This window comes from Macaca fascicularis, chromosome 19, assembly GCF_037993035.2.
Source record: "Macaca fascicularis isolate 582-1 chromosome 19, T2T-MFA8v1.1".
Classification (NCBI taxonomy): domain Eukaryota; kingdom Metazoa; phylum Chordata; class Mammalia; order Primates; family Cercopithecidae; genus Macaca; species Macaca fascicularis.
This window is the reverse complement of record NC_088393.1, coordinates 46,128,412-46,191,102: the sequence shown is the minus strand read 5'-3', so window position 1 is coordinate 46,191,102 and position 62,691 is coordinate 46,128,412. Positions and strand designations below refer to the sequence as shown.

The 62,691-nt window shown below is 48.8% G+C and overlaps 1 protein-coding gene and 1 long non-coding RNA gene across 7 annotated transcripts; one reads left to right on the top strand and one right to left on the bottom strand.

Annotated features, from left to right (window-relative positions):
- Positions 1-8,744: 8,744 nt before the first annotated feature.
- ACP7 (acid phosphatase 7, tartrate resistant (putative)) lies at positions 8,745-35,700 on the bottom strand. 6 transcript variants are annotated; one of them, XM_074023478.1, is made up of 14 exons: positions 35,633-35,700; positions 34,205-34,503; positions 33,712-33,799; positions 20,524-20,724; positions 20,042-20,224; positions 18,844-18,967; positions 18,555-18,617; positions 18,344-18,458; positions 18,140-18,247; positions 17,989-18,046; positions 17,841-17,908; positions 17,659-17,730; positions 12,911-13,048; positions 8,745-10,212 (listed from the first exon to the last, which is right to left on the bottom strand). In XM_074023478.1, exons 3-14 carry the CDS (start codon positions 33,713-33,715, stop codon positions 10,147-10,149), a joined length of 1,200 nt encoding a protein of 399 aa, XP_073879579.1. In that variant the 5' UTR covers positions 33,716-33,799; positions 34,205-34,503; positions 35,633-35,700; the 3' UTR covers positions 8,745-10,146. The 6 variants fall into 6 exon arrangements, with proteins under 6 accessions (XP_073879579.1, XP_065392666.1, XP_065392667.1 ...); XM_065536594.2 differs by lacking the exon at positions 35,633-35,700 and adding an exon at positions 35,187-35,307 and having other exon boundaries at positions 34,001-34,503; XM_065536595.2 differs by lacking the exon at positions 35,633-35,700 and adding an exon at positions 35,187-35,307.
- LOC135968693 (uncharacterized) lies at positions 35,275-47,778 on the top strand. The gene is made up of 2 exons (XR_010583635.2): positions 35,275-35,785; positions 46,682-47,778. It is a non-coding gene; the product is annotated as an uncharacterized lncRNA (long non-coding RNA).
- The last annotated feature ends 14,913 nt before the right edge of the window (positions 47,779-62,691 follow it).

Sequence of the window (62,691 nt, the reverse complement as noted above, 5' to 3'; positions counted from 1 at the left end):
ACAAACAAAAAAAAAAAAAAAAAACAAGACCAGGAGCTGAGATGACAACATCTTGTTTTGGTCATAGTGACAGGAGGAGGGGCAGGTGAAGCCTTTACCTCTTTAACGCCCTGCACAAACTTCAGAGCTTTAGGTTCTAGAACTCATTTTTGGGGAAGTCCCCTTGTAACTTAGTTGGGGATTGCAGTCAGTAGTCAGACTCCTGGAACAATCCCAGGGACAGATCCACCCCAAGGGCTTACTCAGGGTGAGCAATCAGGCCCTGCTACTCCAGGACCCTGGAAGAGGAAAATCAGACTCCAAAAAGCCCCCCTACAGAAGGCTTCCCAGTGGGGGTGTTGAGGAGGTGACCTTGAGGAATGGAAAAAGGCGAGGAGGGTGAAGAGGATTTGGCTTCATAAAAATGATACATTTCAGTACATCAAGGAAAAAGATACATTGCAACGTATGGATGGCAAGCAAAGTTTTCTGTCCTTCATATGTAAAGAGCATCTGCAGATCAATAACAGAAAAAGGTGAACATACAACAGAAAAAAATAGGCAAAGGACCTAAAATAAATAAATAAATAACACAGACAGTGAATACAAAAAATTGAATTGGTGAACAAATAATGAAATAAGTATTAAACTGAGATTTGCTTTTGGTCTCTCAGAAAAATGTTTTTAAATATATATTATATAATTAGTGTTGATGAGAGTATATGCTATCAGCACTCTAATACCCCACTGTGGACTGGATCTGGGCAGCTTTTTGGTGATATCTTTCAAGAGACTGGGTGACAGAGTGATACCCTGTCTCAAAAAAAAAATTATTTTTCAATAGAATTATGTTAAAAATGTTTTTAAAATGCAGTAGAATAAAATTTGGATTTTAGTTAATAATATATCAATATTGGTTTATCAATTTTAACAAACAACCATACTAATATAAGTTTTTGGTTTTTTTTTTTTTTTGAGACAGAGTCTCGCTCTGTCCAACCAGGCTGCAGTGCAGTGGCGCAATCTCGGCTCACTGCAACCTCTGCCTCCCAGATTCAAGCAATTCTTCTGCTTTAGCCTGCAGAGTAGCGGGGATTAAAGGCGCACACCACCATGCCTGGTTAATTTCTTTTTGTATTTTTAGTAGAGATGGGGTTTTACCATGTTGGCCAGGCTGCTCCCGAACTTGTAACTTCAGGTGATCTGCCCTCCTCAGCCTCCCAAAGTGCTGGGATTACAGGAGTGAGCCACCGCGCCTGGCCTACATTCTATTTTATTTTATTATTATTATTTTTTTATTTAGCTAGCTAGCTAGCAAGGACGGGGAGAGTGTCTCACTTTGTTGTCCAAGCTGGTCTTGAACTCCTGGCCTCAAGCGATCCTCCTGCCTTGGCCTCCCAAAGTGCTGAGATTTCAGCCCTCTTTTTAAAAATTAACAGATAAGCCAGGCACGGTGGCTCAAGCCTGTAATCCCAGCACTTTGGGAGGCCGAGACGGGCGGATCACGAGGTCAGGAGATCGAGACCATCCTGGCTAACCCGGTGAAACCCCGTCTCTACTAAAAAATACAAAAAAAAAAAACTAGCCGGGCGAGGCAGCGGGCGCCTGTAGTCCCAGCTACTCGGGAGGCTGAGGCAGGAGAACGGCGTGAACCCGGGAGGCGGGGCTTGCAGTGAGCTGAGATCCGGCCACTGCACTCCAGCCTGGGCGACAGAGTGAGACTCCGTCTCAAAAAAAAAAAAAAAAAAAAAATTAACAGATAAAAGTGTATGTATTTAACGTGTACAACACGATGTTTGAAGTATATATACATTTTGGGATGACTAACTCTAGCTAATTAACATATGCATTACCTCACGTAACTATCATTTTTGTGTCTGCTTTATCCTTTTTTGCATGGTTTGAGTTTATATATTTTTAGCAATGAGTGTGTTGCTTTCTCACCTGAAATAAAATAAAACTATTACCATTTTTAAAATTTGCTGAAAAGCAGCACCGAAGATCCGGAGGGAGGAAGGGGCTAGGAGGAAAGACTCCTGTCCTAGGAGGGAACCCATGTAACAGAAACCCCTGCAAAAAACCTCCAAGAGCATCCTGTCTCTTTGGCTGTGTGTGTGGGATCCGGGAGAAACTGAGTTTCCTCCTCGACTTTTTGCCCGCTCCACAGGCTCTGTCCTCATCTCCCTCCATGTCCCCCTTGCTCAATCTTAGGGTGGCCAAATTTAGCCAATAAAAATATAAAATGCAGGCCGGGCATGGTGGCTCACGCCTGGAATCCCAGCACTTTGGGAGGCAGTAGGATCACCTGAGCCCAGGAGTTCAAGACCAGCCTGGGAAACATAGCGAGACCCCCCCCCACCCTTGCCCCCCAACCGCTGTCTCTACAAGAAAAAGAAAAAAGAAAAAAGAAAATTAGCCGGGCATGGTGGCACTCACCTGTGGTCCCAGTTACTTGGGAGGCTGAGGGAGGATGATTGCTTGAGCCCTGGACGTTGAGGCTGCCGTGAGCTGTAATTGCACTACTGCACTCCAGCCTGGGCAACAGAGCAAGATCCTGTCTCAAAAAATAAAATAAAAATAGGCCAGGTGCAGTGGGTCACGCCTGAAATTCCAGCATTTTGGAAGACTGAGGCGGGTGTATTACCTGAGGTCAGGAGTTCAAGACCAGCCTGGCCAACATGGTGAATCCCCGTCTCTACTAAAAATACAAAAATTAGCCAGGTGTGGTGGTGGGCGTCTGTAATCCCAGCTACTCAGGAGCCTGAGGCAGGAGAATCGCTGGAACCCGGGAGGTAGAGGTTGCAGTCAGCCAAAATTTTGCCACTGCACTCCAGCCTGGACAACAAGAGCCAAACACTCCATCTCAAAAAATAAGAATAAATGAAGAACTCATTCAGGTGCTGGGAGGGTGGTGCGCCCCAACTCCATGGGGACAGAAGCTGCTATGCTCACCCTATGTATCTCTTCATTTAAATATCCTTAGTCGTAAGCCTTAAATGTAACTGTTTCCCTGAGTTCTGTGAGCTGCTCTAGCAAATAAATTGAACCCCAAGAGGGGGTTGTGGAGACCCTAACTTGAAGCTGGCCAGTCAGAAGTTCCCCGGAGACCCAGACATGTGACTCGGGGGAAGGAGGGAGCAGTCTGTGGGCCTGAGCCCTCAGCCTGTGGGATCTGAGGCCATCTTTGGGTAGATGGTGTCAGAATTGAGTTGGAGGACACCCAGCCGGTGTCTGCTGCTTGGTCTGTGGAGGTACCCGCCCCCTGCATTTGATCACGTTCTTTGTTGATGACTGTTGTTGTGGTGTTTTGTTTTGTTGTTTGAGACAGAGTCTTTGCTTTGTTGCCCAGGCTGGAGTACAGTGGCATGATCTCGGCTCACTGCAACCTCCGCTTCCCGGGTTCAAGTGATTCTCCTGCCTCAGCCTCCCGAGTACGTGGGATTACAGGTGCCCGCCACCACGTCTGGCTAATTTTTGTATTTTTAGTAGAGAGGGGTTTCACCACGTTGGCCAGGCTGGTCTCCAACTCCTGGCCTCAAGTGATCTGCCTGCCTCGGCCTCCCAAAGTTCTGGGATTACAGGCATGAGCCACCGCGCGACTGGCCGTTGTGGTGTGAGAGCAGAGAAAAAACAGTTTCAAAGGTTTTCCCTTCATAGGGGGTGCATGTTTCTTTCATGGTTCTCAGTTGCCGTCAACAGAAACCACTTCTGGCTGATTTGAGCAACAAAGGAGTGTAATAAATAAATACTTATTGATGAATGAATCCAGAGCCCCACGGATCCCCCAGTTTTCCCATGGGCTCTCCCCGTGGCCCTGCTTCCCTTTTTGGGACCACCCGCTACCTCCCAACCCCAGCCTGCAGTGCAGGCATCTGTGCAGCCTTTGAAAGCCTTGTGACTGGGGACGTGGTGGCTTACACCTGTAATCCCAGCACTTTGGGAGGTCAAGGCTGGCTGATTGCTTGAGCCCAGGAGTTGGAAGCCAGCCTGGGCACCATAACAAGACCCAATCTCTACAAAAAATACAAAAATTAGCTCGGTATGGTGGCACGTCTAGTAGTTCCAGATACTCAGGAGGCTGAGGTGGGAGGATCGTTTGAGCCTGGGGAGGTCAAGGCTGCAGTGAGTCATGATTGTGCCACTGCACTCCAACCTGGACGACACAGTGAGACCCTGTCTCAGAAAAAAAATAAATAAATAAAGACGCCGGGTGCGGTGGCTCAAGCCTGTAATCCCAGCACTTTGGGAGGCCGAGACGGGCGGATCACGAGGTCAGGAGATCCAGACCATCCTGGCTAACCCGGTGAAACCCCGTCTCTAATAAAAAATACAAAAAACTAGCCAGGTGAGGTGGCGGGCGCCTGTAGTCCCAGCTACTCGGGAGGCTGAGGCAGGAGAATGGCGTGAACCCAGGAGGCGGAGCTTGCAGTGAGCTGAGATCCGGCCACTGCACTCCAGCCTGGGCGACAGAGCGAGACTCCGTCTCAAAAAAATAATAATAATAAAAATTAAAAAATAAAAAAAATAAAAAGACCTTGCTCAGCTTCATCTCTCAGAAGCTTCAGGGTCTCCGGCCCTGCAACCTGCAATTTCCTGTGCACATCACACAGGGCAAGTGTTGCAATCAGTCCTGCATGCCTGTCTGCTGCACACCCAGCCCCGGGAAGCTCCTAAGGGCTGAGCCTTTATCTGAGTCACCTAAGTCACTGTCATTCCTACTGATAAGCATCCCTCAGTGCCAGGCCCTGTGCTAAGCATTTTACCTTTATTTCTCATGCCTTCCTTCTTCCGTGCAAACCACATTTATTGAGCACCTACTGTATACCAGGGACCAAGGTAACAGTGGGGGACAGAACTGGCAGAAAACAAACAAACAAAAAAAAAAAAACCTGTGGTCTAGGGAACTCACATTCTGTTGGGGGAGAAAAGGAACAAATAATTAAACATGTCTATATAGTGGGGTCACAAGATGTAAATTCCTTTTTTTTTTTTTTTTTTTGAGATGGAGTCTTGCTCTGTCACCCAGGTTGGAGTGCAGTGGTGCTGTCTTGGCTCACTGCAACCTCTGCCTCCCAGGTTCAAACGATTCTCCTGTCTCCTGAGTAGCTGGGATTACAGGTGTGCATGACCACACCTGGCTAATTTTGTATTTTTACTAGAGACGGGGTTTCACCATGTTGGCCAGCCCGATGACCTCTGGTTGGTCTTGAACTCCTGACCTCAGGTGACCTGCCCACCTTGGCCTCCCAAAGTGCTGGGATTATAGGCGTGGAACCATCGCACCCAGCCCTCAGAGTCTTGAAGGAATATAAAGCAGGGAAGGGAGATGGGAGGTATGTGGAGGGTAAAGCTGTTTTATTTTATTATTAATTATTAATTTTTTAAGAATTAATTTTTATTTATTTATTTATTTATTTATTTATTTGAGACAGTATCTCACTTTGTCATCCAGGCTGGTGTGCAATGGCGCGATCTTGGCTCATTGCAGCCTCAACTTCCTGGATTCCAGCGATTTTCCCACGTCAGCCTCCTGAGTGGCTGGACCACAAGTGCACGCCACCACACCCAGCTAATTGTAGTTTTGCTAGAGATGGGATTTCGCCATGTTGGCCAGGCTGGTCTCAAACTCCTGAGTTCAAATGATCCTCCCACCTCGGCCTCCCAAAGTGCTGGGGTTACGGGTATAAGCCACAGTGCCCAGTCTTAGGTTTTAATTTTTGTTCGGTCCATAGTAAGTGTGTGTATTTATGGGGTATGTGAGATATTTTGACACAGGCATGCAACGTGAAGTAATCACATCATGGAGAATGGGGTTTCCATTCCCTCAAGCATTTATCCTTTGTGTTACAACCCAATCACACTCTTTGAATTATTTAAAACTGTGCAATTATTATTGAGAATAGTCACCTTGTTGGGTGATCAAATAGTGGGTCTTATTCATTCTATTTTTTTTTTTTAAACCCATTAACAAAACCAAGGCTGGGCACGGTGGCTCACGCCTGTATTCCCAGCACTTTGGAATGCCGAGGCAGGTGGATCACTTGAGGTCAGGAGTTCGAGATCAGCCTGGCCAACATGGTGAAACCCTGTCTCTGCTAAAAATATAAAAATTAGTCAGGTGTGGTGGTGGGTGCCTATAATCCCAGATACTCAGAAGGCTGAGGCAGGAGAATTGCTTGAACCCAGGAGGCAGAGGTTGCAGTGAGCCGGTATCTCGCCACTGCATTCCAGCCTGGGCGAAACAGCAAGACTCCATCTCAAAAACCAAAAAGAGAGACAAAAAAAGCCCATCCCCTGCAGCCCCCCAGCACCCTTCCCAGCCTCTGGCCACCATCCTTCTACTCGCTGTGTCTGTGAGATCAATTGTTTCGACTTTTAGCTCCCACAAGCGAGTGAGAACATGCGAGGTTTGTCTTTCTGTGCCTGGCTTATTTCACTGAACTCGATGACCTTGGGTTAGGTGGAGCTATTTTAAACAAGAGGGTCAGAGAGGGTGGCACTGAGTAAGGACCTGAGGGAGGGGAGAAAGAGAGTCATACAGATCCCTGGGGGAACCGTGTCCCCGGCAGAGGGACCTGCCAGTGCAAAAGTGGGCAGTGAGTCCAATGCAGAGGCCAGTGTGGCTGCAGCAGAGTGGGCGAGGGGGGTGATTGAAGGGGATGAGGACAGAGGGGTGACAGGGTAAAATCGTCTGGTGCCTTGTGGACCTGAGACGGAACCATGGGAGATCTGTGAGCCGGGGCGGATGTGATCTGATGCAGGTGTTCACAGGTGCCTTTGGTTGTGTGTGGGGAACAGACTCCAGGGACAAGGAGGGAGCAGGGAATCCAAGGAGTCTGTAGGAAATGAGTGTAGACAGGACCAGGGTGGGAGCTTTGGGGTGGCAAAAGTGTAGAGAGTCTAGATTGACCCAGGCATGGTGGTTCACGCCTGTAATTCTAGCACTTTGAGAGACCAGGGCAGGCGGATCACCTGAGGTCAGGAGTCCGAGATCAGCCTGACCAACACAGTAAAACCCCGTCTTTACTAAAAATACAAAAATTAGCCAGGAGTTGAGGCAGAAGAATGGCATGAACCCAGGAGGCGGAGCTTGCAGTGAGCCAAGATTGCACCACTGCACTCCAGCCTGGGTGACAGAGCGAGACTCCGTCTCAAAAAAAAAAAAAAAAATTAGCCAGGAGTGATGGCACGCTCCTGTAATCCCAGCTACTTGGGAGGCTGAGTCAGGAGAAGTGCTTGAACCTGGAAGGCAGAGGTTGCAGTGAGCTCACACCACTGCACTCCAGCCTGAGCAACAAGAGTGAAACTCCTTGTCAAAAAAAAAAAGGAGTTTAGATCCATTTCGAAGGCAAGGCAAACAGGATTTTCTAGACACTTGGATGTGGAGCATGAGAAAAAGAGGAATCAAGATAGATCCCAAGGCTTTCAATCTCATTTAACCCCAAGGCAGCCTCACAGAATATTATCATTCTTGGGTTACAGATGAAGAAACAGATTCAGAGAGGGTTGCCGACTTGCCCATGGTCACACAGGAATTGGCAGAGCTGGGATTTGAACCAGTTTCTGTTTGACACCAGTGTCCAACCTCTGCCCTCTGTGGAGGTTGCCACCTCCCGGCATGTCCATAGCCTCACCCAGCCCGGGACAGGGCATGCCAGGCCCACACAGGGCACCAGTTCAGTCAGTGGCCACAGCACTCCATGACTGTCCAGCTTGTGACCTCACGGTCTTGGCCCGGCCCGCCACGGGATTCTCTCACTGCTCATCACCTGTGTTGAGTAAACTGTGTTTCCCTGGCTGCCTGCGAGCTCCCAGAGGGCATGACTGTAGCCGATTCATCACTGTCCCTGGCATTGCCTGGCTGGAGCCTGGCATGTAGTGGCCTTCATTAAGGCAATCAATATTTATTAAGCATCTATCTTGTGCTGGGCAATGCTGGGATGCAGCTCTGGGCCCCATCCTTCTGAGGTTGAAGTCTAGTGGGGGAGTCAGAGAGACCTATCTCCAGAGAGTGATGGCCTAGAATGGGCAGGACTGGAACTGCAGGGGAGCCCAGAGTCCCCAGCCCAGCCTGAGTAGGGGCCTGGGAGGATTTGGCAGAGGTGTCGAACTCAGGGTCACCGCCCTCACAGACTTAGCCTTGTGGGTGTAGACAGCCAATGAACAAGTTAACCAATCAAGGAGAGAATTACAGATGGAAGTAAAATGGGGAAGGGGCAGGCAGCAACAGAGGATATTTTTGCTGGGGTCGGCAGAGAAGGCCTCTGAGGAGGGGACACCGAGGTTGAGACCTGAGGTTGAGAAGGTGCCAGCCTGGGATGAGCTGGGGAGAGGGCACACAGGGGGCAGAAAGCCAGCGCCCAGGCCCCGCAGTGAGAAAGAGCTGGCTGTGTTCCAGGAACGGCTAGGAGTCCTGCATGCCTTGGGCCAAGTGAGGGGTGGGTGGGAGGGAATAAAATCTGCGGAGGCAGAAACCACGCCCGTGATGGGGGAATAGATAGATCTCAGGTCATCCGGCAGGGCTGGGAGCCCGCAGGTCCCAGTGCAGCCGTCAGCCCTGGGGCCTTTACCTGTGATTCGTGGAGTCCGACCACTTCCTTCACCTGCTCAGAGCCTCCTCTGGCTCCACCCAAAGTCCTCACCGTGGCCTGTAAGGCCCCGTAAAAGCCGTCCCCACCATTGCCCTATCCTCAAGCTCGGTCTCCCTCTCACTTCTCCCTGCTCCAGCCACAGTGGCCTCCTCGTGGACACTCCAACAGGGCACGCACGTTTCCTTGTTTTATTTTTCTCTTTTTAAAACTTTTTTATTTACATATATTTTTTGAGACAGGGTCTTGCTCTGTTGCCCAGGCTGGGGTGCAGTGGCGCAATCGTGGCTCACTGCAGCCTCAACCTCCTGGGCTCAAGCCATCCTCCCACCTCAGCCTTCTGGGCAGCTGGGACTCCAGGCACACACCACCACGCCCAGCTAATTTTCGTATTTTTGGTAGAGACAGGGTTTCGCCGTGTCAGCCAGGCTGGTCTCAAACTCCTGGGCTCGAGTGATCCGCCCGCCTCAGCCTCCCAAAGTGCTGGGACTACAGATGTGAGTTACTGTACCCGGCCAGCCAGGCACATTTCTGTCTCAGGGCCTTTGCACTGGCTATTCCTCTGCCTGGAACGCTCTTTCCCCAGATGTCTGCCCACTTGGCTCCCTCCCCACCTCCTTCGGATCAAATGTTGCCCTCTCAGTGAGATCCCCCTGAAAACTGCAACCACTCCTTCACTGTCCCTGCATTTTCTATGCACAAATCGCCATTTAACCAACTCATTTATCGCGGTTTTTGTCCAACTCTCTGGTTAGGGTGTCAGCTCTGTGAGGGCTGTCTTGTAAATGGCTGTCTTGTAAATGGCTGTCTCTCCAGCTCTGAGAACAGAGCCTGGCACATGGTAGATGCTGGATAAATTATGATTCAATAAATAAAAGACAGGAAAGAAAGGAAGGAAAGGGGGCACGAACTGGCAAGTCTGTGGGCTCTCGCGGTTCATCATCTGTCCTAGCTGGGAGGCAAGAGTGTTAACACGTCTCCTCTTCCCGGATAAGACGGTGCCAGGCTGGGAAACTGAGGCACGAAGGGACTCTCCGTAGCAGTCCTGGAGCAGTGAAGCGGGAGCCAGGCTTCAGACCAACTCTCAATGCCGCGCTCAGAAGAAAAAGTCCCCGACACCACCTGCTGGTGAGTAGTATCATGACAGTTGTGGCCACCTTGCTGACGGAAGGCTGGTGATGCCCTTGCCCAGTGGGCAGGACAGGAGGCAGCCCAGGGGTATCCCCGGAAGATGCGCAGAGTCCATGGAGCCACGGCTTAAGCCCCTTGATGCCTGAAGCCCTGTGGGCACCTCGCCCGATCAGAGCTATGCAGGAGGGTGGTGCCCTGCCAGCAGAGACCTGCTCTGTGTCACTCTGTGCCCGCACACCTGCCCTCCCTCCACAGCCAGCCAGGACTCCCACCTCTCCAGGAGGGAACAGCTGCCCCAGCTCCATAGGGCTGCATGCACCCTACATGGGGCCTCTGGAGGGCAGGGGAGTCAGGGCCCACCCAAATCCCCACCCAGGCCTGGGCAGTCTCTGGTCACAGCAGCCAAGGCAGCAAAACGTAGGCTTCTGGAGGAGAGCTGCCCCCATCCCTAGAGATACATCCTCCGGCCAAACAGGGGCCTCACCACCCAGACATCATCTACGATCTTCCCATCCTGTGAGGGACAAAAACAGGGACAGTAGTTAGAGCTGAAAGCTTGAACTCTGGGGCCAGATGGCCTGGGTTCCAATCCCCTCTTTGCCCTCTGATGGGCTGTACAACCCCGAGCAAGTGGCTAGACCTCTCTGGGCCTCAGTTTTCCTCATCTGAAAAGTGGTGGGGAGAGTAACAGTACCCACATCATAGATGTTGTGGGAGTTAAATGAGATAGTATGTGTAAACAGAGCCCAGCATATGGAAAGGGCTATGTAAGTGGAGGCTATTCTTAGAGCACAAACTCTGGAGTGAGACAGACCTTACTTTATATTCCAGCACATCCACTCTTTCCCTCTCTCTCTCTCTTTTTTTTTTTTTTTTTTTGAGACAGAGTCTTGCGGTGTCACCCAGGCTGGAGTGCAGTGGCACGATCTTGATTCACTGCCAAACCTCTGCTTCCCAGGTTCAAGCCATTCTCCTGCCCCAGCCTCCCGACCAGCTGGGATTACAGGCACGCACCACTACGCCTGGCTAATTTTTGTATTTTTTACTAGAGACAAGGTTTCACCATGTTGGCCAGGCTGGTCTTGAACTCCTGACCTCAAGTGATCCACCTGCCTCAGCCTCCTAAAGTGCTGGGATTACAGGCATCAGCCACTGCGCCTGGCCAGCACATCCATCCTCTACGTGGCCTTAAGCATGTGGCTGGAATCTCTGAGCATATGCGATGCACAAAGTAATAGATGCCCAGAGTCATGGCAAGAACCGAGTGAGATCATGCACACAAAGTCTGCGCCCGGTGCATGCGCCACTTGATAAATGGTAGCTATGGGATCCCAGCTCGGCTGTCCTCCAGCTGTGTGACCCTGGGAAAATTACTTTCCCTCTCTGAGCCTCAGTTCCCTCACCTATAAAATGAGAGGAAATCCACTCCTATGAGATTGTTTTGGTGTATAAAGTGCTACTGGAGCCGGATGCGGTGGCTCACACCTGTAATCCCAGCACTTTGGAAGGCCGAGGCGGGCGGATCACCTAAGGTCAGGAGTTCAAGACCAGCCTGGCTAACATGGCGAAACCCTGTCTCTACTAAAAATACAAAAAATTAGCCAGGTGTGGTGGCATGTGCCTGTAATCCCAGCTACTCGGGAGGCTGAGGCAGGAGAACTGCTTGAACCTGGGAGGTGGAAGTTGCAGCGAGCTTAGATTGCACCACTGCACTCTAGCCTGGGCAACAGAGTGAGACTCTGTCTCAAAAATAAATTAATTAATTAATTAAATTAAATGCTACTAAATACAGAGCATCTAGGCAGTGCCTGGTATGCAGTAGGTGCTCAATAAATCATAAATATTATCATTTTTTAAAAACTACAATGGCAAAAATAAAGAAAGGTGAGCCATTATTATTTGGGTCCACCTAACCTTCAGCCAGCCCTACCACATACCCATCTTATTATTTCCCCCCACCTGTGTGCCACCCTGCCATCTTTATCTTCCCCTGCCTCACAATGGGAAACACCTACAAAATTTACCAAGTTCTGCACTATTCTAAGCATTTTATATATAATAAGTCCTTCAACCCCCACGTAGTCCTGTGAGGTGGAAACTATGATCATCCCCTCTCACAGACGGGAAAACTGAGGCTCAAAGAAGTTAGATAAGTGGGCCCAGCATGGTGGCTCATGCCTGTAATCCCAGGACTTTGGGAGGCCGAGGTGGGCAGATCACTTGATGTTAGGAGTTCGAGACCATTCTGGCCAACATGGTGAAACCCCGTCTCTACTAAAAATATGAAAAATTAGCCAGGTGTGGTGTTGGGCACCTGTGATCCCAGCTATCTGGGAGGCTGAGGTAGGAGAATTTCCTGAACCTGGGAGGTGGAGGTTGCAGGGAGCAGAGATCGCGCCACTACACTCCAGCCTGGGCGACAGAGCGAGACTCCGTCTCAAAAAAAAAAAAGTTAGATGAGTGGCTCAAGGTCATTCAGCTGGTAAGTAGCAGGAGAAGGTTTCTAGTTCTACAGTCCACATTTGTTTGTTTTTTTGTTTTGAGTTAGGGTCTCACTGTGTTGCCCAGGCTGGAGTACAGAGGCGAGATCATAGCTCACTGCAAACTCTAACTCCTAGGCTCAAGTGATCCTCTGCCTCAGCCTCCCAAGTAGTTGGGACTACAGACTTCTGCCACCACACTTGGCTAATTTTCGTTTTTGTTTTTTTTTCCCAAGATAGAGTCTCATTCTGTCTCCCAAGCTGGAGTGCAGTGGCGCCATCTCGGCTCACCGCAACCTCCGCCTCCCAGATTTAAGTGATTCTCCTGCCTCAGCCTCCCATGTAGCTAGGATTACAGGCACCTGCCACCACGGGGAGCTAATTTTTGTATTTTTAGTAGAGACAGGGTTTCACCATGTTGGTCAGGCTGGTCTCTAACTCCTGACCTCAAGTGATCTGTCTGCCTCGGCCTCCCAAAGTGCTGGGATTTCAGGTGTGAACCAGCACACCTGGCCTAATTTTTGTATTTTTTGTAGAGACTAGGTCTCACCATGTTACCCAGGCTGGTCTTGAACTCCTGGACTCAAGCAATCCTCGTGCCTTAGCCCCACCATCTTGCAGGTATTGCAGGCATGAGCCACTGTGCCCGGCCAAGTCCATGTTTTTAACAACTCATTTGCCTGGCAGGGCCTGGCTGTGCAGTCAGATGAGTCGGGCCTGCCCCTCACTGACCTGGTCGTCCGACACCTGCTGGATGTGGATGTGGGTCCCGTTGAGGATGTGCAGCCGGGTGTACCCGTACTCCTTCACACGCACGGCACTCCAGGGCCTCGGGAAGACAGCAAAGGGCGTCAGCCGCTCCTCACAACCCTGGGAAGGGAGAACTGGTCAGACCCAGGGCAGGTGTAGGACCCGCAGGGAAGCAGAAATGACCTGCCAGCCCAGGACCCTGCTGCCCTCAAGGAAGACAGTTCAGACTTGGCCATAGAGACCAGGCCCGGTGGCTCACGCCTATAATCCCAGCACTTTGGGAGGCCAAGAACGACAGATCAATTGAGGTTGGGAGTCAGAGACCTGCCTGGCCAACATGGTGAAACCCTGTCTCTACTAAAAATACAAAAATTAGCCCGGTGTAGTGGCAGACGACTATAGTCCCATCTAGTTGGGAAGCTGAGGCAGGACAATTGCTTGAACCCGGGAGGCGGAGGTTGCAGTGAGCCAAGATCATGCCACTGCACTCCAGCCTGGGCAACAGAGTGAGACTGTCTCAAACAAAAACAAAAACAAAAAGACTTGGCCACAATAATGCTTTGCAATTGAACATTTTGTCCCGGGCAGGCTTCCCTACTCCAGGTCTCTGACTTCTAGAAAACTACACAGCTGTGTAAGACTCTGCCCACTATAGCATTACAGTGAAAGCTCTGAACCGGAAGCCATCCCAACACCCATCAGGGAGTCAGTTAAATACATTATAGCATAGCCATCGCAAAGCAGGGAAGCGGGGTGAGACAGAAAGATGGCCAAGATGTGTGTGAAGGGGAAAAAGCAATTCGAAGAACAGAGAAATCACTGGATCTGAAGCCTGGCTGCACAGTAGACCCTCCAAGAAAGCTTTTTAAAACACCAACACCTGGGGAAACAGAATGCTCATGCTTGCCGCAGAAAAGCCAGGCTTGAGGAGCAGAGAGGATGCCAGAGCGAGGAAAATCACTATTTTGCACCCAGCATTGTAATACCAGATTGAAGCAAGGATCATGAATGGATGATAAAACTAAGCAGGGAAAGTTTGAGGCATAACAGGACATTTGCATAGTCTCAAAGTATCTCTCCAGGAGATGCTTGTTAATTACATAGGAAAAAAGAGAGTCACTTTATGGTGGAGAGGGCTGGCAGACACCTCCCTAACCAAGTGATCAAAGTGAGTATCATCAGTAATGAGACCCATCCATACCACACTTTCAGCTGAGAAATCAGAGGCTCAAAGAGGTTAAAAAGGCCGGGCGCGGTGGCTCAAGCCTGTAATCCCAGCACTTTGGGAGGCCGAGACGGGCGGATCACGAGGTCAGGAGATCGAGACCATCCTGGCTAACACGGTGAAACCCCGTCTCTACTAAAAAATACAAAAAACTAGCCGGGCGCGGTGGCGGGCGCCTGTAGTCCCAACTACTCGGGAGGCTGAGGCAGGAGAATGGCGTGAACCCGGGAGTCGGAGCTTGCAGTGAGCTGAGATCCGGCCACTGCACTCCAGCCTGGGCGGCACAGCGAGACTCCGTCTCAAAAAAAAAAAAAAAAAAAAGAGGTTAAAAAGACATCGTGCAACCAGGTGCGATGGCTCATGCCTGTAATCCCAGCACTTTGGGAGGCCGAGGCGGGCAGATCATGAGGTCAGGAGTTCAAGACCAGCCTGGCCAACATGGTGAAACCGTATCTCTACTAAAAATACAATAATTAGCCGGGTGTGGTGGCACAGGCCTGTAGTCCCAGCTACTCAGGAGGCTGAGGCGGGAGAATCACTTGAACCCAGGAGGCGGAGGTTGCAGTGAGCAGAGATCACGTCAATTGCACTCCAGCCTGGGCAACAAGAGTGAAACTCCATCTTAAAAAAAAAAAAAAAAAAGTGGTTAAATGTTCATATTTAGGAAATCTTGGTGAAGTGGATATGGAAAGTCTTTGTATTGTTAGTGCAACTTTACTGTTGGTCTGAAATAATTTCAATTTTTTTTTTAATTTTTTATTTTTGAGACAGAGTTGCACTCTTGTCACCCAGGCTGGAGTACAATGGCGTGATCTTGGCTCACTGCAACCTCTGCCTTCTGGGTTCAAGCGATTCTCCTGCTTCAGCCTCCTGAGTAGCTGGGATTACAGGTGCCCGCCACCACGCCCAGCTAATTTTTTGGTTTTAGTAGAGACGGGGTTTCGCCATGTTGGGCAGGCTGGTCTCAAACTCCTGACCTCAGGTGATCCGCCCACCTCAGCTTCCCAAAGTGTTGGGATTACAGGCGTGAGCCACCGCGCCCGGCCTCAAATTTTTTAATTAAAGAAAAAAACCAATTTGTGCTGATAAAATCAGAATAGCAGTCACCCATGGGCAGAGCCTGACTGCCAAGGGCCGTGAGAAGCCATCTGGTGCTGACAGCATTCTATTTCGTGCTCCACGTGGCAGCTACTCTGGGAGATCAATGCCAGGGATTCTGGTATTTTGACCAGGGTCAGGACCAAGCATTGCAGTTTTAAAAGCTCCCTAGGTAATTCTGATGTGCACCAAGTTTGAGAACCACTGGGGCATGACCCACAATCTAAGTGGTTTTTGTTTTTGTTTTTTAAAGTAAGCAATACAGTAACATGTCTCTATCTAAACAATTACTCATTTGTATATGCAGAGAACATTATAAAATGCCTCAAGAGAGTCAACAGCTGAGAGTGGGGCAATGTGCGGTGTGAGTGGCTGCTGTTCACCTCCTGCTCTCTGTAACTGTTTGAATTTTTATTACAAGTGATTGTTACTTTTATATATATACATATATATATAAAAAATAATAATAATTGGTTTTGTCATGTTGCCCAGGCTGGTCTCAAACTCCTAGACTCAAGCGATCCACCCATCTCAGCCTCCCAAAGTGCTGGGATTACAGGCGTGAGCCACCGCACCCTGCCTCACTTTGCTCTTAATCATTTATAAGCAGCAGCTTTGGAAGGCCAAGCGGGGGAATTGCTTAAGCCCAGGAATTTGAGATCAGCCTGGGCAACGTAGTGAGACTGTCTCTATTAAAAACATTTTTGTTTTTGAGATGGGGTCTCGCTCTGTCCCCAGGCTAGAGTGCAGTAGCACAATCTCAGCTCACTGCAGCTTCAACTTCTCGGGCTCAAACAATCCTCCCACTTTGGCCTCCAAAGTAGCTGGGACTACAGGTGTGCACCGCCAAGCATGGCTAAATTTTGTATTTTTTTTTTAATAGAGACGGGGTTTCACCATGTTGCCCAGACTGGTCTCGAACTCCTGACCTCAAGCAACCTGCCCGCCTCGGCCTCGCAAAGTGTTGGGATTACAGGCATGAGCCACTGTGTGTGGCCAAACTTTTTTAAATTAAATTAAAAAATTAAAAACTAAGCCTCGCTCCATGGAGAAGGGGTAGATTCCAAGCCTGAGCAGAAAAAACAAGGATGATCCTTGTTTTTTCTATTCCAAGGATGATCCTATTCCAAGGATGATCTTGGAATATTTTGAAGTGCCAGAGAATAAGGAGTGGACGAGTGGAAAGGAGACAGGAGCCCGCTGATGGCCGCAGTCGGCACAACCTAAACATCCAGATAAATAACAGTCGTGTTGGATAATAACCCGCAGAGTAAAATAAATTACCCATGAGTTCACACAGACATAAATAAACAATTAACCAACTAAACAAATGTGGCAGAAGACACAAGTCAGCCTTGCAGGAGGATCTCAATTAATAAATCTTGGAAGAGTGAGGGCGACAGAAAATCCCCATTAGAACGGCACAGTAAGACTGGGCGCAGTGGCTCTCGCCTGTAATCCCAGCACTTTGGGAAGCCAAGGTGGGCCGATCACCTGAGGTCAGGAGTTCGAGACCAGCCTCGCCAACGTGGTGAAACCACATCTCTACTAAAAATACAAAACTTAACCGGGCATGGGGGTGGGCATTTATAATCCCAAGTACTCGAGAGGCTGAGGCAGGACAATGGCTTGATCCCGGGACGTGGAGGTTGCAGTGAGCCGAGATCGCGCCACTGCGCTCCAACCTGGGCAACAAGAGTGAAACTCCGTCTCAAAAAAGGAAGGAAAGAAGGAAGGAAGGAAGGGAGGGAGGGAGGGAGGGAGGGAGAGAGGGAGGAAGGGTTCTCATTAGAACAGTTTAGTAATAACTGTTGCAGGCAGGGGCCGCTAATGGGTTCTAAAATAAGAGGGTGAAAGTTTGAGGAGAAACGGGACATTTGGGCCAAGCACACCTGTAATCCTAGCACTTCGGGAGGCCGAGGCAGGCAGATCACTTGAGGTCAGGAGTTTGAGACCAGCCTGGCCAACATGGTGAAATCCCATTTCTACCAAAAGTACAAAAATTAGCCAGAAATCTCTTGAACCAGGAGGCGGAGGTTGCAGTGAGCTGAGATCATGCCACTGCACTCCGGCCTGGACAACAGAGCGAGACTCCGTCTCAAAAAAAAAAAAAAAAAAAAAGATAGTTGTTTTGTTTTGTTTTGTTTTGTTTGTTTAGAGACGGGATCTGGCTTTGTCACCTAGGCTACAGTACAGTACAGTGATCATAACTCACTGTAGTATCTTCCTGTCTGTGCTCTGTTCCTGGATCTATCCAATGGGCATGCTGCTAGGAGTTTCTGACCTTAGGGCTGAGGGTTAAGTGATATCCACTGTATAAAGCACCCAGCACTCAGGCTGGAACGAAGTCAGCCCTCCATGGATAGGAAGAGAGAGAGAAGGCAAAGGCACCCGTCCCCCTGCTCACGGCAGATCCTGTGATGATGTGGACAGGTCCTCGCGGGTTCGTGTAGGGCATCTCTCCGCTGCCGTTAAATACCTGGGGAAGGGAACAACGTTGGGTGGCGGGCAGTCACACGAGGCCATTCTGGGGACATCTGACTGTCCTGACCCCAGCTGCGTGGGCGCCCAGCCCTCCACGTGCCTCACCTGGTAGTTGTAAATTGGCCACAGTCGTTCATACGAGTGCTCATGAGCCCACAGCTGCAGATCCACTCCTGAGACAGAGCAAGCGGGGATCATACCTCTGAATCGGGCAGAGGTGGGGTGTGGGGCATGGGTCCCAAGGGTTGCTCACCGTATTTGTAGAAAAGATCCTCCAAACCATACAGCTTGCCTTGGAGGCCTTTGCGGACCTGGGCAGGGTGAATGAGTGGGTGAGGGTGACGCAGACCGACGCGCACCTGGCTCTCGGCACCTCCCCACTGTCTCCCAGGGAGGGGCCTCACCTTGCTTTCATGTCGTGTGCAGTCGTCCAGATCTGCGTTGGAGCAGTACATGGGCCGGTGCCCCATGGTGATGATCCACGGCCGGGCTGCCCGGTTCTTATTGGCTTTCTAGGGAGAAGGGCCCAGGGTGAGGGGCTAGGAGTGGGGGGTGGAAGGGGAGGTGGGGCCGGCCAGGGGACTACAGGGGGCCTCCACCCAGGTTACCTGGAGGTCGCTCTCCAGCCAGCGAAACTGCCTCTGTACCAGGTGGCGGCCGTAATGGAGAAAGAAATAGACCTCGGTGGAGAAGGAGATGATGTGGGCGGGACCCAGATCCCAGCTGGAGGAGTCAAAGGGCAGGGGTCAGGGACCGGGGCTCCTCTGCATCTCCCATCTTTCAGGGGAGAGGGCCAGTCCCCCGGCACCTGCACATTACCTGTACCACAGGCCCTCATTATCCCCCGGCATGCTGAAGCGAGCCTTGTAGTTAGAGAAGTTGCTAGAATAAAGGAAGTACAAGGGATAGAGGTGAGGGACTGAATATCATAGCCCTACTCCTATACCCTGCCACTGTCGGGCCCTGAGTCTGGCTTCCAGCCCACCCCCATCTCCTCTTGCTACAATTGAAATGTTGCAGCATGAGAGACTCAAGGGAGACACTAAGAAGAACGAGACCGTTTCCATTGATCCAGCCCTTGCCCACCGCCACAGCCCTCGGTCCTCACTAGCGTTCTTCATGGTTCCCGGGGCATGTCATGTACGGCAGGCTGGCAGCCACGGGTTCAATGAGCCGCATAAACCTATCCCCGACGCGGGCATTGTCCTGATCCATGTTGTAGGCAAAGTCTCCTGGGGGAGGGGGTGGAAGGAGGGTGAGGACCCAGGCCCAGCTCTGCTTTCATTAGAATTGAGAGAGCCAGGTTAGTCCCAGCACTTTAGGGGGCCAAGGCAGGAGTATCACTTGAGCCTAGGAATTCAAAACCAGCCTCCCAAAGTGCTGGAATCACAGGTGTGAGCCACTGTGCCTGGCCAAGATGGTTTCTGTTTGTTTGTTTTTGTTTTCTTTGTTTGTTTTTTTTTTTTTTTTTGTGAGACGGAGTCTCCCTCTGCTGCCCAGACTGGTGTGCAGTGGTGCCATCTTGGCTCACTGCAACCTCTGCCTCCCAGGTTCAAGTGATTCTCCTGCCTCAGCCTCCCAAGTAACTGAGATTACAGACACGTGCTACCACACCTGGCTAATTTTTGTAGTTTTAGTAGAGATGGAGTTTCACCATGTTGGCCAGGCTGGTCTCGAACTCCTGACCTCAAGTGATCCACCTACCTTGGCCTCTCAAAGTGCTGGAATTACAGGCATGAGCCACCGCGCCCGGCCCAACATTAGTATTATTATTATTCCTATTTCAGATGGGGAAACTGAGGACCCAGGTCACACAGCTGGCTAGTGAAGATATAGAAATAAAACCTAGGGAGCCTGATTCCAGCGCCTGCACTTTGAAACATGCAATCCCCAATCCCCATTACCCATCTCATTCTCTTCCCCCTCTTAAATAACAGCAGCAATAATAATAAAAACAGCACAAGGACACCAAAGTGCACCTGCACCCTGCCAGGCAACGCGAACTCACGTAGTCATCATAACAGTCCTGCGAACTCGGAACCAGCTTTCTCTCTAATCAAAATACACGGGGGAAAAACCCCTGCTCCTGGCAAGAGTGCCAGAGTTGGGATATTAACCAAAGCAGGCTGGTTGGCCACAGACACCATCTCCGTAGCCAGTCTCATCCCCTGTCCCTTCAGAGACACACTGGCCCCAGCCCTGTCCCCTCCACGGTCCTGGCACCGCCCCCCACCCGCGCTCCCCACACAATCCCTCCGCGTGCGCGCTGACCACCATCCTTCCGCTCGCCCCTGCGGATGCCTCACCCACATGGAGAACGGCGTCGTACATGCCCTGCTGGGTGTCCCTGCGCAGCCGCGGTAAGGCCTTCGGGTTGTCAGCCCCCAGGTCCCCAAACACAGCCAGGCGGGGACTCCAGTGGGCCCCATTCTTGAGGGCCCTGAAGCGGAACCGACGGCTCCAGCCTTGCGCACTGCCACAGCGATAAACTGAAGGGAGAGGAAAATGTCGCAGTCAGCTGGGCCGCCCCAGGACGCTCCCTCCAACCCCATCCTTCCCCAACTGGTGGAGGGGAGGAGATGGGGGGACTGGTTGGGGCTGGCCCATGCCCCTTCGATCTGCCTTCCCCACACCTTCCGTTTTCATCCTGGGGTCTCATACAATAGGCTTGCGGATAGGCAGAGGAGTTACCAGCCTGGCCTGAGCCACCGGCCAGTGGTAGCTTCTAGTCTGTATCCCACTCCTCTTCCCTTTCCCCCTCAAGGGCCCAACCTGGGGGCCCTCTCACCATACTGAACCCCTGGCAGCAGCTTGCGAAGCGTGACTCGGTGTATGTAGAGCTTCCGCCGGAGAATGCCCCCGTCCACAAAGGGGACGAAGGTGCCTTGGGCACGGAGGGGCAGAGGCCCCGACGGCTGCAACCCGAATTGCACTTCAGAGCGGGTTGGGACCCATGTGGTCCAGGTTACAGTCATGGAGCCTGGCTCACCTGGGGAGAAAGGGACAGAGGATAGACCAGGAGTGAGGCCTGGGCAGGGTGGTAGGGATGTGCAGACAAAGTGAGGGGCTTGACCACTGATGACAGTTAGTAGTTAAGGAGACAGGTTCTGGAACTGCCCAAGTTCAATCCCAGCTCTGCCATTTATTCTTCTTCTTCTTTTTTTTTTTTTTTTTTGAGTCGGGGTCTCACTCTGCTGCCCAGGCTGGAGTACAGTGGTGCCATCTCAGCTTACTGCAACCTGTGCCGCCTCCCAGGTTCAAGCGATTCTCCTGCCTCAGCCTCCCGAGTAGCTAGGATTACAAGCATGTGCCACCATGCCTGGCTAATTTTTGCATTTTTAGTAGAGATGTAGTTTTGCCATGTTGGCCAGACTGGTCTTGAACTCCTGACCTCAGGTGATCCACCCACCTTCGCCTCCCAAAGTTCTGGGATTACAGGCATGATCCAGCTCTGCCATTTCTAAGCTGAGCTTCCCTGGGTCACATCACTTCACCTCTCTGAGCCTCAGTTTTCCTGTCTGTAAAATGGAAAAATAATAGTTTCTGCGCTATATGGTTGTTATGAGGCTTAGATGAATAAATATAAGTAAAGCAAATGAAATAGTGCCTAGTACACTTAGGGTTATATGGGGGAACGAGTATTATTATTAATATCATTATTTACTGTGTGCAGGTCTTGTACCAACTATTGTACACACATGATGTCATTTAAAGGTTGCCAGCTTGGGTGTCTGGAGGCCACAGGTGATCTAAAGGGAGACAAGGGCCACCTGTAAGTGAGCAAGGAGTTACAGAGCATGTAGCCAACTGTAGACCCTGCCCTATCTCAAAGGGGCAGCCATCACTCAGATCTGGCGATAGCCACCAAGCAAGCAGGAAACGGGCCCAGTACTAGCAAAGCTATTGACTTTTCTTTTTTCTCGGAGATAGGGTCTCACTATGTTGCCCAGGCTGGAGGTGCAGTGGTGCCATCTTCGCTTACTGCAGCCTTGGCCTCCTGGGCTCAAGCTATCCTCCTGCCTCAGCCTCCCAAGAAGCTGGGACCACAGGCACATGCCACCATGCCCAGTTAATTTTTTTTTTTTTTTGAGGAGGAGTCTTGCTCTGTTGCCCAGGCTGGAGTGTGATGGCGCAATCTCGGCTCACTGCAACCTCCGTGAGATGGTTTGGCTTTGTGTCCCCGCCCAAATCTCATCTTGAATTGTACTCCCATAATTCCTATGTGTTGTGGGAGGGACCAGTGGGAGATTGTTTGAGTCAAGGGGGCAGTTTTCCCCATACTGCTCTCATGGTAGTGAATAAGTCTCACGAGATCTGATGAGTTTATCAGGGGTTTCCACTTTTACTTCTTCCTCATTTTCTCTTGCCACAGCCATGTAAGAAATGCTTTTCACCAGCTGGGTGTATTGGCTCATGCCTGTAAACCCAGCACTTTGGGAGGCCGAGGCGGGCGGATCATGAGGTCAGGAGATCGAGACCATTCTGGCCAACATGGTGAAACCCCATCTCTATTGAAAATACAAAAATTAGCTGGGCATGGTGGCGTGCACCTGTAGTCCCAGCTATTTGGGAGACTGAGGCAGGAGAATTGCTTGAACCAGGGAGACAGAGGTTGCTGTGAGCCAAGATCACGCCACTGCATTCCAGCTTAGCAACAAAGCAAGATTCTGTCTCAAAAAAAAAAAAGAAAAAAGAAATGCCTTTCACCTCTGCCATGATTCTGAGGCCTCCCCAGCCATGTGGAACTGTAAGTCCAATTAAACCTCTTTTTCTTCCCAGTCTCAGGTATGTCTTTATCAACAGCATGAAAACTACTCCTGAAATCTAGGCGGAGGTTCCCAAACCCCAATTCTTGACTTCTGCGCACCTGCAGGCTCAAAACCACGTGGAAGCTGCCAAGGCTTGGGGCTTGCACCCTCTGAAGCCACGGCCCGAGCTCTATGTTGGCCCCTGACAGCCACAGCTGGAGTGGCTAGGATGCAGGACACCAAGTCCCTAGACTGCACACAGCACAGGGACCCTGGGCCCTGCCCATGAAACCATTTTTTCCTCCTAGACCTCTGGGTCTGTGATGACAGGGGCTGCCACAAAGGTCTCTGACATGCCCTGGAGATATTTTCCCCACTGTCTTGGGGATTAACATTGAGCTCCTCATTACTTATGCAAATATCTGCAGCCAGTTTGAATTTCTCCTCAGAAAATGGGATTTTATTTTCTATCCCATCATCAGGCTGCAAATTTTCTGAACTTTCATGCTCTCCTTCCCTTTTAGAATTGAATGCCTTTAATAGCACATGTTGAATGCTTTGCTGCTTAGAAACTTCTTCCACCAGATACCCTAAATCATCTCTCTCAAGTTCAAAGTTCCAATAATCTCTAGGGCAGGGGCAAAATGCCACCAGTTTCTTTGCTAAAAGCTAACAAGAGTCACCTTTGCTCCAGTTCCCAACATGTTCCTCATCTCCACCTGAGAGCACCTCTGCCTGGATTTCATTGTCCATATCATCATCAGTATTTTTGTCAAAGTCATTCAACCGAGTCTCTAGGAAGTTCCAAATTTTCCCACATTTTCCTGTCTCCTTCTGAGCCCTCTAAACTGTTCCGACCTCTGTCTGTTACCCAGTTCCAAAGTTGCTTTCACATTTTCAGGTATCTTTTCAGCAACACCCCACTCTACTGGTACCAACTTACTATATTAGTCCATTTTCATGCTGCTGATAAAGACATACCCTTACATGGTGGTGGCAAGAGAAAATGAGGAAGAAGCAGAAGCGGAAACCCCTGATAAAACCATCAGTCTCAGGCCGGGCGCGGTGGCTCAAGCCTGTAACCTTAGCAGTTTGGGAGGCTGAGACGGGCGGATCACGAGGTCAGGAGATCGAGACCAACCTGGCTAACATGGTGAAACCCCATCTCTACTAAAAAAATACAAAAAACTAGCTGGCCATGGTGGCGGGCGCCTGTAGTCCCAGCTACTCAGGAGGCTGAGGAGGAGAATGGCGTAAACCCGGGAGGCGGAGCTTGCAGTGAGCTGAGATCCAGCCACTGCACTCCAGCCTGGGCGACAGAGGGAGACTCCGTCTCAAAAAAAAAAAAAAAAGCCATCAGTCTCATGAGACTTATTCACTACCACGAGAACAGTAAGGGGGAAACTGCCCCCATGATTCAACTGATCTCCCTTCAGGTCCCTCTCACAACATGTGGGAATTATGGGTGTACAATTCAAGATGAGATTTTGGTGGGACACAGAGCCAAACCGTATCATTCTGTCCCTGGCCCCTCCAAATTTCATACCCTCATATTTCAAAATCAATCATGCCTTCCCAACAGTCCCCCAAAAGCATTAACCCAAAAGTCCACAGTCCAAAGTCTCATGTGAGACAAGTCAAGACCCTTTCAACTATGAGCCTGTAAAATGAAAAGCAAGCTAGTTACTTCCTAGATACAATGGGGATACAGGTATTGGGTAAACACAGCCATTCCTAATGGGAGAAATTGGCCAAAACAAAGAGGTTAAAGGGCCCATGCGAGTCCAAAATCCAGCAGGGCAGTCAAATTTTAAAGCTCCAAAACGATTTCATTTGACTCCAGGCCTCACATGCAGGTCATGCTGGTGCAAGAGGTGGGTTCCCATTGCCTTGTGCAGCTCTGCCCCTGGGGCTTTGCAGGGTACAGCCTCCCTCCTGGCTGCTTTCACAGGCTGGCATTGAGTGTCTGCAGCTTTTCTAGGAGCACAGTGTAAGCTGTCGGTGGATCTACCATTCTGGGGTCTGGAGGACGGTGGCCCTCTTTTCACAGCTCCACTAGGTGGTGCCCCAGTAGGGACTCTGTGTGGGGGTTCCAGCCCCACATTTGAAGTGATTCTCCTGCCTCAGCCTCCTGAGTAACTGGGATTACAGGTGCATGCCACCACGCCTGGCTAATTTTTGTATTTTTAGTAGAGACAGGGTTTCACCATGTTGGCCAGGCTGGTCTTGAACTCCTGACCTCATGATCCGCCCACCTCAGCCTCCCAAAGTGCTGGGATTACAGGCATGAGCCACCACGCCCAGCCTAGAACACATCTCTACACGGTGGTTTTTATATCCCAGGAGCATATATAGATAGATATGAAAATCCAGATTTTGAAGTGATAGCTTCAAATTCTTAAATGTTAGCACCCAAGTCAAGGTTTTAAAAATACCGTGTGGTGTAGTGTAATGTTAAGAGTTCTTCCTCCAGTCATACAAAAATGCATGTGCTCAGGGTTATTTATGGCAGTACTCTTTGTAATTGCAAAATACGGGAAACAACCTAAATGCCCATATTTAGGAGAGTGACTGAATAACATCCACACAATGGTGTAAAAAAGAATGAGGACAAGCTCCAAGAATTGCTATGAAATGTTTCCAGGACATATTGTTATACCAAAATAAGCAAAGTGCATAAGAGTATAGTTAGCTGCCCTTAATGTAAGGGGGTATAAGAAAATATGGAGGTGTCTCTGCTCATTTGTACAAAAGAAATACACCAGGTACTAAAGGATACACCAGGTACTAAAGAGATGAATTACTTACAGGGGATGGGTGGAAAATGAGGTAGAAAAAAAGAGGAGGCCAGACGTGTATTCCCAGCACGTTGGAAGGCCGAGGTGGCTAGATCACTTTGAGGCCAGGAGTTTGAGACCAGCCTGGCCAACACGGTGAAACTCCGTCTCTACTAAAAATGCAAAAATTAGCTGGGCGTGGTGGCTCACACTTGCAATCCCAGCACTTTGGGAGGTTCAGGCAGGTAAATCACTTAAGGTCAGGAGTTCGAGACCAGCCTGGCAACCTGGTCTCTACTAAAAATATAAAAATTAGCCGGGCATGGTGGTGCATGCCTGTAATCCCAGCTACTCAGGAGGCTGAGGCAGAAGAATCACTTGAACCCAGGAGGCAGAGGTTGCAGTGAGCCGAGATTGTGCCACTCAGTGCACTCCTGGGTGACAGAGCAAGACCCGTCTCAAAAAAAAAAAAAAAAAAGAGAAAGAATGGGGGCTGGGGAAGGAGGGGAAGGAAGGAAGGAAGGAAGGAAGGAAGGAAGGAAGGAAGGAAGGAAGGAAGGAAAAGAGAAAGAAAGGAAGGGAGAGAGAGAAAGGAAGGAAGGAAAAAGAAGAGAGAAAGAAAAGAAAGAAAGAAGAAAGAAAGAGAAAAGAAGGAAAGAAAGAAAGAAAGAAAGAAAAAGAAAGAAAGAAAGAAAAGAAAGAAAGAAAGACAGAAAAGAAAGAAAAAAAGCGGGGGGGCAGGCTCAGTGGCTCACACCTGTAATCCCAGCACTTTGGGAGGCCAAGGCAGGTGGATCACTTGAGGTCAGAAGTTCGAGACCAGCCTGGCCAATATGGCGAAACCCCATCTCTACTAAAAATACAAAAATTAGCCGGGTTTGGTGGCACACGCCTGTAGTCCCAGCTACTCAGGAGGCTGAGACAGGAGAATTGCTTGAACCCGGGAGGCGGAGGCTGCAGCGAGCTGAGATCATACCACTGCACTCCAGCCTGGCAAGACAGAGCAAGGCTCTGTCTCAAATAAATAAATAAATAAATAAATAAATGAAAGGGGGAATGGGAACAGAGGAACAGAGTAGTAGGGATGAAGAAACAGAGACACTTATCTGAGTCAGGCTTTTCGTATAAGTTTGACTCCTGAAACTGTAGTCGTGTTTCACGTTTCCCTCACACACCCACAAAATAAACAAAACTATCAGGATATGGGGGGAACCCAATGTGGAATAGAGACACTAATAAGTGGACCTAACCAGATAAAAAAATGAATAACATAACCATGTGGAAAGGGGTAAGGAAGAAAAACAACTGCAAGAAACAGTGTCCTAAGTGGGTATTATTATAAGGCAAAAGACGAAAAGGACTGTGCATAAAGGCTGTCAACTTGGCATTGAGTGCTTCTCACAGGCATACCCGTAAATGATTCTGAAACTGATATATATATATATTTATACCAAGTTTCACACTTGTTGCCAAGGCTGGAGTGCAATAGCACGATTTTGGCTCACTGCAACCTCTGCCTCCTGAGTTGAAGTGATTCTCCTGCCTCAGCCCCCCAAGTATCTGGGATTACAGGCACGCACCACCATGCCCAGCTAATTTTTGTATTTTTAGTAGAGATGGGGTTTTACAGCGTTGGCCAGGCTGGTCTTGACTCCTGACCTCAGGTGATCCATCCACCTCGGCCTCTCAAAGTGCTGAGATTACAGGCGTGAGTCACCACACCCAGCTGTAACTGCTTTATGTATACACTAGGATTGAACAAATAAATATATTGTAGACAGTAAGAGTCAAGTTTCTGAGTGTTAGAGAAAGAAGTTACAAATAAGGAAAGATGAGGCTAAAATAAACCCATGATCCTGGGCTGAAATCAGGGATATCAGTAAGATCTCATGGTAATTTTTTTTTTTTGAGTTGGAGTCTCGCTCTGTTGCCCAGGCTGGAGGGCAGTGGTGCGATCTTGGTTCACTTGAACCCACCTCCCGGGTTCAAGTGATTCTCCTGCCCCAGCCTCCTGAGTGGCTGGGATTACAGATACATGCCACCATGCCTAGCTAATTTTTTGTATTTTTGGTAGAGATGGGGTTTCACTATGTTGGCCAGGCTGGTCTCAAACGCCTGACCTCAAGTGATCCACCTGCCTCGGCCTCCCAAAGTGCTGAATCACCGTGGCCGGCCAGGTAATTAATTTTATACAGATTTGGTCGGGCGCAGTGGCTCACGCTTGTAATCCCAGCACTTTGGGAGGCCGAGAGGGGCGGATCACGAGGTCAAGAGATCGAGACCATCCTGGCAAACATGGTGAAACCCCGTCTCTACTAAAAATACAAAAAAAATTAGCCGGGCGTGGTGGCAGACGCCTGTAGTCCCAGCTTCTGGGGAGGCTGAGGCAGGAGAATGGCGTGAACCCAGGAGGCAGAGCTTGCAGTGAGCCGAGATTGCGCCACTGCACTTCAGCCTGGGCAACAGAGCAAGACTCCGTCTCAAAAAAAAAAAAAAAAATTTATACAGATTCAAACATAGATGTGTGAACATGAAGCTTTATGTACATGCATGTATTGCCTCGCTGTGTTTGTTGAGAGGAACTAGAAGCTATGACATCTCAGTGGCAATGAGCACACCTAGTGCCCAGATATTAGTTTCTAAATACCCATTCTCCAATAAAAAGGAACTGGAGGGCTGGGTGCAGTGGTTCACGCCTGTAATCCCAGTACTTTGGGAGGCTGAGCAGGTCGATCACAAGGTCAGGAGTTCGAGACCAGCCAGACTGACATGGTGAAACTCCATCTCTACTAAAAATACAAAAATCAGCTGGGCTTGGTGGTGCACGCCTGTAGTCCCAGCTACTCGGGAGGCTGAGGCAGGAGAATCCCTTGAACCCGGGAGGCAGAGGTTGCTGTGAGCCGAGATCACGCCACTGTACTCCAGCCTGGGTGACAAGAGTGAAATTCCATCTCAAAAAAAAAAAAAGAAACTGGAACTCGTTGTGGGAAATAGGTGCTTCCAAGGATGGAACAGGAAATATACAAGAGGAGCCTGGAATTATTTGTGATGTCATCAAGTGAGGAAGTACTCAGAAATGATGGAGGCTTGTTGTAACAACACAGAACCCAATCTGAAGGAATTCTGAGAGACCAAATCTGGGACAATCATAACATCAGATTTTTCACCCATGGAATAAAATGGATATCCATGAGTCCATGATATAAATAAATCATTGAATAAATTAATGAAGGGATCAGGAAGGGATAGCTTTTTCTTAAAATAAAATTTCAATTAGATGGAAGGAGCTACTATATTGAATAGGAACAATAGACCAAAAAAAAAAAAAATAGAAGTGTGGAGGCTGGGTACAGTAGCTCACATCTATAATCCCTACACTTTGGGAGGCTGAGGCAGGTGGATTGCTTGAGCCCAGGAGTTCCAGACCAGCCTGGGCAACATGGTGAAACCCTGTCTCTACAAAAATGCAAAAATTGCCAGGCATGGTGGTGCATCCCTGTAGTCCCAGCTACTCAGGAGGCAGAGGTGAGAAGGTCACTTGAGCCCGGGAGGTAAGGGTTGCAATGAGCTGAGATTGTGCCACTGCACTCCAGCCTGGGTGACAGAGCAAGACTCTGTCTCAAAATAAATAAATAAATAAATAAATAAATAAATAAATAAATAAATTAGAAGTTATTAGCCGGGCGCAGTGGCTCACGCCTGTAATTCTAACACTTTGGGAGGATGAGGTAGGCAGATTGCCTGAGCTCAGGAGTTCGAGACCAGCCTGGGCAACACAGTGAAACCCCGTCTCTTCTAAAATGCAAAAACTTGTCCAGGCGTGGTGGCGTGCACCTGTAATCCCCACTACATGAGAGGTTGAGGCAAGAGAATTGCTTGAACCTGGGAGGTGGAGGTTACAGTGAGCCGAGATCGCGCCACTGCACTCTAGCCTGGGCAACAGAGCAAGACTCCGTCTCAAAAACAAAACAAAACAAAAGTTATAAAATTTAAAAGGAAAAAAAAAAAAGGAGGGAATTAGAAAATTAGAAAATCACCATTAGGCAAACACCACATTGATAATTGTTGCCAATAAGATCCACTGATGGATGCTAAAATTAGTGAGCAAACATTGAGGAGAAATGGGATTTGCATTGTCTTGAGCCATCTCCCTCAAGATATTTATTAACTACAAAGAGAAGAATAATTACTTTATAGAGGAGAAACCCAGCAGGCACCTCCTTAATGAAACAATCTGGGTCAACATCAGTAAGTCACAACAATAAGTCATAGCCACATCTTGATCCTTCATATCATGCACCAAGAAGGGCACAACATCACGTCTATGATAGTCTTGCCAAAAATACATAACTTAATTCCAGTCATGAGAAAGTATCAGACAAACCCCAAACGAGAGATACTGTATGAAATAGCTGATCAGTACTCAGTAATACCAAGATCATGAAAGACAAGGGAAGACTGAGAAACTAATGGATGGGAGGAGACTAGGGAGGCACAACCGCTAAATGCAGTGTGAGACCCCGGATCAGATTCTGGAAGGGGAAATGGACATTAGAAGAAAAACGGGTGAAATTCAAATGAGATCTGTAGTTTAGTTAACAGTATTGTACCAATCTTGATTTCTTGGTTTTAATCATTGTACCATGGTTACATAAAATGTTAACATCAGGGGAAACCGAGTGAGGGGAGACAGGAACTCTGTAATATTTTTGGAACGTTTCTGCTAAATCTAAAAGTGGTACAAAATTAAAGAGTTTTAAAATAGGCCGGGCACAGTGGCTCATGCCTGTAATCCCAGCACTTTGGGAGGCTGAGGTGGGTGAATCATTTGAGGCCAGGAGTTCAAGATCAGCCTGCCCAACGTAGCGAAACCCCGTCTCTACTGAAAAATACAAAAATTAGGGGCCGGGTGCAGTGGTTTATGCCTGTAATCCCACCGCTTTGGGAGGCTAAGGTGGACGGATCACTTGAGGTCAGGAGTTCAAGACCAGCCTGGGCAACACGGTGAAACCCCTGTCTCTATTAAAATACAAAAATTAGCCGGGCTTAGTGGCATGCACTTGTAGTCCCATCTATTTGAGAGGCTGAGGCAGGAGAATCGCTTGAACCTGGGAGGTGGAGGTTGTAGTGAGCCAAGATCGCACCACTGCACTCTAGCCTGGGCAGCAGAGTGAGACTCCAACTCAAAAACCAAAAAAATACAAAATACAAAAGTACAAAAATCAGCCAGGCATGGTGACACGCGCTGGTAGTCCCAGCTACTTGGGAGGCTGAGGCAGGAGAATCCCTTGAACGTGAGAGGCAGAGGTTGCAGTGAGCCAAGACTGCACCACTGCACTCCAGCCTGGGCGACAGAGTGAGACTCTGTCTCAAAACAAACAAACCCACAAAGATCGTGGGCTCCTGAACCAGCCTGCCAGCATTCAGATTCCCAGGCTATGTGAACTGGGGTCAGACTCTTCCCCTGCTATGGGTCTCAGTTTTACTCTCTTGTCAAACGGGAGTAGCAATGGTACCTACAGCTTAAGGTGGATACCAGGTTAAACGAGTTATCCATCTAGAGCACTTATAAGCATGTACTTGCCATTGTTATTGTGTAGGATGAAAAAGGACAGCCATGATCTCACTGGATTGCCACGGCAGCACTATGAAATGGGTTTTTACTGCCTTTCCCATTTTTACAGAGGCCTCCAGGCAAAGTGCTTTGTCCAAGGTCACTAGACCGGCAAATGCCAAGCCAGTTCATTCATGTGGTTTCTGATTCCACATTGCAACTAACCTTTAAGAAACTCTTTCTCTCCTGGGCATGGTAGCTCACCCCTGTCTTCCCAGCACTTTGGGATGCTGAGGTGGGAGAATCACTTGAGCCCAGGAGTTTGAGACTAGCCTGGACAACACGGTGAGACCTTATCTCTATAAAAAATAAAAAGAATTAGCCAGGCATGGTAGTGCACGTCTGCACTACTCCAGCTACTCAGGAGGCTGAGTCAGGAGGAGCACATGTGTCCAGAAGTTAGAGGTTGCAGTAAGCTATGATTGCGCCATTGCATTCCAGTGTGGGTGACAGAGTGAGATCCTATCTAAAAAAAAAAAGAAGAAACTATCTTCTTTGAAGACGTAAAAGACATGAAAAACAAGGAAAGATAAGGAATAACTGAGGAACTGTCACAGATAGAAAAGAGTAGGACTAGAGCCTGGCACGGTGGCTCACGCCTGTAATCCCAGCACTTTGGGAGGCTGAGGTGGGTGGATCACCTGAGGTCGGGAGTTCAAGGCCAACCAGGCCAACATGGTGAAACCCCATCTCTACTAAAAATATAAAAATTAGCCGGGCGTGGTGGTGTGTGTGCCTGTAATCCCAGATACTTGGGAGGCTGAGGCAGGAGAATCACTTGAACCCAGGAGGCAGAGCTTGCAGTGAGCCAAGATCATGCCATTGCACTCCAGCCTGGCCAATACAGTGAGGCTCCATCTCAAAAAAAAAAAAAAAAAAAAAATTAGCTGGGCATGGTGTCATGCCCCTGTGGTCCCAGCTATTTGAGAGACTGAGGTGGGAGGATCGCTTGAGTCTGAAAGTCGAGGCTGCAGTGAGCCATGTTTGTGCTACTGCACTCCAGTGCCAAACCCTGACAAAGCCAAACCCTGTGTCAAAAAACAAACAAACAACTGTTCTCCCTGTTTCAACCACGTGTCTGTGCAAGAACAGATTTTCTTCACAGGCAAAATCCAAAACAACAAATCACAACAGACTAAAATGAAAACAGATCTGAGGAGAATCCAGGTGTCAGTTACCAAACCAGATACTAAAGAGATTTTAGGCCAGGCGCAGTGGCTCGTGCCTATAATCCCAGCACTTTGGGAGGCTGAGACCAGAGGATTGCTTGAGCTTAGGGGTTCAAGACCAGCCTGGGCAACATGGTGAAATTCCATCTCTATAAAAAATACAAAAGCTAGCCAGGTATGGTGGTGGGTGCCTGTAATCTCAGCTACTCGGGAGGCTGAGGTGGGAGAATCGCTTGAACCCTGCAGGGCGGAGGCTGCAGTGAGTGAAGATTGTGCCACTACACTCCAACCTGGGTGACAGAGTGGGACCCTGTCTCAAAAGAGTAAAAAATAAAAGATTTTTAAAAGATGCAAGCAATGTCACTCTCCTCACTCAATTTCTTCTCTTGCAAAATACAGTTTTTTCATTAAAAATATCATTTACATTAATACAGAAGATATTTGTTATTGTTAATTTTAAATGACAATAAAAAATTTTAAATGCCTCAGTTTTAATACCTCATTTAGAAAATATTGTTCCATCCTGGCTAACCCGGTGAAACCCCGTCTCTACTAAAAAATACAAAAAATTAGCCGGGCGAGGTGGCGGGCGCCTGTAGTCCCAGCTACTCGGGAGGCTGAGGCAGGAGAATGGCGTGAACCTGGGAGGCGGAGCTTGCAGTGAGCTGAGATCCGGCCACTGCACTCCAGCCTGGGCGACAGAGCGAGACTCCGTCTAAAAAAAAAAAAATAGAAAATATTGCTAGCTATAGTGCACATAAGCTAAAGTTCTTTGAAGTTCTCCGTAAGTTTTAGCAGTGTAAAACAGTTCTGAGATTAACAGTGTAAAACAAATAGTCCTGAGATTTAAAGTGTATGGAAATTGCTGCTACATACCAAGCTCGGTTCTGTCCCACCAACCCTTTTTTTTTTGAGACAGGGTCTTACTCTGTCACCCAGGTTGGAGTGTAGTGGCATGATCTTGGCTCACTGCAACCTTTGCCTCCTGGGCTCAAGTGACCCTCTTGCCTCAGCTCCCCAAGTAGCTGAGACTACAGGCGTGAGCCACCATGCACAGCTAATTTTTTTATTTTTTAAATTTTTTTGTAGAGATGGGGTTTCACCATGTTACCTAGGCTGGTCTTGAACCCCTGAGGTCAAGTGATCCACCCACCTCAGCATCCCAAAGTGCTGGGATTACAGGCATGCACCATCATGCCCAGCCTCCACCACATTTTTTTTTTTTAAAGACAGGATTCTCTCTGTTGCCCAGGCTGGAGTGTAGTGGCCAATCATGGCTCACTGCAGCCTTGAACTCCTGGGCTCAAGCGATCCTCCCACCTCAGTCTCCCAAGTAGCTGGGACTACAGGTGCTTGCCACCACACATGACTAAGATTTTTTTCTTTTTTCCTAAGAGGCAGAGGTCTCACTATGTTTCCTAGGCTGGTCCCAAACTCGTGACCTCAAGTGATTCTCCTGCCTCAGCCTCCCAAACTGCTAAGGCTACAGGTGTGAGCCCCCACACCCAGCCTCAGTTCTGCCTCTTTACAGGTAGCAACTCATTTACACCTCACCATGAGGTTGCACTAATATCACCCCATTATCCAGATGAGGAGGCTGAGGCCAGAGAGGTTAAGCCACTTGCCCAAGATCAGGCAGCAGGTACATAGCAAAGATGGGATTCTAACCCATTTGGGCTGGGTGCCGAGGGTCCAGAGTCCAAGCTCTTGCCCTGACAGTGGAAGGATCCTAATCAAAGATTGGGAGGCAGCCATCCTGGTGGGGAAGAGGAGAGGAGGGATGGAGAAGGGGCTGGGTAATCCAGCTCTGTTATCACTCATCCACTGGTTCCTTCCAAAACTGGCTCTGAGGCCTACTGTGCACAAACGAACAAATGTGCCAGGTCCCAGAAGCGCAACAGAGATGCAATGAACAAAGACAGCAGCAGCCCCCTTAGGAGAGCAGGAGAGCACTCACTGCGGGCTGGGCACCGTGATCATTCCGCACACTTCCAGGTGTACCACGGCCTGTACTTCCCATTCCACAGAGGCAGATGACAGAGGCTCGGGAGAAATGAGCCACCTGCTTAGGGGCTCACGGTGGGGATTCCTGAACCCTCAAACAATGAAGCACCGCTGGGCCTCGCTGGGAGAGGCGTAGAAAGGGGTCAGGGACACTTACCTGGGTAAGACAGATGGACTTGCTCTGGGGCAGCGCTGGGGGCCCCTGGGGACCCCTGGACTCCCAAGGAGAATAGCAGGAGTAGAGAGCAACAGGACCAGTAGCCAGGAAGGGGGTGCATGGTGGTGGGGTGGTGACCGCAGACAGGGGAAAAGTGGAGGGACTGAGGAGGTCACCTCCCCACAGGTACAGCAGGAAGGGCTGGGAGGTTGGGGAATGGAGGATGATCTGGCAGTCCTCTGGGGGACAGAGGCAGGAGGGCAGGGAGGTCTCCTTCAAGACGGGTGGTTATCCAGACGCTGGAGAGAAACCAAAAATAAGAATGGCTAAGGAGCAGCAGCAGAGCTCTCTGAGCCTCACTCACAGTGTGCCAACCGCTTGACATAGATGAACTCACAGAAGCCTCATGACATTGCTATGAGGTGGTGTCTGTGAGCATCGTCATCCCCATATCACAGATGAGGAAACTGGGCAGCTGAGTGATTCAACTGCACAGCTAGGATGCGATAGAGCCAGGATTTGAACCCAGGAGGGCCTGATTCCGGAGCCTTGCTCCTAACCAGAGCTCACTCTCAGTGCTGGGGGCCTGGGAGTGGGGTGGAGGCTGTGTAGGAGGTTGCATTCGGCAGCCCCATCCCCAGCTCTCCATCCTGCTGTTAGAAACCCCAGTTCTCCTACCTACTCCCGAGATTCCAAGTATTCCTGCCTGCTCCCGGGATCTCGCCTCTCTACTCCATCCTTAGCCTTCCATTTTGCTCCTAGTGACCCCAATCCTCCCACCCCCAGATCCTTTAAGTCCATCCTGGCCAGAGCGGCCGCATCCTTTCTCCCCATCCCCAGCGTCCCTGCCCTTCCACCATCTGTTCCCACCCGCCTTCTCCCCAGCGCTTCCCCGCCTGCTCCAGCTCTGTCTCCAGCTGCCAGGCTGGAGCCGGGTCGGGACCATCCGGGAGCGGGGGTGCCCTCCCGGACCCCGGCTCACCCTCGGGGGCGCCAGCTTGCCCGCACGCGCCTCTCCAGCCACCAGCGCCGCCCCGGTATTTATGAGTTCGTGGGTGCCGAGGCCTCTCGCCGCCTACAGCCGTCCCAGCCCCGGAAGAGCCGGTCGCCTCGGGGTGACAGCCTCCCTAGACAGCCAGGGCCCCGGGTCCCACAGGTCCTGCCGGTCCTGGGCGCCCCACACCCACCCACCCGCCCACCGCCCCCCCCAGGGCGTGGCGCGGGAAGGGGGACCCAGGAAGGCTGGGTGCGTTTCGGCCGCCACCTCCGCGCCGGCCACCAGGTGAGCGCCCGGCAGGTAAGCCTGCGCTCATCCTTCAGGCGCCCACTTTTCAGCTGGGGGGCCCCCAGGGCACGGACACCGGCCCCTACCCTGGCCCTGCCCCATCCCCAGGTACCCAGATGTGCAGGTACCGGGGGATCCCCAACCTTTCCAGCCTTGCTGCATCTTCCTCGCAATTCCTTCCGGCTTCCTTCCTCTCCATGCTGAGCCCACTGACTCCTCCTCAGAAGCCCGGGACAACCCGAAAACAAAACTAGAATCCCGGAATTGCAGTGGGTTTTCTGAGCTGTTCGACCTAGGTGAGTTACTCAACGTCGCTGGACCTCGGGTTTTTTCACCTGTGAAAAGGAGGTGATGATCGTATACACCCTGTGGGCTGTTGTGAGGAGTAAACGAGTTGCTGCATGAAATTTCATGCTGATAACAGGGCCCGGCCCAGAGTAAGGGTTTGATAAGAATCAGCTGTTCTTTTTATCGTATTAATGCATGAACTCCAGAAACTGACGTCTAGGGAACAAGTTAGGGTTCTCCCCTGTAAACTTTTGCAAACTGTTTGAATGTGAGGAGTGGCTGCCACAAAAGGACAAGCAGGAAAGATCTGGGGGGCCCGAATTTCCAGTCGTTTCCCCTCCCTGAACGCAGATACAATGACCCGCCACTACTGGGCTTTGTAAATTCAGAGCATATAGGCTTCTACTGATGGTGGACACCAATTTCAGAAATTGGCACTAGGAGTGTGGGAAAATCAAAATGAGCCCTTTGACTGTTTGAGTTTTTTTTTTTCCTTCCCACTCCCAGAGTCTCCATTACAGCCTAAAATATAACGAAAGTAGCTCTCATAGCCAAACTTGAATACCTGCCACTCCTGTGGCCCCCAATTATAACCTCCCCTTATTCTTAGTTCTTCCAGAATGGGAGGTTCCTAAGCTTTTTTGTCCTAAAGATGCCTATGGCAAGCTGGTCAAGCCCTTCGCAGAATCATATTGTTACATGTATAAAATAAATACACAGAAATACAAAGGAAACCAGTGTTATTGTGATATAAGGTGTAGGGGTGTGTGTGTGTGTGTGTGTGTGTGTGTGTGTGTGTGTGTGTGGTTTTTGTTTTGAGACAGAGTCTCGCTCAGTTGCCCAGGCTGGAGTGCAGTGACACAATCTCGGCTCACTATAACCTCTGCCTCCTGGGTTCAAGCGATTTTCCAGCCTCGGCCTTCCAAGTAGCTGGGACTACAGGCATGAAACACCGTGCCTGGCTGAAAACGACAAGTTTTAAAAACACACGAATATACATGCATATATTTCTATTAGCCATCAGAGTGATGACATTATCACAGGTCAGGTAGTCACTGGAGAATGAAAAGGACAAACATCTTAGTATGATTATGAAAATACTTTTGACCTCACTAACCCCCTGAGAAAGGTCTTGGGGACCCACAGGTGTCCCCAGACCCATTTTGAGAACTGCTAGATTAAAGCGTAGTAAAAGGAGAGGTAAAAAAAAATTCCCCTATCCTTCACATAGCTCCTGAATTCCCAACCACCAGCCCAGGTGAAAAAAACCCACTGGAATTGCCTCTGGTTGGACCCTGACTGGCAGATGAGGGCTTATAGCTCAGGTATAAGCTTGTGGTGGGGAACGGAGCATTGACTCTGGGGCTAGATGGCCTGCTTATAAATGGATCTTCAGCATTGACTAACTTAGACAAGTGATTTAACCGCAAGGTGCCTCAGTTTCCCCATCTGTGAAATGGGAACAATAGTAGCGCCTTATAGGGTTGTTGCAAGGATTAAATAATAAACCCCTTAGAACAGTGCCTAGCACAGAGCAAGTGCCCCCATACAATCTTCTAATTATCATTATCATAATTATCATTATAATAATTAGAAGATTATTATCAATAATTATTATCAATAATCTTCTAATTATTACCAAGACATCTAGTCTGCCCAGTTAGTAAGACAGAGTTGTTTTTTTTTTTTTTTTTTTTGAGACGGAGTCTCGCTCTGTCGCCCAGGCTGGAGTGCAGTGGCCGGATCTCAGCTCACTGCAAGCTCCGCCTCCCGGGTTTACGCCATTCTCCTGCCTCAGCCTCCCGAGTAGCTGGGACTACAGGCGCCCACCACCTCGCCCGGCTAGTTTTTTGTATTTTTAGTAGAGACGGGGTTTCACCATATTAGCCAGGATGGTCTCGATCTCCTGACCTCGTGATCCGCCCGTCTCGGCCTCCCAAAGTGCTGGGATTACAGGCTTGAGCCACCGCGCCCGGCCAAAGACAGAGTTTTAATAAGCCTAGTTTTCTAAGTCACTTTACTCTGTCCCCCAGGCTGTAGTGCAGTGGCGCGATCTCGGCTCACAACAACCTCTGCCTCCCAAGCTCAAGTGATTCTTATGCCTCAGCCTCCTGCGTAGCTGGGATTATAGGTGTGTGCCATCACACCCGGCTAATTTTTGTTTTTTCTTTTTTTTAATTTTTAATTTTTATTTTTTATTTTTTTTTGGAGACAGAGTCTCACTCTGTCGCCCAGGCTGGAGTGCAGTGGCGCAATCTCAGCTCGCTGCAAGCTCCTCCTCCCAGGTTGTTGCCATTCTCCTGCCTCAGCCTCCTGTGTAGCTGGGACTACAGGCGCCCGCCACCACGCCTGGCTAATTTTTTGTATTTTTAGTAGAGACAGGGTTTCACCGTGTTAGGCAGGATGGTCTCGATCTCCTGACCTCGTGATCTGCCCAGAGATGGGTGTTCATCGTGTTAGGCAGGGTGGTCTCGATCTCCTGACCTCATGATCTGCCCGCCTCGGCCTCCCAAAGTGCTGGGATTACAGGCGTGAGCCACTGCACCCGGCCTTGTATTTTTAGTAGAGATGGAGTTTCGCTGTGTTGGCCAGGCTGGTCTTGAACTCCTGGACTCAAGTGATCTCCACATCTCGGCCTCCCAAAGTGCTGGGATTACAAGTGTTAGCCGCCGTGCCCCGTCAGTTTAAACCTTTTAAATTGTGAAATGTGATATACATGCAGAAAAGTACATGAGATATAAATGTCCCACTGAATCAATAGGACAAAGTGAACACACCTATGTAACCACCAATCAGGTGGAAGAAAAATAATCTTACCGGCTTCCCCCAAGCCCCCTCCTGCTTCCTCTCCAGCATAGCCTTCTTCCTTCCCGGGAAGGAATCCACTTAACTTTTACCTGACTTTAGTTTCCCCACCTGAGTATGCCTCCCTATACACAGTGGTTTCATTTTGCCTATTTTTGCACATGGCGTGACTAGAAATATACAGGATTAACTCTTTCACTCAACTTTATGATAGGGAAATTTATCTGAGTTGGGCGTATAATTGCAACCCATTTTCATTCTCATTGCCAAGTAGCCTCCATTGTGTGAATGCACCCCAATTTATGTATCAATGGTGGGGTTTTGTTTTTGTTTTTGTTTTTTGAGACGGCGTTTCATTCTTGTTGCCCAGGCTGGAGCGCAATGGGGTGATCTCGGCTTACTGCAACCTCTGCCTCCCAGGTTAAAGCGATTCTCCTGCCTCAGCCTCCTGAGTAGCTGAGATTACAGGCATGCGCCACCACACCCAGCTAATTTTGTATTTTTAGTAGAGACAGGGTTTCACCATGTTGACCAGGCTGGTTTCGAACTCTCGATCTCAGGTGATCCGCCTGCCTTGGCCTCCCAAAGTGCTGGGATTACAGGTGTGAGCCACCGCGCCCAGCCTTCAGTGATTTATTTATCAATTTGTTTATCAGTTGGTTTATCTATCAAAACCAATTGTCAATGGAAATTTGAGTTATTTCCTTTTTTTTTTTTTTTTTGGCTTTTGCAAATAGTGCTGCGATCAACATTCTAGTACATATTTTGTTAAACATATATATACATTTCTCTTGGATGTAAACCAGGAGTATAAGATGGCTGGATCATAAGGTGTCTATATATTTATGTTTGGTAGATACAGCCAAAGAGGTTTCCAAAGTGATCATAATAATTTCTTCTCCTCTCACCAGCCACGTTAGAACATTTCCATTGTTCCACATCGCTGCCAACACCTAAAACCAATAAAGCATTGTCAAGTGCTTTATTTTTAGTCATTCTTGTGGGTGTGTAGTGGTAACTCATTGTAGTTTTAATTTGCATTTCCCTGCTGAGTAATGAAATTGAACATCTCTTCATTTGCATATCGGTCTTTTGGATATCCTTTTTGTGATGTGCTTGTTCAAGTGTCTTGTCCGGTTTTCTATTGGGTTGTCCATTTTTATTGGTTTATTTACTTTTATTTTATTTTTTTAGAGATAGGGTCTTGCTCTGTCACCTAGGCTATAGTGCAGTGGCATCATCATAGCTCACTGCAGCCTCTACCTCCCTGGCTCAAGCAGTCCTCTCACCTCAGCCTCCCAGTAGCTGGGACCACAGGCATGCACCACCACCATGCCTGGCTAATTTTGTTTATTTCTATTTCTATTTTTATTTATTTATTTATTTGAGACAGAGTCTCACTCTGTTGCCCAGGCTGGAGTGCGATGGCATAATCTCGGCTCACTGCAACCTCTGCCTCCCGGGTTCAGGCGATTCTCCTGCCTCAGCCTCCCGAGTAGCTGGGATTACAGGCACCCGCCACCACACCTGGCTAATTTTTGTATTTTTAGTAGCGACGGAGTTTCACCATGTTGGCCAGGCTGGTCTCGAACCCCTGACCTCAGGTGATCCACCTGCCTCGACCTCCCAAAGTGCTGGGATTACAGGTGCGTGCACCACGCCCAGCTAATTTTGTTAATTTTTTTGTAGGGACCAGGTCTTGCCATATTCCCCAGGCTGATCTTGAACTCCTGGACTCAAGCGGTACTCCTGCTTTGACCTCCCAAACTGTTGGCATTACAGGTGTGAGCCACCGCACCTGGCCTCTTCTGTTACTTTCCAACAGCTTTCTCATTGGAGTTACCCTAGGTTGTCAATCTATCTGGAACTGATTTTTGTGTACGGTGTAAGTTAGGGTTTTAAATTTTATCAAAGTAATGCACATAGCTAATAAAATAAAAATAAATGAGTCTACTTCCTTAAGGAGACTTCTTTTTAAAAAACTATTTCTCCATTATGAAAATAGTAACATCATTGGAGACAGCTCACGCCTGTAATCCCAGCACTTTGGGAGGCCGTGGTGGGCAGATCACGAGGCCAGGAGTTTGAGACCAGCCTGGCCAACATGGTGAAACCCCATCTCTACTAAAAATACAAAAATTAGCCAGGCATGGTGGTGAGCGCCTTTAATCCTAGCTACTTAGGAGGCTGAGGCAGGAGGATCGCTTGAACCCGGGAGGCGGAGGTTGCGGTGAGCCGAGTTCATACCATTGCACTCCAGCGTGGATTTTAGCTGGGTGCGGTGGCACACACCTGCAGAGCCAGACTCTGTCTCAAAAAAAAAAAACTACTAAAAATGAAAATATTCGCATCTCATTACTGAAAACTTAAAAAGAGCCACGGAGGTTTCATGGCTCAAGGAACTAACCACCTTGGGTTTCGTTCTTGTTTTTGGAGACAGGGTCTCACTTTGTCACCCAGGCTGGAGTGCATTGGTGCAATCATGCAATCACAGCTCCCTGTGACCTCAAACTCCTGGCCTCAAGCAATCCTCCCACCTCAGCCTCCCAAAATGCTGGGATTATAGGCGTGAATCACTGCACGTAACCACAAACCTGGGTTTGAATTCTGGTTCTGCCACCTTGTGACTGGGTAACCTTGGGTGAATGTCTACTCTTGTGTTAGCCTCAGTGACCTAATATCTAAAACTGATATACAGCGCCTACTTTGCAAGTGCTTGGAAAGATACAGCAAGTAAAACATGTAACACGGGGTGGGGCTGATCAAGAAAGAGCTCCATAGATAATAGCCACAATTATTTACAAAAGATTTCATTCAATCACTCAGTGGCCATTGAGAATGCTTGGAGCATTTTTTCTTATACACAGGAATTGGGTTGAATCACAGTCATACCACAGTCTGACGTTATTTTTACTGGACTGTTCTAAACATTCTTTGATACTGGCTCATAATATTCCATTGTGTGGTTTACTTTACCCAATCTGAGAGACTGCATCCATGGAGAAAAGCCAGAGCTTTGGAGACAGACAGCTTGCGTTTAAACCCAGCTCCGACATGGAGCAGCTGTGAGCCATTTGCCTCTCTGTGCCTCAATTTCTCCATCTGCAAAATGGGGATAATAAACCATGCTGTATATTTGACGTATTTTAGAGAGTTGTGAGAATTAGATGAGTGAATGAATGGATGTAATGAACTAAGACCTGTGGTAAAAACAGCACTTGGTGTAAACCAAGTCCTTAAAAATCTTAATAGAAATATTTCAAGGTTTTAGCTGGGTGCGGTGGCACACACCTGCAGTCTTAGCTACTTGGGAGGCTGAGGCAGGAGGGTTATGTGAGCCTTGGAGTTCAAGACCAGCCTGGGCAACATAGTGAGACCCCCATCTCTAATTTATGTATGTATAGTTGTATATTTTATATATATATATGCATAAAGAATAGTAAGATGTGGGCTTTTTGGGTTTGTTTTTGTTTTTGTTTTTTGTTTTTTGTTTTTTTTGAGACGGAGTCTCGCTCTGTCGCCCAGGCTGGAGTGCAGTGGCCGGATCTCAGCTCACTGCAAGCTCTGCCTCCCAGGTTTACGCCATTCTCCTGCCGTAGCCTCCTGAGCAGCTGGGACTACAGGCGCCCACCACCTCGCCTGGCTAGTTTTTTTTTTTTTTTTTTTTTTTGTATTTTTTTAGTAGAGACGGGGTTTCACTGTATTAGCCAGGATGGTCTCGATCTCCTGACCTCGTGATCCGCCCATCTCGGCCTCTCAAAGTGCTAGGATTACAGGCTTGAGCCACCGTGCCCGGCCTGTTTTTTGTTTTTTGAGTCAGGATCTTGCTCTGTTCCCCAGGCTGGAGTACAGTGGTGTGATCTCCACTCACTACAACCTCGACTTCTTGGGCTCAAGCAATCCTCCCACCTCAGCCTCCCGAGTAGCTGGGACTACAGGCTCACACCGCTATGCCTGGCTAATTTTTGTACTTTTTGTAGAGACAAAGACTTGCGATGTTGCCCAGGCTGGTCTCAAACTCCTAGGCTCAAGGAATCCTCCCACCTTGGCCTCCCAAAGTGCTGGGATTACAGGCGAGAACCACTGTGCCCGGCCAATAGTAAGATGTTAATGATAGAATCCAGTTGGATATATGGTGGATATATGTGTGTTCCTTGCAAAGGTCTTTCAATTTTCCCGTGCATTTGAAAATGTTTGGCCGGGCGCGGTGGCTCAAGCCTGTAATCCCAGCACTTTGGGAGGCCGAGGCGGGTGGATCACGAGGTCAGGAGATCGAGACTATCCTGGCTAACATGGTGAAACCCCGTCTCTACTAAAAATACAAAAAACTAGCCGGGCGTGGTGGAGGCGGAGCTTGCAGTGAGCCGAGATCACGCCACTGCACTCCAGCCTGGGAGACACAGCAAGACTCCGTCTCAAAAAAAAAAAAAAAAAAAAAAAAAAAAAAAAAAAAGAAAATGTTCATAATAAAATTGTTGGGGAAAACGCTTGGGGACATCCACACAGTTGCTTTTGTCGACAATCACGGTGAAGCCAGAGCAGCAACTGATTCCCAAGTGATTGACACACCCTGTATGTTCATTTAATGACCCTGACAATCTTTAATGCAGACTTTAGAAATTTTACAGATGAGGACCCATTTTACAGATGAGGAAACTGAGGCTCAGCAAGGCAAAGCACCTTGTTGTGTGACCTTCAGGTCACTGAGTGGGTGGGGAGCAGACAGGGTGAACCGTAGAAGGACAACTCCTTTTCAGAAGGAAGGGCGGCATGCACCTGGGGACAGGGACCTGGGCTAACAGGTCTTGGGGTCCGCCCGGGAATGATCCCCGTTATTGCAGCTTCCCTGTATGGAGTGCTTGGCTGTGTGCCAAATGCTCTGCATGAATAATCCCATTGATACTGCATGCTCCTTATTAAGCCCATTTTATAGATGGAGAAACTGAGGCTAAAGACATTGAGTAATTTACCTAAAATCACACAGCTGTTGTGTGGCAGAGAGACGCCAGGACTAGAGCCCCGGTGTGTCTGATTTCAAAGCCTGGTGTGTGATTTTTTTTTTTTTTTTTTTTTTTTTTTTTGAGACAGAGCTTCGCTCTTGTTGGCCAGGCTGGAGTTCTATGGCACAATCTCGGCTCACTGCAACCTCCGCCTCCCAGGTTCAAGCGATTCTCCTGCCTCAGCCTATGGAGTAACTGGGATTACAGGTGTGCGCCACCATGGCTGGTCAACTTTTTGTGTTTTTAGTACAGATGAGGTTTCACCGTGTTGGCCAGGCTGGTCTCAAACTCCTGACCTCAGGTGATCCACCCGCCTCAGCCTCCCAAACTACTGGGATTACAGGCGTGAGCCACCACACCTGACCGTGTGAATACTTTTAGGAGCGACTCTTCCCTGCTTAGAATATTATCCAGTGTGAAATGCTGTCAGCTCCACCTTCCAAACTATCCAGGACCTGCCCACTTTTGCAGCTCCTACCCATCCTCTCCTTCCTGGGCTGTCTCAGCAGGCCCTTCCCTGGTCTTCCTGATCCCATCCTGTCACCCTTCTCACCCCTGCAGTCTGTTCCTCACATGCAACCAGAGGGGTCCTGTGAACACCTCAGTTAGATCACGTCTCTCATCCACTCAAAGTCCTTCTGATCCTCTCACTCAGGGGAAAGCCAGAGACCTCCCCATGGCCCACGAGACCCCACGTGACCTGCCAGTCACTTCTCTTTCCTTATCCCTTACTACTTGCCCCTCACCTACACTGGTTCAGGCACGAGGCTTCTACGCTGTTTTTTGTTTTGTTTTGCTTTTTTTTTTTTTTTAAAAAAGCCCAGGCTGGAGTGCAGTGGCACAATCTGGGCTCACTGCAAGCTCCGCCTCCTGGGTTCACGCCATTCTCCTGCCTCAGCCTCCCGACTAGCTGGGACTACAGGGGCCTGCCACCACGCCCGGCTAATTTTTTGTATTTTTTAGTAGAGACAGGGTTTCACTGTGTTCACCAGGATGGTCTTGATCTCCTGACCTCGTGATCCACCCGCCTCAGCCTCCCAAAGTGCTGGGATTACAGGCGTGAGCCACCGCGCCCGGCCTGTTTTGCTTTTTTGAGACAGAGTCTCGCTCTGTTGCCCAGGCTGGAGTGCAGTGGTGGGATCTCAGCTCACTGCAACCTCTGCTTCCTGGGTTCAAGCGATTCCCCTGCCTCAGCCTCCTGAGTAGCTGGGACTACAGGTGCACACCACCATGCCCGGCTAATTTTTGTATTTTTAGTAGAGGCAGGGTTTCACCATGTTGCCAAGACTGGTCTTGAACTGCTGACCTCAAGTGATCCGCCCACGCCGGCCTCCCCAAGTGCTGGGATTACAGGTGTGAGCCACTACGCTTGGCCTCTACATTGTTCTTTGAACTGTTAGTCATGTCCCCACTTCAGGGCCTTCTCATTGCCTGTTCCCTCGATCTAGAACATTCTTCCCCGGTCCCGGTACACATGTAGCCCCTTCTCTCCTACCTTCAGGCCTTACCCAGATGACACTTTCTCAGGGAGTCCTCCTCTTGACTAATACAAAATTATAATCCACCTCCACACTCTACTCCCCATCCGCCAAGCCAGGAGTCTGCAAAAGTTTTTTGGTAAAGGGCAAGATATTAAATATTTTAAGATTTGCAGGCCACATAGCCTCCATCACAGCTACTGGACTCTGTTATCACACAAAAGTACCTATAGACATTATGGAACCCAATGAGTGTGGGTGTGTTCCAGTAAAACTTTATGGAGGCCAGGCGCAGTGGCTCATGCCTGTAATCCTAGCACTCTGGTAGGCTGAGGCAGGAGGATTGCTTGAGGCCAAGAGTTCAAGACCAACATGGCCAACAGAGTAAGACCTCATCTCCAAAAACCAAACAAACTTATAGACACTGAAATTGGAAATTCATATAATTTCCTTTTCTTTTCTTTTTTGTTGAGATGGAGTTTCTTTCTTGTTGCCCAGGCTGGAATGCAATGGCGCTATCTCAGCTCACTGCAACCCTGCCTCCCGGGTTCAAGCAATTCTCCTACTTCAGCCTCCCGAGTAGCTGGGATTACAGGCGCCCACCATCACATCAGGCTAATTTTTGCATTTTTAGTAGAGATGGGGTTTCACCATGTTGGCCAAGCTGGTCTCGAACTCCTGAACTCAGGTGATCCACCCACCTCAGCCTCCCAAAGTGCTGGAATTACAGGCGTGAGCCACCACGCCTGGCCAAAATTCATATAATTTTCATATACCAGAAAATATTATTTTTATTTTGTTTTTGTTTTTCAACCATTAAAAAATGTAAAAATCAACCAGGCATGGTTGCTTATGCCTGTAATCCCAGTGCTCTGGGAAACTGAGGCAGAAGGATCACTTGAGTCTAGAAGTTTGAGACCAGCCGGGGCAATACAGCAAGACCCCATCTCTTAAAAAAAATACTAAAATTAGCAGGGCGTGGTGGTGCGTATATATAGTCCCAGCTACTTAGGAGGCCGAGGTGCGAGGATTATCTGAGCCCGGGAGGTTGAGGCTGTAGTGAGCCATGATCACACCACTGCACTCCAGCTTGAGTGAGAGGGGTGAGATTCTGTCTCAAAAAAAAAATTTTTGTAAGGTTAAAACCAGGCCAGGCGTGGTGGCTCATGCCTGTAATCCCAGCACTTTGGGAGGCCAAGGCAGGTGGATCACTTGAGTTCAGGAGTTCGAGACCAGCCTGGCCAACATGGTAAAACCCTGTCTCTACTCAAAATACAAAAATTAGCTGGGCTTCGTGGTGTTTGCCTGTAATCCCAGCTATTCGGGAGGCTGAGGCAGGAGAATCGCTTGAACCTGGGAGGCGGAGGCTGCAGTGAGCTGAGATCGCACCGCTGCACTCCAGCCTGGGTGACAGGGAAAGATTTGGTCTCAAAAAAAAAAAAAAGTAAAAATCATTCCTAGGGTATAGGCTGTATAAAAACAAATGACAGGCTGGATTTGGCCCCCGACTGTAGTTTGCTGACCCCTGCCCTAAGCTTATCCTGGCTAATACTTGTTTCATAGTATTCATCACCTTCTAACAGACTGTAATATTTACTTGTTTATTATGTTTATCGTCTAGCATCTCCCCTGGAGCTGTCAGCCCCAGCTTCCTAGCAGCTCCAGGAAGGCAAGGATGTTGGCTGTCTGGCACATAGCAGGTGTGCGGTAAGGATTTATTAAATGATCAAATACATGGATGAATCCTAATGACTGTTGCGATCATGAACCATTCTTGCTGCCTGGCTAAGTACTGGACCCTAGAATTTGAGATTGAAAAGAGGAGGCGAGCACAGAACCATTTTCTCCTTCCTTCCTCCCTCCCTCCCACCCTCCCTCCTTTCCTTCCTTCCTTCCTTTTTTTCTTTTCTTTTTTTCCGAGTCTTACTCTGTGACCCAGGCTGGAGTGCAATGGCTCAATCTCGGCTCACTGCAACCTCTGCCTTCCGGCAGAACCATTTCCTTTCATCCCCAACTTTGAACTCCATGATTTCATCCTGACTGCGTGTGATATCACACGTCAGGGGACCTGTGAGCCACCGGAGGTGAGCAGCACGCCCAGGGCACAGCTCACCTCCCGAGAAATGCCACCCTGCTTCAGATTCCAGCAGGAAGGAAGAGTGACTCAGCCTCTCAGATGTGGAGACTTCCTGTGACGGACCCAGGACAGCCCACCCCAGGCTTCACCTCGTAATCATGGCTGTAGCCAGTTTGCTGGAGGCTCCCTGTGAACCGTGTATGATTGCATGGATTCCTCACCGCTTCACATAGTCCCATTTTCTATTACAGAAGAGGAAACTGAGGTTCAGAGGAGTGAGCTCACTTACCTGACATCACACTGCCAGTACGAAAAACAGCTGAGCCAGGTGCGGCGGCTCATGCCTGTAATCCCAGCACTTTAGGAGGCCGAGGCAGTTCGATTGCCTGAGGTCGGGAGTTCGAGACCAGCCTGGCCAACATGGTAAAACTCTGTCTCTACTAAAAATACAAAAATTACCTGGGCGTGGTGGTGGACGCCTGTGTTCCCAGCTACTCAGGAAGCTAAGGCAAGAGAATCTCTTGAGCCTAGGAGGTGGAAGTTGCAGTGAGCTGAGATTGCACCACTGCACTCCAGCCAGGCCAACACAGCAAGACTCTGTCTCAAAAAAAAAAAAAAATAAAATAAAGAGTTGAGATTCATTCCCTTATGCCCTCTTGGCCTTAACCACCAGGTCCCACTGTCTCCAGTTTATCCCTCTGCCATCTCGTCCTGGATTTCAGGCCTCAAGTCCTGTGTCATCTCCCAGCATGGTTTTGTTTTGTTTTTGTCTTTTTTTCTTTTCTTTTCTTTTCTTTTTTTTTTTTTTTTTTTTGAGATGGAGTTTTCCTCTTGTTGCCCAGGCTCGAGTGCAATGGCACGATCCCGGCTCACTGCAATCTCCGCCTCCTGGGTTCAAGCAATTCTCCTGCCTCAGCCTTCCGAGTAGCTGGGATTACAGGTGTGCACCATCACGCCCAGCTAATTTTGTATTTTCAGTCGAGTCGGGGTTTCTCCATGTTGGTCAGGCTGGTCTCGAAGTCCTGACCTCAGGTGATCCACCCGTCTTGGCCTCCCAAAGTGCTGGGATTACAGGCGTGAGCCACCGTGCCTGGCTATGTATTTTGTTTTTTTGTTGTTGTTATTTTTTCTTTTTTTGAGACGGCATCTCCCTCTGTCGCCTAGGCTGAAGTGCAGTGGCGCGATCTCAGCTCACGGCAACCTCCACCTCCCAGGTTCATGTGATTCTCCTGCCTCAGCCTTTCGAGTAGCTGGGACTACAAGGCGTCCGCCACCACTCCCGGCTAATTTTTTTATTTTTAGTAGAAACAGGGTTTCACAGGCCGGGCGCGGTGGCTCAAGTCTGTAATCCCAGCACTTTGGGAGGCTGAGGCGGGTGGATCACAAGGTCAGGAGATCGAGACCATCCTGGCTAACATGGTGAAACCCCGTCTCTACTAAAAATACGAAAAACTAGCCGGGCGTGGTGGCGGGCGCCTGTAGTCCCAGCTACTCGGAGGCTGAGGCAGGAGAATGGCTTGAACCCGGGAGGCGGAGCTTGCAGTGAGCCGAGATCGCACCACTGCATTCCAAGCCTGGGTGACACAGTGAGACTCCGTCTCAAAAAAAAAAAAAAAAGAAACAGGGTTTTACCGTGTTAGCCTGGATGGTCTCAATCTCTTGACCTCGTAATCTGCCTGCCTCAGCCTCCCAAAGTGCTGGGATTACAGGCATGAGCCACCGCATCCGGCATATTTTGTTTTTTTAAGACAGATTCTCATTCTGTTGCCCAGGCTGTAGTGCAGTGGCATGATCATAGCTCACTGCAGCCTCGAATTCCTGGACTCAAGTGATCTTCCCACTTCAGCCTCCCTAGTAGCTGGGACTGCAGGTTCACGCCACCTCGCCCAGCTGATTTTTAAATTTTTTTGTAGAGACAGAGTCTTGCTTTGCTGACCAGGCTGGTCTCAAACTCCTGGGCTGAAGTGACCCACCTGCCTTGGCCTCCCAACGTGCTGGGATTACAAGTGTGATCCACCATGTGTGGCTTCTAAGCACAGCTGTATCATGGGGTGGACATGACAGTTCCGTTAAATCCAGAATTGAGGCCAGGGACAGACTAAACCCTCAAACAAACATGAGCTCTTGTAAATATTGGCCCAACTATTTATTTTTATTTTATTATTATTTTTTTGAGACAGTCTTGCTCTGTCACCCAGGCTGGAGTGCAGTGGTGTGATCTTGGCTCACTGCAACCTCTGCTTCCTGGGTTCAAGTGACTCTCCTGCCTCAGCCTTCCAAGTAGCTGGGACTACAGGCACATGACACCACACCTAGCTAATTCTTTTTTTTTTTTTAGAGACAGGGTTTTACCACATTGGCCAGGCTACTCTCGAACTCCTGACCTCAAATGATCTGCCCACCTCGGCCTCCCAAAGTGCTGGGATTACAGGCGTGAGCCACCATACCTGGCCCCAACTATTTATTGTACCATTGTTGGGTACACCATTTTCCACTGGAGTCACGTTGAGGAGTGTTGGAAGATTTTAAAGTCCTACAGGGGTGTGCTCGGGAGGCTGAGGTGAGAGGATCACGAGATCCCAGGAGGTTGCAGTGAGCTGTGATGGTGCCACTGCACTCCAGCCTGGGCAACAGAGCAAGACCCTGTCCCCCCAGAAACATTGCCTTAAAAAATATCTTATTAGTCTGGATGTAGTGGCTCAGGCCTGTAATCCCAGCACTTGGGGAGGCCAAGGCGGGTGGATCGCTTGAACCCAGGAGTTTGAGACCAGCCTGGCCAACATGGCGAAACCTCGTCTCTACAAAAAATACAAAAATTAGCCCGGTGTGGTGGTGTGCACCCGTGGTCCCAGCTATTCGGGAAGCTGAGGTGGGAGGATCACTTGAGCCTGGGAGGGAGGCAGAGGTTGCAGTGAGCCAAGATCTCACCACTGCACTCTGGCCTTGGTGGAGCCTGTCTGTAAATAAATAAATAAAAACCCACTAGAGAGCAAGGCTCATCTTTCTGTATCAGGAAAGGGCAGCCTGGCCGCTGTTGTGTGAAGGATGAGCTGGGTCATATCAAGGTCAAATCTGGTGTGAGCTTCCCTGAGGGTCTACACAAACCCCTCCTCGTGAGTTCAGTGCGTGAAAACAGGAGTTGAGTCCTAGAGGGCACATGACCGACCACCAACCGGGGGATCTGTCAGGGCTGAAGCGTGGGTCACGCTGTGCATTGTGGGCAGAAGGGCGGTCAGCTCTGTGTATGCTACCTCCAGGAACACCCCAGCCCTCCACAGGCTCCCAGGCGTGGACCAAGCAGCACAGTTACTAGAAGGAAATGAGTATATCCCCGGGTCCACGGCAGGTCACGCAGGGAGAACAGGATCTCTGCCACAGTCAAGGCAAGTCACGTGTAGACAGGAATGTGGGCCGGGTGTGGTGGCTCCCAGCACTTTGGTAGGCTGAGGTGGGAGGATCTCTTGAGCCCAGGAGTTCAAGAGCAGCTTGGGTAATATAGTGAGACCCTGTCTCTAGTTAAAAAGAAAGAAAGAATGTGGTTCATGTTCAGCCAGCCATACTCTCCTCAACTTAAAAAACAAAACAAAGGCCGGGCACAGTGGCTTATGCTGCAATCTCAGCACTTTGGGAGGCCACGGGGCAAGGTGGTCAGATTGCTGGAGTTCAGGAGTTCAAGATCAGCCTGGGTGACGTGGTAAAACCCCATCTCTACAAAAAATACAAAAACTAGCTAGGTGTAGTGGTGTGCTCTTGTCATCCCAGCTATGTGAGAGGCTGAGGTGGGATGATCATTTGAGCCCAGGAGGTCAAGGCTGCAGTGAGCTGAGATCATCATACCACTGCCCTCCAGCCTGGGCAACAGAGTGAGACACTATCTCAAAAAAACAAAACACAAACAGTACAATAGCAGTTGACATGCTGGCGATGATTGCCCTCACCATGTCGGCCCTCATGAGTCACACGGTCCTATCTGGACTGGTTGCCCTCTAACCTTTTCTCTTTTATTTTTATATAATATAAATCAATAAATAATTTGTATATTATATAATTATAGAAATAATTTTATATAATAGACATAAATATTATATATTTATTTTTATACAATATTTTTACATCTATATTAGAGAAAGGGTTGCTCTCTGTCACCCAGGCTGGAGTGCAGTGGTATGATCATGGCTCACTGCAGCCTCGAGCTCCTGGGATGAAGTGATCCTCCTGCCTCGGCCTCCCCAGTAGCTGGGATCACAGGCACACACCACCATACCTGGCCTGCCCTCAGACTTTGATGCCCTGCTGCCATGCTGGGACCTCCTTTGGTGCCATCCCGAGGTGCCCCTTCACTTCTCTCCTGTGTCAGGTCCCGTGTGTCCTGGATCCCAGTACTCCCCTTTGTCTTGGTGGTGCTCTCATTTCAGTGGAGCGCATCCTGGAGCTTTTTTTTTTTTCGTGAGACAGAATCTTGCTCTGTCGCCCAGGCTGGAGTGCAGTGGTGCAATCTCGGCTCACTGCAACCTCCGCCTCCCAGATTCAAGCGATTCTCCTGCCTCAGCTTCCCAAGTAGCTGGGATTACAGGCATGCACCACCATGCCCAGCTAATTTTTGTATTTTTAGTAGAGACAGTGTTTCACCATGTTGGTCAGGCTGGTCTCGAAATTCTGACCTCGTGATCCACCCCCCTTGGCCTCCCAAAGTGCTGGGATTACAGGCATGAGCCGTGTAATCCGTGCCTGGCCATCCTGGAGCTTCTTGAGCAAGGTCATGGGAGGTAAATGTTTGAGACTTTACACATCTGAAAATGTCTTCACCCTCCCCTCTGACTTGATTGACAGTTGACTGGTCACAGAATTCAGGGACCAAAATTCATTTCTTTCAGAATTTTAAAGGGATTGTTCTCTCATCTTCTTGTTTGCAATATTTTTCTTGGGAAGTCTGGGCTTTTTGTTGTTGTTGTTTGTTTGTTTTGTTTGTTTTTTGTTTTTGAGACAGAGATGATAGTGGCAAAGTAGAGAGTCAAGAGGCCAGTCAAGGGGTGGTGACAGAGAAGGTGGTACATGGAGGGGGAGGCATAAAAGAGGTTGATGTGAGGGGAGGAAAGGCATGGCAGGGTCCACCGGCTGTGGACCATGCCAGGCTGAGAAGTCTGGTCTTTAAAATTCTGTTTTATTTTTCTCTCTGTTTCTTTTTTTAAGAAACAGGGTCGGCCGGGCACGGTAGCTCATGCCTGTAATCCTAGCACTTTGGGAGGCCGAGGCGGGCAGATCACCTGAGGTCAGGAGTTCGAGACCAGCCTGGCCAACATGGTGAAACCCTGTCTCTACGACAAATACAAAAATTAGTCGGGCGTGATGGCAGACGCCTGTAATCCCAGCTACTCAGGAGGCTGAGGCAGGAGAATCACTTGGACCCGGGAGGCAGAGGTTGCAGTGAGCCGAGATCATGCCACTGCACTCCAGCCTGGGGGAGGAGAGCGAGACTTCATCTCAAAAAGAAAAAAGAAAAAAAAAAAGAAACAGGGTCTTTCTCTGTTGCCCAGGCTGGAATGCAATGATGCAACCATGGGTCACTACAGCCTCAAACTCCTGGCCTCAAGAGATTCTCCTGCCTCAGCCTCCCGAGTAGCTGGCATTATATGTGTGCACCACCATCCCCAGCTAATTTTTGTATTTTTAATAGAGACGGGGTTTCACCATGTTGACCAGGCTGGTCTCAAACTCCTGACCTCAGGTGATCCACCTGCTTTGGCCTCCCAAAGTGCTGGGATTACAGGTGTGAGCCACCATGCCCGGCCCTATTTTATTATTTTATTTTTAGAGACAGGATTTCATTCTGTCACCGAGGCTGGAGTACAATGGTGATCTCAGTTCACTGCAGCCTCATCCTCCCTGGGCTCAATCCATCCTCCCACCTCAGCCTCCAGAGTGGCTGGGACTACAGGTGTGTGTCACCACACCTAGCTAATTTTTTTTTGAGACAGGGTGTCACTCTGTTACCGAGGTTGGAGTGCAGTGGTGCGAACACGGCTCACTGCAGCTTGACCTCCTGGGCTCAAGCAATCTTCCCGCCTCAGCCTCCCAAGTAGCCGGGACTCATTTTTAATTTTTTGTAGGGAGAGGGTCTCACCATGTTGACTAGGCTGGTCTGAAACTCCTGGGCTCGAGCGGTCCTCCTGCCTCAGCCTCACAACTGAGATTTCAGGCATGAGCCACTGCAGCCAGCACAGTGAATTAAAATTTAAATACAAGGTACCATTATTAAGGTTCTTTTTTTAAAAAAATTTCAAATATTTTAGAGACAGAGTCTCACTGTGTTGCCCAGCCTGGAGTTTAGTAATTTGATTATGGCTCACAGCAGGTTGAAACTCCTGGGCTGAAGTGATCCTCCTATCTCAGCCTCCCGAAGTCCTGGGATTGCAGGAGCACCACAGTGCTGGGCCAAGAATTCCATTTTCACCATGTTAATCTGGAGACATGTGTCGGTCATTCACACGGAGATATTTAATAGGCAGTTGGATAAGGGGTCTGTAGTTCAGGCTGGGGAGATAATTATTTAAGTATTTAAGGCCATGAGACTGAATCTGAACACCCCTGGGAAGAGATGAGGACCAAGGACTGAGCCCCGAGAGACAGAGAAGGAAGAAACGCTTAACCATGTCCAACGCTGCTGGTGGGCCAAAAATATGGAAAATAAGAATGGAGGCCAGGCACGGTGGTTCACGCCTGTAATCCCAACACTTTGAGAGGCTGAGGCGGGCAGATCACCTGAGGTCAGGAGTTCGAGACCAGCCTGGCCAGCATGGAGAAACCCCATCTCTGCTAAAAATACAAAATTAGCTGGGAGTGGTGGCGGGCGCCTGTAATCCCAGCTACTCAGGAGGCTGAGGCAAGAGAATCGCTTGAACCCAGGAGGCGGAAGTTGCAGTGAGGCGAGATTGTGCCATTGCACTCCAGCCTAGGTGACAAGAGTGAGACTCTGTCTCAAAAAAAAAAAAAAGAAAAGAAAAGAAAATAAGAATTGAGGCTGGGCGTGGTGGCTCACGCCTATAATCCCAGCACTTTGAGAGGCCGAGGTGGGCAGATCACTTCAGGTCAGGAGTTCAAGACCAGCTGGCCAACATGATGAAACCCCGTCTCTACTAAAAACACAAAAATTAGCCAGGTGTGGTGGCACATGCCTGTAGTCCCAGCTACTCAGGAGGCTGAGGCAACAGAATCGCTTGAACCTGGGAGGCAAAGGTTGCAGTGAGCCGAGATCACACCACTGCACTCCAGCCTGTGTGACAGAGAGGGATTTCATCTCAAATAAATAAATAAATAAATAATTGAACTTTGGATTTGGCATCATGGAAGTCACTGATGACCTTGATAAGCTGTTGGATTTGTTTTTCATGACTGCACATTATGCTTTAGGTCCCACGGCTGATACAGTCTGGGTGCTATCTCCACCAATCTCATGTTGAATTGCAATTTCCAATATTGGAGGTGGAGACTGGTGGGAGGTGATTGGGGGTGAATCCTTCATGAATGGCTTAGCACCATCCCCTTGGTAGTGAGTGAGTTCTCAAGAGATCTGGTCATTTAAAAGTGTGTGACAGCTGGGCGTGGTGGCTCACACCTGTAATCCCAGCACTTTGAGAGGCCGAGGTGGGCAGATCACTTGAGGTCAGGAGTTCGAGACCAGCCTGGCCAACATGGTGAAACCCCACATCTATTAAAAGTACAAAAAAATTACCCGAGCGTGGTGGTGGGTGCCTGCAATCCCAGCTACTTGGGAGGCTGAGGTATGGGAATTACTTGAACCTGGGAGGCGGAGGTTGCAGTGAGCCAAGATCTTGCCACCGCACTCCAGCTTGGGCGACAGAGCGAGACTCTGTCTCAAAAAAACAAACAAAAAAATACGTGTGTTATCGCCCCGCTTCTCTCTCTCTCTTCGCCATGTGAAGAGGTAAAGTGTCTGCTCCTGCTTCACCTTCTGCCACGAGTCAGAGCTCCCTGGGGCCTCCCCAGAAGCTGAACAGATGCTGGTGTCATGCCTCCTGAACAGCCTGCGAAACCACGAGCCGATTAAAACCTCTTTTCTTTATCAGTTATCCAGTCTCAGGTATTTCTTTACAGCAACCACAAGAATGGCCTAAAACAATGGCTGTTGTTGTTTTTCTTTTTTTTTTTGAGGCAGAATTTCACTCTTGTTGCCCAGCTGGAGTGCAATGGCGTGATTTCGGCTCACTGCAACCTCCGCCTCCCGGGTTCAAGTGATTCTCCTGCCTCAGCCTCCCGAGAAGCTGGGATTACAGGCGTGCACCACCGCACCTGGCTAATTTTTGTATTTTTAGTAAAGGCGGGGTTTCACCATGTTGGCCAGGCTGGTCTCAAACTTCTGAACTCATGATCTGCCCCCCTCAACCTCCCAAAGTTTTGGGATTACAGGCGTGAGCCACCGCGCCTGGCCTGAGGGTTATTTCAATTGTTGCCGATCTTTTGCTATTTCATACAGTATGGCAATGAAGAACCTTGTAACACACTAGTATTTTTGTACTCAATACAGGTGTATTTCTTCTAGGTGTGAATTTCTAGGTCAGAAAGTGGGTGCGTTTCTAATTCTGACAGATGTTAGAAATTGTTTACCATAGATACTGCTCCAGTATATCCTCCCACTAGCAACCTGTGCCCTTTCCCCCCAGGTCCTGCGAGTACAAGATACTGCCGATCTCTTTGTGCTTTTCCAGTTTGATTTACTAAACACTGGTATCTCAGTGTTGGTTGAATCTGCGTTTAACTTCAAGTCAGGTCTTACATCTTCTCATATACTTAAGAGCCATTTTTTCTTTTTTTTTTTTTTTTTGACAGTCTCACTCTGTCACCCAGGCTGGAGTGCAATGGTGCAATCTTGGCTCACTGCAACCTCTGCCTCCTGACTTCAAGCAATTCTCCAGTCTCAGCCACCTGAGTAGCCAGGATTACAGGCGACCACCACCATGCCTGACTAATTTTTGTATTTTAAGTGGAGATGGGGTTTCATCATGTTGGCCAGGTCTGGTCTCGAACTCCTGACCTCAAGTGATCCACTCACTTCAGCCTCCCAAAGTGCTGGGGTTACAGGCATGAGCCATGGTGCCCGGCCTTAAGAACTTTTATTTCCTTTTCTATGAACTATTTGTTCACATTCTCTGTGCATTTTTCTCCCCTGATGAGATTGTTCCTTTTCTTATTCATTTGTGGGAAATCTATTAAAATTAACCTTTTGCATGTGATGCAATTTGGAAGTATTTTTCCAGGTTTGTTCATGTTAATTCTGGATTGATCAAATATAGACATCATTATGAACGATGAGCATTCAGCTCTCACCCCAGCACTCTTTTTATTCCCCATCCCTGTGATTTCTGTTATTAGAACTCACTCTACCACATTTAATCCTCTTTCAAACACAAGCTTCTGACTGTTAATCTTCTCAGATAAAATCATGATGATCTAATCATATCTCAGACATTGCTGCAAAAGAAGTAAGAGATCTGTTTGAAAGTCTGGCGAGTACCATTTTAGTTTTTCCAATGTTTTTGACTACAATTCAAAATAAGACATGTACTTACATCACAACCTAGCACACATGCATATATGTATATCTATTACATAATTAAAAGTTTATATAACTTGGCCAGTTGCGGTGGCTCACACCTGTAATCCCAGGACTTTGGGAGGCCAAGGCAGGTGGATCACTTGAGGTCAGGGGTTCAACACCTGCCTGGCCAACATGGTGAAACCCCGTTTCTACTAAAAGTACAAAAAAATGTAGCTGGGTGTGGTGGCACACACCTGTAATCCCAGTTACTCGGGAGGGTGAGGTAGGAGAATCTCTTGAACCCAGGAGGCAGAGCTTGCAGTGAGCTGAGATCATGCCACTGCACTCCAGCCTGGGTGACAGAGTGAGACTCCATCTCAAAAAAAAAAAAAAAAAGGTTTTACATAACTTATGCAAGACTCACAACGTGGGCAGTGCCAGCCTCTAATCTCTTCTGTTTTTGCTTTTGTTTTTAAATGCTAGTCTAAATCCACTTAATTGATTTCAAAGCCTTAGCAGATCTCTATCTGCTTTCTAGAACAAGCCTATGTTTTTTGTTTTCTGTTTTTTGAGACAGGGTCTTGCTCTGTTGCCCAGGCTGGAGTGCAGTGGCGAAATCTTGGCTCACTGCAACCTCCGCCTTCTGAGTTCAAGTGCTTCTTGTGTCTTAGCTTCCCAGGTAGCTGGGATTACAGGCACCCGCCACCACACCCAGTTAATTTTGGATCTTTAGTAGAGGTGGGGTTTCTCCATGTTGGCCAGGTTGGTCTTGAACTCCTGACCTCAGGTGATCCATCCACCTTGGCCTCCCAAAGTGCTGGGATTACAGACCTGAGCCACCACGCTTGGCCAAGTCTATGTTTTTAAAGTTTCTGTGCAGATATTTTAAAATTTGTTTTATTCCACTCGAGTGAGGTATAATTTACATTATAATTACAGTAAAACGCGCCCACTTTAAGTGTGCAGTTGGATGAGTTTTGACAATTGTACACCACCTCAATCAAGGCAGAGAACATTTCTATCCAGAACATTCCTTTGTGCCCTTTTGCAATCAATCCTCTTACCGCCCACCCCCCACCTCCAGGGGTAACTGCTGTTTTGATTTTTAGCATAGATTAGTGTTATAATAAATATTTTATATGCTCCTTTTACCACCCCGAAATAAAGTTTATGGATAATATAACCCACCCACGTATAAAAAAATGTTTTTAATCAAGGTAATGTCCTTACTATAATAAAGAAAGAATAAGTGGAAAATAATTTATAGTAAAAAGTTCAAAAGGCTCAGACTTAAGCTATAAAACATAATAAAGGGTTAGGGGTGTGCCAGGGGCAGAAGCTTTGCAAATGCCTTCTGGAGAGCCACAAATGAAGACACAGGTACGTTGGCTTTGTGACTCAGGCACCAAATGGTGAACAATGAACACACATCCCTGGTGACATCACAACTACCCAGTAGTTGCATTCCCGAAAAATTTTAAACTGTTTACAGGCCCGGTGCGGTGGCTCACGCCTGTAATCACAACAGTTTGGGAGGCCGAGTTGGGAGGATGGCTTGAGCCCAGGAGTTTGAGGTTACAGTGAGCCATGATCGCACCACTGCACTCCAGCCTGGTGATGGAGCGAGACCCTGTCTCTAACAACAACGACAACAAACCTGGTTATGAGTATAATGGAGTTCCAGGCAGGGCATAGGTAATTTTGTTTTTTTGTTTTGAGACAGGGTCTTGCCCTGTCACCCAGGCTGGAGTGCAGTGACATGATCATGGCTCACTGTAATCTCAAACTCCTGGGCTCAGGCAGTCCTCCCACCTTGGCCTCCCAAAGCGCTGGGATTACAGTCATGACTCACTGCATCCACCCCAGGGCACGCACCTTCCTTCCTTCCTTCCTTCCTTCCTTCCTTCCTTCCTTCCTTCCTTCCTTCCTTTCTTCTTTCCTTCCTTCCTTCCTTTCTTTCTTCCTTCCTTCCTTCCTTTCTTCTTTCTTTCTTTCCTTCCTTCTTTCTTTTCTTTTCTTTTTTTGAGACAGAGTCTCACTCTGTTGCCCAGGCTGGAGTACAGTGGCTCGATCTCAGCTCACTGCAACCTCAACCTCCGCAGTTCAAGAGATTCTTCTACCTCAGCCTCCCAAATAGCTGAGACTACAGGTCCCCGTTACCTCGTTTGGCTAATTTTTTTTTTTTTTTTTTTTTTTTTTTTTTTTAAGTAGAGACAGGGTTTCACCATGTTGGCCAGGCTGGGCTTGAACTCCTGACCTCAAGCAATCCACCTGCCTCAGCCTCCCAAAGTTCTGGGATTACAGATGTGAGCCACTGCGCCACCTGGCCTGGTCACATTTCTTTTTGTGTTTGTTTGTTTTTGAGATGGAGTCACTCTGTCACCCAGGCTAGAGTGCAGTGACGCGATCTCGGCTCACTGCAACCTCTGCCTCCTGGGTTCAAGCGATTCTCCTGCCTCAGCCTCCCGAGTAGCTGGGATTAGAGGTGCCTGCCACCACAGCTGGCTAATTTTTTGTATTTTTAGTTGAGACCCGATTTCACTGTCTTGGCCAGGTTGGTCTTGAACTTCTGACCTCAAAAGATCTGCCCGCCTCGGCCTCCCAAAGTGCTGGGATTACAAGCATAAGCCACCATGCTGGGCCTCTCAGATATTTCTTTTTTATTTTTATTATTTTTTGTTTGTTTGAAAAGGAGTCTCGCTTTGTCGCCTAGGCTGGAGTGCAGTGGTGCAATCTTGGCTCACTACAATCTCCGCCTCCTGGGTTCACGCCATTCTCCTGCCTCAGCCTCCTGAGTAGGCACCCGCCACCACGCCCGGCTAATTTTTTGTATTTTTAGTAGAGATGGGGTTTCACTGTGTTAACCAGGATGGTCTCGATCTCCTGACCTCATGATCTGCCCACCTCGGCCTCCCAAAGTGCTGGGATTACAAGCATAAGCCACCATGCTGGGCCTCTCTGGTATTTCTTTTTTATTTTTATTATTTTTTGTTTGTTTGTTTGAAAAGGAGTCTCAATCTGTCACCCAGGCTGGAGTGCAGTGGCACAATCTTGGTTCACTGCAAATTCCACCTCCCAGGTTCACGCCATTCTCCTGCCTCAGCCTCCCGAGTAGCTGGGACTACAGGCGCCCGCCACCTTGCCCGGCTAGTTTTTTGTATTTTTAGTAGAGACGGGGTTTCACCGGGTTAGCCAGGATGGTCTCGATCTCCTGACCTCGTGATCTGCCCGCCTCAGCCTCCCAAAGTGCTGGGATTGCAGACGTGAGCCGCTGCGCCCGGCCCTCTCAGATATTTCTTTATAGCAATGCAGGAACAGACAAATGCAGGTAGCTTGTCTGATATTACAGCTTGTAACTGGTCTGGGTCTCTCCCAGTCCGCAGCTTCACCCAAGACTCCGAACTCCGCCCATCCTCATTCTCAGCATTAAAACACACAGGTGTTTTAAAACACACAGAGATTTCCTAAAAGCCTCAGTTTATTTTAAATCACTGCAAGTGTAGCCTTTTTTATATTTTTTTAGACGGAGTTTTGCTCTTGTTGCCCAGGCTGGAGTGCAATAGCGCGATCTTGGCTCACCGCAACCTCCGCCTCCCAGGTTCAAGCGATTGTCCTGCCTTGGCCTCCCAAGTAGCTGGGATTACAGGCATGCGCTGCCATGCCCAGCTAATTTTGTATTTTTAGTGACGGGGTTTCTCCATGTTGGTCAGGCTGGTCTTGAACTCCTGACCTCAGGTGATCCGCCCTCTTCAGCCTCCCAAAGTGCTGGGATTACAGGTGTGAGCCACCGCACCCGGCCAAGTGTAGCCTTTTTAAAGACTCCCAGTGGAGAGACATTGCTGCTTGGTGACAACCCTCAGCTCTCATGTTGGCCGGCTGAGTGCCCTGCTCTGTACATTTGAAAAGAAAACCCAAGAAGGAACAGTGAGTCTCGCCCCCAGGCCAGACAAACGGGGGACCATCGCTGGGGGCAAAAATAGTGCAGGGTTTCTCTAAAACCAAGTTACCCAAACTTCAGTGGCTCACATACCACTTGAGATTTTTTTGTCCTATTCAAGGACTACTTGAACTCTCATTTACTTAATTTCTTTAAATAATGTTTAGACTTAATTCATTTTGAAGGCAACATTGTATCACCACTATAAAGATAAAACCAAAATCACTTAATCCTTTTTCAAAGAAAATAGAGACTGGGCGCAGTGGCTCACGACGCTAATCCCAGCATTTTGGGAGGTCGAGGGGAGTGGATCACCTGAGGTCTGGAGTTCAAGGCCAGCCTGGCCAACATGGTGAAACCCCGTCTCTACTAAAAATACAAAAACTTAGCTAGCATGGTGGCAGGTGCCTGTAATCCCAGTTACTCAGGAGGCTGAGGCAGGAGAATCTCTTGAACCTGGAGGCGGAGGTTACAGTGAGCCGAGATCAAGCTATCACACTCCAGACTGGGCAACAAGAGTGAAACTCCGTCTCCAAAAAAAAGGAAATACATACAGAGCTGGGTTGGGTGTAGTGGCTGATGCCTGTAATCCCAGCATGTTGGAAGGCCAAGGCAGGAGGATTACTTGAAGTCAGCAGTTCAAGACCAGCCTGGGCAACATAGCAAAACCCCATTACTATGAAAAAAAAATTTTTGAATTAGCTAGGCACTGTGGTGTGCGCTTGTAGTCCCAGCTACTTGGGAAGCTGAGGTGGGAGGATCACTTGAACCCAGGAGGCCGAGGCTGCAGTGAGCCAAGACTGCACCACTGCACTCAAGCTTGGGTGACTGTGTTTCCCTATCTCTTAAAAAGAAAAAAAGAAAGCAAACATAGAGCTATTCACATAACGAATGTTTTGTGTACTACCTAAATGTGTAAAATCCCACCAGCATATTCCACTCTTTGGGAAATGCTGTTCTAAGTAGAAATTAGTGACAATTTCCAGAGAGATCTCAGCACGTTTGAACAAGCAACATCTTGGAGTCACCTGTCAATCAGACCATTGGGCTCAACTTCCCAGAGATCTGTAGCATGGGGTAGGGAAAGAGGCCTTGTTGGAGAGAATACTGGCTTAAGGGGCTCAGAAGTGGGAGAGAGGCCTGAAGAAGCACTAGTAAAAACAGCCCATGTTCAGAAGTCTCAGAAACCCCCCAGTGCTTTCGGGAGAACATTTCACACACACGGACACACATATACAAACTCCATATATGAATGCTTTGGGCTGCAAGTAATAGCAAACCCACAGAGATGTGTAGTCTGTCCAGATGCTCACTGATGTCACTGACATCCTGGGTTCCTGTTTCTCTGCTCTGCGATCTCTATCTAGTTTTATCTTCATCCTGAAGATAAGGTTGTTAGTGAAAGGCTGCCAACACCACTGCGACATGCTTTCTTATTTGAGTTCAGCAGAGGCAAGGGAGAGAGAAAGACAGAATGAGAGAGAGAGAAGCTGTCTTCCTGGGGGACTCCCTCGAGAGTGCAGAGGGAGCTGTGGGGTGTTTGAGGGGAACAAACAGTAATGATACTGATCAACAGTTACATGCGACTTTCTGTGCTGCAAGCACTGCTCTTAGCCTTCCCGTGCGCCCTATTCCACCAACTCTAAGGTGCTCTGTGCATAAGAGCCATCTCAGAAAGAAAAAAAAGCAGCCAGGTGCAGTGGCTCACACCTGTAATCCCAACACTTTGGGAGGCCCAGGCAGGCAGATCACCTGAGGCCAGGAGTTTGAGACCACCCTGGCCAACATGGTGAAACCGTGTCTCTACTAAAAATACAAAAATTAGCTGGGCGTGGTGGTGGGCACCTGTAATCTCAGCTACTCAGGAGGCTGAGGCGGGAGGATTACTTGAACCTGGAAAGCGGAGGTTGCAGTGAGCCGAGATCGTGCCACTGCACTCCAGCCTGGGCGACAGAGGACAACTCCATCTAAAAAAAAAAAAAAAAAAAAAAAAAAGCCTGGCGTGGTGGCTCACACCTGTAATCCCAATACTTCGGGAGGCAGAAGAGGGCAGATCACCTGAAG

Bases quoted from the DNA above. Each gene is read 5' to 3' on its own strand.
- ACP7 (XM_045379966.2), bottom strand. From the start codon at position 34,325: ATGCACCCCCTTCCTGGCTACTGGTCCTGTTGCTCTCTACTCCTGCTA. The intron at 18,248-18,343 runs GTAACCTGGGTG...CCTTCTCCCTAG, and splicing joins GGCTGGAGAGCGACCTCCAG to AAAGCCAATAAGAACCGGGC. The intron at 13,049-17,658 runs GTGAGCAGGGGG...CTCCCTTCCCAG, and splicing joins ACATCATCACAGGATCTGCC to GGTTGTGAGGAGCGGCTGAC.